Genomic DNA, 72,089 nt, shown 5'->3' on the forward strand with positions numbered 1-72,089 from the left:
GTTCATGTGACTGGTGAAATCCGAATCTTTCATTAACGTTCGAATCTGAGGTCCATCAAAGACACCAGCTTTAAGTTTTTCATCGGAGAGTTCTGGAAATTGACTGCAAACGTACTTGAAGCAATTCCCCTTCTTGTTTAATGCTTTGACGAACTGCTTCATTAACCCTAATTTGATGTGCAGAAGAGGAAATACAATTCTATCCCTGGAAACTAAAGGTCCGTTGATTACATTGGCTGTCCCAACTTGAAGACTGGTGCGCTCTCTAGTCAGTTTTTCTTGCGCCAGTGCTGGGTTCTCTCCCTGCTGTCCCACAAACACAGGAAGCAAGGATACTTGGCATATCCACTTTGTTGACCAATTAGAAAATTGACCATTTTTATGTCAACACAGATGAGCCACTTATGGGTATTGTAGTCAAGCTATTCAAGGACAAGTTTGATGGCATCATACTCCTCTTTCGTCTTGGGAAAATGTCCAATTGGTACAGAAGCAAAATGTAGGAGGAAATGTAGGACTTTACAGTAATTTTTAAATTAGCTTTCGTTACTAATTATTATGTTATATCAAACAAAACTGATAAGATTTACGTCCTTCTTGGTGAGATGTTTAGGGGGTAAATACATGTAAATACACTAATTTGGGCTAATCTAGGGGTATATAGGTATCTTCTAAACTGGAGTCAATCTGGCAAAACCAATGTCATATTCGTAATCAGCGACCTTGAAAACCCCAAAAAACACTCATAGATGTCATGCCAAAAAAAAAAAATTTCTCATTTTGTTGACCAGTGTAATCGATGACATCACTAGTATTGTACATCAGGGATGGAGAAACGTTTTTGCTCAAAAAAAAAACATTTTTTAAAATTTGACAGACGGATCATTCAAGTATGTGATGGACAAAGAATATTTATCTAGCTAGCTGAACTTTACTAACATACAGTATTTATCTAGCACAATAAGCCTTTCCGCATGTTAACGTATGAGGCCTAAAGCTTTGTTAGATTCTGAAACTCATACAGTTTGCAATACCTTACTTGGCGAAGACACATGTTTTGTTTATCTTGTGCGCTTTCCCTATAGTTCAGTGTTGGCAGACACTGCTACTAAATTAATTTCCCCAGAGCTGTTTCGTAAGTGTCATATATTCACCATCGTCTTTTCCTCGCAAATCGTCCAAAGTTTTTCTACAAAAAAGAGTATTCGCTTGAACAAGTTGGATTAATGTAAGGTTGGATTAATGTAGGCCGACACGTCATTGTGGTTTGTTGAAAAATCCGCCCCTGATCTAAGGTGTTGAATAAAATATGGAATGAACCCAAACCAAGGGCAAATTGAGATATCAACAATATTTTTTCAGAACAACGCAACTGTCAAATAAAATTTGAAATAGAGAAAGAGAAAAATAACTTGATTTACCAATCAGATTCCATAATAGTACGGTGCACAAAAAGCTTACATCACAATAACACACAGTTCACAGACATAGGGGAACGCATAAGTATACGCTCAGTGCTGAATCATGTAAATCTAATTAACCAGGAGAAGAGAAAGACCATTTGGTCATTCAGTCAGCAGCACAGCTGCTGCTCTCAACAAATCGTTCGTGCTTAAGAGCTCTTTAGCGTTCAGCTTTCGAGTGCTGAACGAAAGAATTAGTTGTAATAGGACAGAAGTGTTTTCCCAGGTGGGCCAGATTTGATAATGCGGAAGTGCCCGCGCGCCAACACTCTCTAACAATCTTGTTTTTCTTAAAAAAGGTATACAGTAATATTGTGTTAATTAATGTTATTTTCATCCAACAAAGCAATATGCAGGTGCAAGTATTTTGTGAGATACGTAGGCTGTCACGGGAGATAGCTAAAAAGTTAGGCTGAACGAGTTACTTGTTTTTCTATCAGATATCAACGCATCTACAAACTTTGTAAAACAGAGCTGTGTGAATGTGAAGGATGAAACTGACGTCTTGATTTCAATACCCAGGTGAAGTCTGGTCGGAGGTTAGTGGCACCCAAGCGTAAAATAACACGTAGGAGTCGCTCAGCTTTGATTTCAAAGCAACTTTTAAGAGGTCCTTGGTTCATAATCGAGGACGTCTGCGCACACAAATATATTGAACCGAACAAGCTTAACATTTCTTTGCAAAATTTAGCCCTTCTGAAAATTTATTTATAGCCAGTTGTTCGTAAAAAGACACGAGAGAAAGTTGTCGCTGTTGACGTCGCGGAGAAGCTCAATCAGCTGCAGGAGAGCTGGAGCCTCATCAACGTTCATGCAGAATGGAAAGTGAATCACAAAAAGTTCTTTTCAATTCCGGCAGGATTTCAAAGCGGTTGTTGAGTTCGCTATAGCAAGAAATAGCAGGACTGCTGCATATTTTTGTTTCACAACACCCACAATGCTATTCCACAAGGTGGAAAATGTGTCAAGCAGGGCTCCGTTTTTGATAAATTTCTCTGCTGTCATTTATTTTAAAAACAAAGCAAATTGAATTGGCATGATTTTGGTTTGTTTGCTGGCCAAAAATAAAACGTTGTAGGCCTACAAAAACAAGCGTGGGTCATACAAAAATCTATCGCGGGCCGGTTTTTTGATCACCTTTGTTATAAGACATCGGTCAGGCATCTGGTTTTGTGGAGGAAATTTTAGCTTTCTAACAGATCAATATTAGCTTTGACACCGAAACTTTGTCTTAGTAACAAGAAATTTTGGCTTTAGGTCAAGAAATTTTTATTTTTTTCATTGAAAAGTTTGACTTTGTAGCTGCAAATTTTTAGATTTTTTACTGAAATTTAGATTTTGTGGCTGGAACTTTTTATTGACTTCAAATGTTTAGTTTCTAAACACGACAGTTAGCATAACTTTTTCACTGGCTTAACTTCACTTTCGAAGCGATGTTATAATTAATCAAAAAGTTAACAGGGAAATTAACCTAGTTGGCAATCCCGTAATTTTATGAATCTCAGGCTGGGGCTATGACAGTAATAAATCTAGGTTGTACAGCCTGCTTCGGTTGTTCAAAGCCTCTTTATCATTTTCAACCCAGTTTTATTTCTCATAGCGAGAATAAAGATTCCCTTAATTAATCAAATTATGGATACCGAAACCAAAATACTTTGCTCCTCATTAACTTTAATTAACATTCTACACATACCCCATGGTGAGTAGCCTATCGATTGATATGGTAGGGAAAGGTCGGGGCCTATGATCCCCTTTTTTGATTTAGCCCCATAACTTTTTTATTTCTGAATATTTCCACTTCATATTTCATGCTAGCATAACTTGTGATATAACCTGTTGAATCACCAAAGAGAAAATTCGTATCTTTTCAGATTTTTAATGTGGAGCAAAAAATGTAAATTTGTTGAAGTGGCTCATAGGATCCAACGCGTGGGGTCCTATGAGCTAGTACAATCAAAAGAATAAACGTATTTACATGAATACATTGATGGATACATTTACATGAATACACAACAACACATTTACAAGATAATGGGACGTGATAAGTTGAAAATAGAGGCTTAAGTGATCATGAAACTGGAAGATTTCCACAATTTCTAAATAAAAAGATAATAATTTCTAATAATCACATTAGGCCTACATTTTATAAGTGACAGATCATATTTTATAAGTGACAGATCATATAGGCCTAGAAGGCTAGAAAATATGAAACAAATTAAGCATGCCACAACCGTGCCATCATTTTTGTGATCACAAGCTTACAAAACCGATCCATCGAATATAGGCTATTAACTGGCTATTTACACAAGGTCAAAAGCAGAAAAGTTAATCGAAATTTTTCTAATTTCCTTCACTCTTTTTGTTGACCCAGTAGTGATGGGTGGACTACAGAGGAAACTGGAACAGCGATTTTCCACAATGATTTTTTTTAGCAGTTGTTCGAGGCATTATGGTCAGTTTTGTGAACTAATTTTTGAAATTTTTTATGTACAGATATAGCCTACAAACGCATCTTAAACTGTTAAACAAAAATTGAAAAATAAACATAAACAATTCACTATAATCTTAATTAGCTTAAATATAAAAAATTAATAAACAACTTTCTAACAATAACTAATTGTGATATGAATTTCCACCAAGTAGGATCCTATGAGCCGGCCTCATAGGATCAGCACACAAGGTGGCTCATAGGTTCCAACTCTCCATATTGACAAGTTCACTTTTATTGACTCTAAACTATTAACTTTAATAGTGCACTTCTTTCATTATTCCTTTAAAAAGGACACTACTTCTCACCAAATTAAACCATTTGAATATCTGTTGAAAAACTAAGAAGTTATAGTAAAATTTAAGAACCCCTCAAAATTTACTTTTTCAACATAAAAACAAAGAAACTCTCTTTTCGCCTCGAATTCTCACAGGAGATTGTTCTGGGAATTGTGAGAAATGTATTTAAGCATGAAGAAAAGATCTCGACTGAAACGGAGTGGAAAAACTTTTTATTTAAAAAAATAAAGGGGTGGATCATAGGACCCTATATGCTCATAGGCCCCGACCTTCCCCTACAAGCTAAAGTCAGAGAAAATTAAATGATTAAGTTGATTGACATATCTACGGTATCATATAGCCAACAAAGGGCAACTACTACGCCAACGACAAGCAGCTGATTGTCACTTTGGTTCCCGGCAACTGCAGCCTGCTGGGAAATGAGCTTTCCAATACCCAAGCGAATCTAGGCTACTCAGATCTTCAGCCACATCAACAAACATATCGATTAAAACTTTCTTCCCTCATCCGATATAGGCTAAATTCTGTGGCTTTCCGATCGAACATCAGCGGCTCAACGAAATTGTAGTCAACCGAACACTGATATCTACGGTCTCAATGTCTGCAGGCACCCATCATGCGTTGTGCTAATGGGTTTAAATTTGGGATCTGTGATGCTATATTAAATTTCCTGATGACGACTAAGAGTGAAAAGTAGTGACCCATATTATTCCATAAAATGTTTAATTTTTAGTAGTTACATTGTTTCAATTGACAAGTTGATGTCTTGTGATCTAAAGTTGTTTATGTAATAAGATAAAGTTAATTTATACACCCTTGGCCAAAATTAATCATTTATGGCCACAATTGTCTCTCATGATTTTGTTTTCAATGTTTATCCAAAATGACAGTTTCATATCCGAATATTTATCATGTGTAGTAGGAACGTAGGCGCGGAGAGACCTAAAAAGTATTTCAATTCTATTAAAACTTTTAAAACCTTTCTAATTCATGTTGGATGACGTTTGCCCCCCAACAGTTTGCTTTTCCCCTTTCGTCACTGATGTGTAAAATGGTAACTACAAATGGAAACACTGATGTGTAAAATGGTAATTACAAATGGAAACACTGATGTGTAAAATGGTAATTACAAATGGAAACACTGATGCGTAAAATGGTAATTACAAATGGAAACACTGATGTGTAAAATGGTAATTACAAATGGAAACACTGATGTGTAAAATAGAAATCACAAATGGAAACACTGATGTGTAAAGTGGTAATTGCAAATGGTAACACTGATGTGTAAATGCAAATGGAAACACTGTAGTATAAAATGGTAGGCCTAATTACAAATGGAAACACTGACGTACACAAAGGGCTCAAACCAACCCTTGTTTCCAAACTGGTTGCACGGTACGTGTGAAAAGTATGTTTTTGCTTTTGAATGATGTTATTAAAATCATTAGATAAATTTCATTGAATGGTACCCCTCAAAGTAAAGTTATAACCTCCAGCACAACTTTCCATACTCTAGCGGTTATGAGAAACGACAAACGAAAAGTAAACCATCACTATTACGCAGGCTTTGAAAGACGCGTTCTTGAAGGTTACGATAATTGCATCAGCATCTACTTAACTGTTGAATGATGGCTGTACAGAAATGAACGTGACCACTTTGACCAGTAGGCCTATTAGCATTGGCATGACATGTGACATGACAATGACATGGCATTCCGTATAAAGACGCAGTCATAGATTTAACCTTGTTGGCCCAAACCATAAGAAGATTAGCATTGAGAGTTGAGACGTGACAAACTTCATACATAGCAAGGAAAAAAATGCTGAATCATTTATAAATTACAAGCAAGATCTAACTAGAGATGTATTTTAGTGCAACACAAAAATAAGTTTAGCCGTGTCCACGGTTTTTACCCATGACCTTTTCATCCCTTAAATTTATTTAAAGACGTTAGTGCTAATGCAAACGCTGTTTATTTCTGAAGTGTGATGTCATAAATTTACTCTGTTACCATCATCACATTGTGATTAGTGCTTTGTCAACTATCTATCAGTAAAACAAATACCACGTAATTTTCTCATCTGGATTCACTATCGTTTTTCTCACTACTCTTCATTGAGCACTGTAATAGATAACATTGTTTGGTATACCTCTGTTATATTTTGAAGATATAAAAAATATCTTCAAAACATCTCGAGTTGAGTGGTGTGAGCGAAACAATTTGTTTGCTCAAGTTATCAAAGAAGTCTCAAAGATTCACTTGAGAAATAATTCAGTTCAACCACGTTTATTTCATATTTGTAAACTTTATAGATCATTACTTGATTCTATTTGAATAAGACCCTTCTGATGATCCGTTTAGGTAAAACAAGCTGTCAAGGATTCAGATAGTAATAACTATATTTGATTAAATTCGCTCTGCTTTGCTTTTTGCTTAGCATTGAGCATTTTTTGTAGTATTAATAGTTTTTTATTGTTATTAGATCATTACTTTGATAAAAAATATTTAATCATTATTGCTTTGGCGCTGTTAAGAAAGAAAAATGGCTGTTTCATTTTACAAACGTCAATTAAACAAGTTATTTCAATGATTTGTTTTTGTTATTTTTAGTCTGAATATTTTCTTCCAATGCAATGCATTGTTTGTTTTGAAGTTTAGTCGCACTTCCCAAGACAAATAAGCACTGAACACCTCAATCATGCTCGCCAGAAGCCTCCATTGAGTAGAGGTTTTGCCTTTTTCACTCCAAAGGAGGCATGCATCTATGATGGATGCGACATTTAGACATTTTTCTGTTTCTGCGACTTGTGGCGCTGAGGGACAGAACTATTACCATCTGCCGTCTATCAAAACACAGCAGAAAGACTGCGTGTCTCACATAATGTGACCAGGGGCGTAGTCAGTGGGGGCAAAGGCAACATCGGTTTTCCGAATGTAAAAAAAGAAAAGTTACCGAAAAAGCAAGTGGTGCCAATAAACAATGATTGTCACCGGGCTTTCTGGTAAAACAGGAATGGATCGTTCTGAGGCTGAATGAGTCAAAAAAGTTTCAGTTACAGCATACAGATCTGCAGGCGTGTTGGATCGCATCACTCAACAATGCACCAAATCTGAGAGTGCAAGGTCTGAACATTTTAATGTTATTCTCGTCTATCGTAGACTATACTTACTGTACTTGTGTCAGAAAATATTTTCTACTGTAATGGTTTGAAAACAAATAGAGGAATAGACTGAACGTTTAAAACTGTATGTACACAGTGCACAGAGTGTTACAGAACTGAAGACAGAGCGTTGAGAGGCTCATTTGCGCCTGGTAATAATAAAATTTCTGAGCCCTAAAAACACGGCACTACTAAAAAACATAATACCTCTCAAAAAGAAAAACATAGACTAACTAAGGAAAACAATAGTCTGGAAAAACGCCACATAAAAAGCTAAAAAGCAGTTGTCTACAGAATAAATTAGATTTGATGCAAATGCACTGCAGCAAAAATATCTTGGATTTATTTTCTTCCTCAATAACATCGAGGAACCATAACAGAAGTGGAGGTGGCTTCTTTAGGTGGCTTCTTTAGTTTCCTGGACTCTTAGAAAGATTTCAGATTCCTAAAACTATCCTGGAATTTTGTCCTGGAATCTCTATCAACTCTACTCAACTTATTGAAACGTAAAAATTAAAACGAGGGAAGTATGAGCATAATGTTTGCACTCTTTTAAAAAACGAAACTTTAAGGGCATCACTTTTTCTTTATAGGTGACACCTCAAAATAGTTTTAGGTAGAGGCATAGCTATGGGGTAGGCTTGGGGGGAAATCTCTCCCCCAACATTTTATCTTGTACTCCAAAAAAATGTTTAAATACTATTGCAATGTTTTGAAGCCACTATAAGTTATGCTAAATGATGTTTCCCTCTAACAATTGCTTTTGCCCGCCCCTCCAATTTTTTTTTCTGAATACGTCACTGGTTTGAAGAAGTATTTCAGCAAATGCTAAATATGTATTTGGAAACCTACGTTATTCAAACAATTTGGCCAAGCGAAGCTTTTTACAACAAAAGTCTATTCATGGGAATACTTAACGATACAATTTGCTGATTTAATTTGGGCATTGACATGTTTTGATACTAAACAGACAGTCCATTTAAAGACAAAACCTGGGTAGCAAAAGCCAGTCCAAAAACAATCATTTTTTAGATTGATACAACATATTTAGATGTTGAATCAAAGTATAAAGCTTACTACCATACTGCCAGAGAAAGTGGCATAAGCTGTATTTAGCGATTACATCATCAATTACATCATCGTCAAAATAACTGACTACAGTATAAGGTTACTACGTAATTGTAACTGAATACAGCTCAACTTAATTTAAAGGCATCTATCAAACCTCTGTCTTATACAGTATGTCAAGCCTAACATGCTGTAAATCCGCTTATGAAAAGTTAAAATGTACAATGTACATCTCTGGTACAGTAGAACGTTAGACAGCAAGCCCGTCATATGTTTATGGCTTTATTTTAATTTCATGGGCGGTTCCCTTTTCCGGTGAAAAACAAGACGCAATTTTCAACTATAAAATTCAATTTTCCATTTATTTCCAAAATTCAAGAATACTTCAAAGTCAAAAGGAAATTGTTGCACGGATCACTTATTTTTATGATGCGACACCAAGCAGTAAATATAGAAACGGATAACGTCATACATAAATTTGAGAACAACAATATCAATATTCATACCGTATTTGCATTCGCATTTTATTACATATTTTTTTATTTTCATCAACTGATCATACTACTGCTGGCAGATGGCTTCTACTGGTCCACATATGTTCTTACACCATTTTACTTTGTGGCCCGGAAACTCTGATAGTAATTAAATATACAAATAAGCAAAAAGGCTTGGAAGCTTGAATTGACCAGGGCGTGGCATGGCAACATTGTCAGAACTGCATCAATGAAAACTGAAGCTTATTGCTGTGAAGAAACGTTTCGTTACTACTACAGGGGGAAAACATGACATAAAAGTAATTGCAAACAACAGGCAAGCTTTTGTCGGTTCAAATACATCCTTATAAAGCAAAATAAAATAATACAATACGATCAGGGTCGGATGTAGAGAAAGAAACGCTCTAGGTCTAGGCTATTCGTTTGTTTGTTTTTTCATATCTTTACCCTGCATTGCGAGAAAGCGGACTTGAGCGCTATATGCATCGGTATACGCCTTCCAACGTACACCTGACTCACGCTGCAGCCGACTGCAATGTCTGTTTCCGGTTGTCTACTTTACTTATGACTTAAATGTGGTCATAAGTAGAGGTCTACTTCTACTTATGACTTTAGATTGTTCGAAATCGATCACTGAGTAGAGGCAATTATCGTAAAGTTTCTTGCCCAGAGAAACAACAGCAAGTGCGGGTGGCTGGAGTCGAACATGCAGGCTCTCGACTGCGAGCCCAACGCGCTAACCACTCGGCCACTGCTGCTGACATTTTATTCCTCATTTGAGATCTCCAACCTCCACTTTAACAGTCTACTTTTCTCTACCTCTACTTTAACAATCATAGAGACGAGTAGTATTTGAAACAACCACTAATATCACAGTGAATTAGTAGTGATGGAGAAATTTGCACTCAAGAAGAGGGCGTGGCCAGCAAAAAAATTTAAGGGTGGGGAGGACAAAGGAGCAATATTGCAAACGTCACTAAGCCCGGCAGCGTGTCGCCAAATGTGACACCCCTGGGGTGTCTGGGAAATGCTTTTCATTTATCTGAAGGGTTAAAAGTATAACTCCTATAAAAGCATCAGAATGTGGCCTACTAACATTAATCTGCTGCAACTCTTGTTCTTATCAATGTATTTTTGACATTTTATTGTTTGAGTGGCATTTTAATCCGCATTCTTTAATCTAGGTATAAAATATACTTTATTTACTCTTCCAAGATGTTCCCATCGTAAATGTTTCTGACATTTGTTATGAAACAGCTATAACAAAAAAACAAAATTTACAACAAAACTGGCCTTTGAAACCTTTAACAAATGCTTTTAATGAGCACTTTAAGATGTAAATCCATGTGAAACAATTCATTATTTAGATATTTTCCCAAGAGAGACGTCAATATTTCCAGTTAATCAACAAAGTAGTTTTGAATAACATTCTCCAGACGCTTCTTTTGCATTAAATAAACGTATTTTGATATTGTAATAGTCTAACTGTAAAGAACTACAATGCTCGAGAGATTCGAACTGAAATTCACAGCTCAGGAATCTACAGTCAAATTAGTTGCCAGAAAAGGATGTAAAAAGGAACAAACCTTTCAATATAAATAAAAAAAATTTAAAGTAAAATTTGAATGAGGTTAGGCTTGAATCCCTGGCAAGTTACACTAATATATTAGCCCACTGAGTAAACCAGTGGTTCTCAAACTTTTTTTTGTTGCGACGCCTCTGGAAAAGTTTTCTGAACTTGCGACGCACCAGCAAATAAAAGTAAATGAAGAAGCTTATGATTAAAGTTTTGTTTGTTGATACAACAACAAAAAGCAATGCATATTCTTTAATGTGACGTGTGCGCTTGTTTGTTTTCACAAAGTTCATTGAATCTTGGGAGAATTTTTGAAATTGCAACCCGCATTTCTCTTTTACTGTTTATTCGTGATCGATTTTTGCTTTTCATCACCGCCAAGGCAGAACACTTTTCTTCACACAGGCTAAATACGACGTGGCGGATGGGATAATAATTCGCAGTGCTTTCTTTCACCAAACTTGGATAATCGTCATTCATTGAATCCAAAAAATTGCCGGATTTCCTGCCACAAAAGCATCACGCATCCATTTGTAGTTTGAAAAATTTTCCGGGAAGTATTTTGCAAATTTCGACTCGAGCTTGGACAAATGTAAATAAATAATTATGCTTCGCAAATTTGAAGGGGAAAAAACGCACTTGCAACCTCAACTCGGCAGCAGCAGTTAGCGCGTTGGGCTCGCAGTCGAGAGTCTGCATGTTCGACTCCAGCCACCCGCACTTGCTGTTGTTTCTCTGGGCAAGAAACGTTACGATAATTGCCTCTACCCAGTGATCGATTTCGAGTAATGGGTAGTAGCAGGCGCGAATCTAAGAGTTTTTTTCGGGGGGGGCCAGAAAATTTGAAAATCAATTAAAAAGAAAGAAAAAGCTAAACAGATATGAACAATGATACTACGACATATACGATATGCTATAAAATAGACATTAAAACAACCATTTTCATCAATTGTGATGCCGAGGGACTAGATATTAGCTGTTTAGAAGCATATCAAACCATTTGATGCGGAAACATACAATTTCTACAATTTTTCACAAATTTTCGGGGGGGGGCCCGGGCCCCCTGGGCCCCCCCATAAATCCGCGCCTGGGTAGTAGCCTACCAAATTTAAGTCATAAGTAGAGTAGACAACCGGAAACAGACATTGCAGTCGGCTGCAGCCTGGGTCAGGTGTACGTCGGAAGGCGTACACCGACGCATAACGCTCAAGTCCGCTTTCCCGCAATGCAGGATAAAGATAATAAAACAAAAATACTCTTCACTGTTTTCAAACTGAAATAACACCAAAAAAATGATTCAGAGTTTCCAAATTTTTTTGAAGGATAAACATCCAATAGGCTGCTACGTTAGGGTATCAGCAGTGGCAATTCTTTTAGTTAATTGCAGTGTAATCGGCTAAGGCGTAGGCGTAGCAGTCAAAGTTAATCAAACATCTGGGGAGCGAAGCCCCCCCAGACCCCCCATAAAATTGCTGTGTTACTAATACTTCAAGTCGTTTATACATTATATGTTTTCGTGATTGCCTTTTGTGCCAACCAGCCAAAAATTTCCGGTTTTAGGCCCGATTTGGCCAAACAAATTACAAAATTGTTAAATTGCTCTATAGCACTGTACAAAATATGGCGATGTACACACAAAGAAAAAGGCACAATACACACACAGTTATTATACCAACCTGGGAGAAATAATCTGCAGCATTATACAGCAGGCCTACGTGCATGCACTGCATATAATAATTTATTTGCATCAGACAAAGCTGTCCATATCCAAAACAAAACAACAAAATAATACACAAACTGCATATGCACAAATAACGAACAACAACAACGAAATAACATCAAAAAATAACAAAATAATGCACAAACTGCAAATGCACAAAATCTCAATAAATAGGCTATCTACTGTTACAAGTTTACAGACAATGGTACGGTAGCCTTACAAGTTAGAAGAACTGAAAGTATTGAGAACGATAAAAACAATCAGATGACATGGCAGCCATCAAAACTAGTTAATAGCATACATAGAATTATTATAATGAAGACGGTAATTTGATATACGATGGCAATCAGACCTCATCAGGGAGGCAACAATAGAGTTAGACGATACTTCGCATCTTCCAACAAAAGAAAAAACATATTTACGAAGTAATGCATCAAATGTTATGATGTTACACAAGACTTGATGTTCACGTACGCTATAGTGTTTAGGCAAATTATGTATAATTCTAAACGCATTATTGAAGGCAACACGCAGACGATTAATGTCACGTTGATGATAATTTTCCCACAGATGACATGCATACATTGGAGTACAATAAGAACGGAATAGAACATTTTTAATATCACTGGAGCACTTGTAAAATTTGGATTTTAATTTGTTGGCAGAACAGTAGATTGATCGCACTTGTCGATTTATATCCTTGTCGTCACACATTGCCGTGTCAAGAAAAACACCCAAATATTTGACACTGTCTACGAATTTGATCTCACTTCCATTGAGCCGTACAATTGGATTCATATTTAACTTTAAGTGTTTTGTTTGGAAGTACATAGCAAATGACTTTTTGCAGTTAAAAATGACATCGTTAGAAAGCGCATAATCTTCACACACATTCAAGATACTCTGCAGACCATGAACACTTGGAGAAATACAACAAATATCATCAGCAAACATGAGATGATTAACAAGTGTATTACCTATGTAACAGCCATAATGTAATGATATCATTGTTTAACCTTAGAGAACAATTAGATTAATTTATAGATTACTCCACCAATCACACGCAACCACACCCACATGTGCTGCCCATCAACAGTGGGCTCAACAGAAAAGTTTGAAGATTAGATTTCATCATTGAGCTATCAAAGATAACACAGGCCAACAAAATTTTTTAAAAAAAAGGCACGGCATGTGAGAGTCATTTTAGGGTATTTCGAGGCCCCTGATTCCGAAAATGCACTTGTTTTTTTCGAATTACCTCTAGTTTTTGAGAAAGCCTACTGCAAAAACATTTTTTGTTGCAATTTTGAGCCCCTATAGATTTAACGTCGTGTCGTTTATTACATAGACAAAACTGGAAGTAATCCCAGGCACATTTCTGAGTTGTATATACGCTATTTGGAACCAATCACGTTGATTACAACCCAAACAAACGGCTATTTAACGTTTATTGGCCTAGATACAATCAAAATACAACGTGAAGCAAGCCTTATGATACAATTAAGATGTAGACTATATAACTTGTGTTTTGCGTTAATATATTTGTTGACTTCAACAGTATCAGATTTACTAACTAAGCTACTAAGTACAAACAACAAAATATATACGGTACATACATTGTTTTGCTTTAACAAACTAGACGAATGAGCAAAACAATGCCATCGATGAACAAGCGCAATTCTTTATTATGATAGCCTACTATACTGATTACTGAGCAACACCCATCAAGGTACGAAGGTCATTTATATAATTACAGAATACAAAGTTGTGTTCTTCAATAAAGTAGCTGCTTAAAATTTTTACCTTGTTACGGAAGAACGTAATCTTTGTTCGGAATTCAATTCCTGTTAGTTTCAAAAATTCAAAAAAACTAAACGCATTTTTGGAATCAGGGGCCCTGAAATACTCTAAATGACTTTCATCTTTTGTGCCAAATTTTTTTTGTTGGCCTGTGTAATCAAACTAGTGTGTATCAAATGAGTGAGGAGCTTTTTTTGGAACTCCTTTAATTTGCCGTTTTCGGTACTTTTTCAAAGAAATTTGGCTTTCAAAAGTGGGTGGACTAGGCCCAAAATAAATACCCCGAAAATAAAGTAGGTGGGCCTAGGACCACGAGGCCCACGTGGTTCCTCCATCCCTGCCTTGGTCTATATGGCTAGCGTGGAAGGCTGGAAGCTATGATATATTATGATTAGAGAATCGCAACTGCTCGCTATGCTGATGAGCCCAGCAGCTGCCCAGCCTCAGGGGCGAAACACGGTGTCTAGTCTATCGCTGCCAATACTTGCTACGCACGACTGCTGAGAAAGACTCAAAAAAGTTACGGTTCACTGCTCAAGCCGAATGTGACATTCTCAGTCAGCAAATCAGTCGTTTCTGTAAACGTTGACTCAACGTAAAAAAATAACTGATTTGCTGTCTAGCTTGTCCGTTCGAGAACACACACGTACACTCTACGATTCGGCAAACAAAAAAATCCCTTTTTCCAATTTGATTAGATTCAGCATATAAAGTACCGTTCTTTAACATTCTTCTCATTAATTCAAGGGAGAGCTGGCTTTGGGGAGTGGCTAAGTAGGCATACGATGATACAATGCTTTCTACAGTATGCTGTTGGAGTTGGACCAATCACAGATTCACGAAACAGCATTGTTGGGGCTGAACAATTAATGACATAACCAGGAACCGATAGTTTTCCCAATAAATTCTTAATTTGTATGCAACCTTTATTTAGTTTCTGTGAACAACAGAGACCCACAAATACTGAACAATTAAAAGCCGTAAGTAGCTTGGAACGGCAAATAGCGTGGCAGATGTGCAAACGTTTTTTTTATTAAAAGGTTGTAAGGTATTTATAAAAGAAGATATAAACGTACCGACTGTATATATATTTATACTGTAAGTTCACAACGAGACATTATATTTTCTGACAGAGTACTCATGCACAGTAAATTTTCAAGATAGCGGTAGGCCTGCACATCAGCCTAATCAAAAAAATAGTTTAAAAGTTGATCATTTCGTTTAAGTTTTCTTGAGTCCTTGGTTTATTTAGTTATGTTAGTAGACTGGTGCAGTTTGAACAAACATGTCCAAAATTGGAAAGTAAAAAAATAATGAGCCAAAATTTCAAACGACGTCTCGACTGCAGGTGCAGGTTGAAAATCGGGTTTTGCAGGTTGATACCTTCTTGCAAAACCACAAAATGAGAAAAAGGAAGCACGTCAAGATCGTCGTCGTCGTCCTCGTCGTTGATGATGGCGCCTTACGTTATGAGAGCCACCAAATAACCTTGTGAAATTTTATTTTGCATGTTATTCGCTCTGAGGATGCGCATTGTCATGCTGCGCGAAACGTCAGTGAAGCAATAAACCATCTTGTTTGTTGTTACTTTTACTTTTAATTTCATCAGATGAACGTTGCAACTAGTGCTAGAAACACTATCATGGCGGTTAGTTGATACAAATTGGTATGTGGTCAGCACTTCCCTCGCAAAGTCATTTGTTACATTGATTCGACGTCTGCAGACAATGAATCAATTAAACAAATAAAGTCATTTCCTGACTGAGCAGTGACTTTCCAGTCTTACAATTTTCACCTAATATTAGTCCACCCACTCTCATATGTTTGAATTATCCAACTTACATCACTGAATGATGTCACATGTGTGCAAAAAGGTGTAGAAAAACTATTATTAGGTAAAAACTCATTTTCTGGCTGAGCAGTGACTTTCCAGTCTCAGAGTTTTTACCTAATAATATTCCACTCACTCCTATAAGTTTGAATTATCCGATTTATATTACTGAATGATGTCACATGTGTGCAAAAAGGTGTAGCTGTAAACTATGTTGTAAAACAGGGGTGTGACACCGAACTGTTTTCATCTGAAGTTCTAATGCACTTAAGTGGGTTCGACGGCAAGCCACATGTTAACATTGACATATAAGTTGGCTGCTGGCATGTTAGTAGTAGCTGGCATACAATTAATTCATGTTGAGACATCTCCATAGAAATGGGAGCTGAATAAAATCAGCTCCCCAGACATTCCAATTTCTTAAAATTATTAATATTAGACCTTGTGGTATCTCTTGGCGTGCCTTGGCGTCTTAAATTCTAACCACTAATGTAAAACAACCACTTTTTAATCTACAGAAAGAACTAAGTGTTCAAATTGTTCAAACAAAGCGATTGGCAAATTACTTGAACTTGTATGTTTCACGTTTAATGAGGTCGCGACACTGATTTGCATTCAACTTTTCATCCAATGACAAGTGTCTCAGAGGTTGAACATGATGGAAGAATCGTATCAGAGAACCACGACACACCTGACCCACGGAGTGTCTACATCCCCCCAGGTGCGTATTGAGAAAAACGTTGATTCAATGTAGAAATTGTTTGATTACTAGCTCGGTTGTTTTGTTTGCAAGCCACCATGCTTGCAGAATGCAGACACCGCTATCTTTTTGTCCCACGAAAGAACATACAGCTTTGGATAGCGCTGGGACATTGGAAAACAAGATGGCTGTGAGCGACGCACACTCGTATCGCCTTCTCGCGCTATAGCGCCATCAAGGTTTTACCATTGAAATCAAAACAATGAAGCGCGACGTCACTGGTCCGTTACAACCGTAAATAAAAAACGGTTTTTCAGTTAAACCGTTTTTATTGGGAAAGCCCCAGTCAATTCCACAGATTCCACTTTAGGATATTCTCCCTTTAACGTGTCTTCAAACTTTTATCTTAACCGCTACGGTTGTAAAATTAATTTGGTAAAGACAATGTTTTTTATTTTTTATTTTATGCTTGTAGCAAGTTGCATGTACCTTTCTTACCCGACAAATTAACCCATTGGGGCTGATGAAAAGATTGATGGTTTCGAACTCTGAATTGTTTGATTGTTTGAAAAACAAAAATTAAATGATTGTAGTAATAATGTTATGGTTTTATTTATTGTTGCTCTACAACCGCTGAGGCTCTACGACGTCATCGCATTATTATTCCCCGACTTATTCTTATTACGTTACGCGAGAAAGAACACAACCGGTACCGTTTTTAAAGTCGTTGGTGTGAATAAGATAAAATCGATCTCAGACCTACCAGCACTAGAGCCGGGACGAAACCCTTCGGTCACTGACCTGGTGAATAATTGCAGTGACCGATGACACAGTCAAGCAATTATTTACAATCTTTAACAAAACCTTTCCAAGCCATGGTGACTAACTGTTTGAGCTCGAAGCAAAGTCTATCAAATGCTGGAATTTGGTTGTGTGCTAATCCTTTTAAGACAGCACAATCCGTCAGTTTTACTCTGATTCAACGTCTGCAGACGTTCAATCCATGTTATAATGTGCTATCTGCGTTGAAAAGTTGTGTTCTACAAAGATGTCTCATCGTTTGATCTGTTTAGTCACAAATGCGTTTGGAAGAAAAGGAAACCTATCACCTATGCACTATGCAGTCATAAGAGTTGTACTGCGTGTTAGCCACCATGCTGGAGGTAGTTCAGACATCACCAGTTGTATAAACAGAATTACCTATTGGTCCATCTAAGCATGTATCCTTGTTTTCATGGTAGCCTACTGTTAATTTACATTCATCAATAGCTGGCATTTGCACATATGAAGTTTTCACATGTTAAGTCTTAAAAAAGGACAAGAATTGCAGAACCTACAGGAGCGCATAAATTGAATACAGTACAGTAACTGGAAAGTTGGTCTGGATCTGGGATTGAAATCTTCAATCAGCAAAATCCGTCATTTTTACATTGATCAAAACTTGCTGTCCTCTTCTGCGACGCAGTGCTCAAAGAATTGTAAAATAAGTAATTCAACATGATAACTAAAAATGGCATTGTTCCGATGTAGGCATTATGCTTCAAATTTGTTGACTAAATAAGCAACCTAATTAACATGATTTTGCAGTAAATACAATACGATAAATACAATAGTTTGTAAAGCAAAGATATGTTGTGGGAAGGCTTTGTATTCCATGAAATAATTTCATAATTATGAAAGTTGTGTGGGAAAGCCATTCAATCGCGTTCCCACACAACTGAAATTAAACCGCCAAACATTCCAAGTGCTCATTTTTAGGCTTACCATATTTTTGTGACTTCAAAGCGGGACGCCACCAAAGACCAAGACCACTTAGCTGTAATTTTTTAACTTTACATTTTTCGATATTATTACATAGGCCTACGGTACATTTAAAGCCATCCCGGCTGTCTTCATTGACCGTATTGTCATCGAGAGTTCATGGGCATATGCGCTGTCTAAATATCGGCTTCAGTTCGAAAAATAGAAAGGAATTGACGTTAACGATACAAAATAATTCAAATTTAGATTTTTTTCTGTGTAGCAAAAGGAAGAAAGAATAATAAAATAGTCTGCGGTTTTCAAATCGATAAATAACTCCCAATTGCACTGAATTTACCCAACACTGCGTACAAGCATTTGTGAATTTACTTATTCGCCCAATCATACTTTTCTGTAGATAACACCTTCTTTAAAAAGACATTGTTCAATTTTACATTCTCGTAAAAGTCAGAGCAGGATCAATCAGTATTGATTTTACATGTGATCACGGCTTTCACGTTCTGCTCCAGCATCCTGTTTCTGCTCTCAGACCACATGCTCTTCATGATGGAAAAAATTCTTTCAACGGGTGCGGATGTTCCGGGTAAACAACATATGTAACGAGAACATGCTAATTGGTAATGTTCGTGTATTATGATGGCTGAACGCCCAGGCGGGACGTTTGGCTGACCGGTCGGGACGCCGGGACAAGACGTTAAAAAGCGGGACTGTCCCGCCTAAAACGGGACGTATGGTAAGCCTACATTTTGAGCTATTGCCATTTGTATTCTTTTTATCGACACTTGTTGTCTGATGTTGCAAAACAAATAAATTAGCTGGAGCTGATAGTGGGGCCAAAATTGGAGATAAATTATCCTAGCTCTACTACATGTCTCATTAATAACTTTCGTTGAAAAGGAATGTCTGCTTATAAGCTTGTGTTATGAAACGCAATGCATGTGCTAAAGAAGCTGCCTAACACAGCTAGCATGAGTAGAGTATGCCTAGTAGTAGTACAAAAACCCTTTTTTGGCCAACAAAACACTAAAATGTGTAAGCCCACACCAAATTATCAAGTAACCATAGTAACAAAATAGTGCCATTTACCTGAAGTGTGATGCGATCAAGACATAGCCCTACAAAGCTGAAAGACCGAATTTTACCGAATCAATTCTGTAACTAGTCTAACACACCGTGCAAGTATTGTCACCAAAAGATGTGATGTGCATTAGTGCTGTCAAGAAAACCATAAACCAGACAGGCAGCAATGCGGTTTCATGGTGATTTATGACACCGTCAAGCACGCACTGGCACAGGCAGCAGTCAGCACTATCAACTTTAAATTCTTGCAGGTTATTTTGTGCGAGCTCGGATGCAGTTTTGCCATATTTTTGGCAAGTTTGTAGCAAACAAACGTTATGTCCAAAATAGGCTAAAAAGTAACACCACAAGAAGCAAACCTTTTTAATGTTTCAAAATAAAACGTTGTCACCAAACTTTTTGTTAAAATCTTCCATTGCATGATCCAATGGGATGCGTAGTATGATAAAAACTATCGAGTACCACACTAAGTTGGCAAATTTAAGCTTTAGCTCAATCTTTTTTAGAGTTCTGCGACTTTAAATTGGCAATAATGCGCTGAACAAAAACATGGATATTCGAAAAGCTATGCATTGCAGATAGAAGTTCCAGATTCTCAGGTCCAACCTGAGATTTTTCCTAATGATGTAAATGCAATCATGTTTTAATAGTTCCTTTATGAAACGTATAGTGAGTTTTTTTTCATTATTTATTTTACAATTTTGTAGTCTTGCAAAGATGCAATTTTCGAACAATATAAAATAAAATTCGATTGATTTTTCCCCTGTTGTGATAACACGCAATTGTATACACACAGTGCATTATGCTGTAACAGAGCACGGTGGCAATTGAATTGAGCGATCACAATAATCATGATTAGCACATGATCGGATAATTGCAAGATGTCAATATTCGTCTCTATAAAGTAACAAACATTGTAAACTCTGCAGACGGCAGCGGTTGGGAATTCTGTGGTGCGATACTGATCAACTCAGCCTCATGGCGAAACACGAGTATTGCTGTCAATTCTTGTTAAACTGGATTGCCGAGAAACGTGTCATTTTTTCTTGGAAAGCAAATTTTTCCATAATCTGTTCATCACAGCAATTGCGACGCTTTTCTACGAAAGTACAAGAGAAGCAGTTTCTGTTACACTGGTTTGACTTCGCTTGGAGACCGCATTTGACTCCTCTAAGTAGTTTCTGGTGATAGATGTTTCTTCGAACGTTTCTTCATCTAGCAAATTGCTTCATCTTTGCATCCATTTAAAATTCGCGGACGTTAAAACACTGTAAAAAAGCTGATTAGCAGGCTGGGTTGTTTTCTCTCAATATTATGTTAAGTGATGCTGTCAGCAAATGTTCAAAGTTTGCGAAACATCAGCAAATTTAAGTTTTAAAGACTGTGATTTTGCCACGTGGCCCGACTCCAGTATTACGTAGTATTGCTTGTGACGAACCAAAATGTACTTATTCACCAATTCTACTGATATCTTGTTCCGTTTGCAAAATCGTGGGATACTGCAATTTCTTCTCCGTTTCCTATTAACTGGTCCACTTAAAATAATAAAAAAGTAGAGGGCAATAAAAACTGCAATGAAATAAGATTCAAAGGTCAGGTTACCGCCTGATGAAAACACGACGTCCAAAGTCTAAAGTTCACCATAGTCTGTGACTACCTCAATCGACACGTTCTCAAGCGGTTTGATTTCGGTTAGGTTTGTGCCATGTAAAGGAACCAATCATGCTCTCATGACATTTGCACTGACAAAATTGTGAAGCAAAAGTTTTGTGCCTGAGAAATTAGTGATCAACTTTAAACGTTTGTGTACTTTTTGTGTACGGAGATTTTCGGACGTTTCGTTTCCATAAACAACGAAAGACCGTTGGCATTTCGCCAATTTTTACCTCCATCGCATACCTCACATTATCTAATGATATTTTTTGTAGTATGAGATTTTTAGTGGAACTTGCTAAAATCTTTTATTTGATTATTATCAAAAGAGAAAATGTCAACTCTACTTTGAAAGGAACTACCATGCTGTGCCAGACCACACAGTGCTGAGAAAAACCTCAGGAGGCCAGGCTTACATGCTTCTAATCTACTCTAGAGCAGTGCTCTTCAACCTTTTTGTCCGTGGTACACCTTTTTCAATTTTTAATAACTTCGTATACCTCACAAATAGCAATGTTTAATTGTGCACAGGAAGTAAAAAAAAATTAATAATTAATTAATTGTTTGTTAAAGTGATTATAGTAGTCTTGAACTGGGCACAAGAAACTACGCATGCAAAAGTGCAAAAAACGTCAAAATTGAAGTTGATTTAATGGCTAGCTTGTTGTTGCATTGCTTCGGCAAGTTGGACATAACGTGGTGTTAGCTCAGGGACGGGCAACATACGGCCCGCGGGCCGCATCCGGCCCGCGACGGGATTTTGAGCGGCCCGCAGACAGTTCCCTCTCTTTACATGATAATGTGGCCCGCGGCCACACTCTGCCGCAATCACCCACTACTTGCTTACTACGTCAAATAATACTGACTGTTAGTTATTCTTTAGTTGTTTGTGTTCTTTGACTCTTTGTTTTCGGTTTTTAGTCAAGTGGCAAGCATATTATGTTACGTCATAAACGGGCCCTCCATCCTTTTTTTTTGTCTCTTGTAAGAATCTCCTTCGGTCTCAAACCTCGCCTCAAGCCGGAAAAATAAATCAAAGTGAAATTTGGCTAAGTAGTGTAATAATTAAACGGGGAACGTATGCAAACAATAATGACTGTTAGCTATTTTTCAGTTCTTTGTGTTTTTAGATTCTTTGTTTTCAGTTAAAAGTAGATTATGAATTTACAATAAATATTTTCCTATGGATTTTGCCAAGAAACGTAAGCAGTAGGCCTTATGTTTGCTTTGCAATGAAAGTGTTACCGAAATCGACCACAGATGTCTCACTAACTTCAGCAGCTATTGAAGAACATTACGCTAATTGTTGATAAATTCATTAAATACTGTTTTTGATCTCTATGCTTTAAACTTCAAGTTTACATTACATACGATTTATTTCTTGTCTAAGTAGATAAATACGCGATTAAAGTAGCAATTCGTGAATCCGGCCCGCCAAGTACTTCATTTTCCCATATCTGGCCCGCCGACTGGAGAAGTTGCCCGCCCCTGTGTTAGCTCTTTCTCTATTCCTCTGCATTAAAGAATCAATGTCAAGTATCGAGTTTAGTTTGTTTGACTTGATCTCAACAAGACTGGAAAATCCTTCTTCACACAAATAAGTGGTAGGCATGTGCACCAAGACATCAATGGCTTTTTGCGCGAGATTTTGTATTCGGGAAATTCAAGAAGAGAAACCCAACGTTCTGCTTCCAGACATTGGTCGTTATCTTCAAGAAAATACGTAGTCAAATTGTCGGCAAGTAATTTCAGGTGACCAACAATAAAGGCAGACAAGTTATCTTCAGTAGAAACGTCCTCAAACTCCAAGCTAGACTCTTTCATGTATTGACTTAATACAGGAAAGTCATTGAAGTTCCTCGACAAAGCATTCTCTTTCCAGAGTGCAATTTTCATCTTCAGCGCATTGATCTTGCTAGTTGACCGAAATATATCACCCCCTCTCCCTTGAAGTCTGATGTTCACTTGGTTCAAACGATCAAAAATCGACGCCAAGTATGACAATTTTGCAATCCAGAATATGTCACGAAACTTGGAAGCCCTTGGGTCTCCATGTTCATTGTTCAGTGTAAAATGCCCCTAATTGTTCGCAAAGTTCAAACACACGGGAAAGAACTTTCCCTTGCGATAGCCACCGTACCTCTGTTGTGACTTCTACTATCACAGATCTAAGCTGTATACCCTTCTCCAGCTGTATACCCTAGTTTTGATCTGGTATACACTTGGGTATACAGTATACCCGGTTGAAGAGCACTGCTCTAGAGTTTATACAGTAGCTTCCCGGATAGCAAAATTCGCTATTTTTACATTGATTTAACATCAATACAAAAATAACGGATTTGCTGCCTGGGCCACGCATCCGCGGTAAAAGGACAAAAAAAAAATCTTTTAAAAGCATTTCTTTGAATTGGTGAACATAACACTTATGTTTCCATAAACAAAGTTTCTCGGTAGCTGATTGTAGCAAGAAATGTCAGCGATAGACACCGTGTTTCGCCCATAAGGCTGGGCCCGTCAGTATCGCACCACTAAGTTCCCGGTTTCTAATGTTTTAGCATTTATTTAAATTCTTAAGTTGATTGTATTTTATTTGATGTTTTCTTGCTGGACAGGAAGCCCTGAAAGAGAAACCTATCGGTTGTCTACATTCAAAGACTTTCCGCAAACCGTCAGGATCAACAGTTGCAAATTTGCAGCTTGTGGATTCTATTATACCGGGATAGGTGATAGAGTGAAATGCTTCAGGTATCGTGACATTTTTGGTTTGAAAATCTGTACTTTGGTTGCTTAAAAAAACGAAACGTTTACCTTAGATTTTTGGAAACTTTTAGCATTCTTGCCTGAGCAAAGTTAGCTTTCATTGAATCATGGCCATGATTGAATGTATTTTCCAAGTGACCGCACCAAGTTTGAGATGTTCTGTATGTAGGCCTATCTTTAGTAACAGACAAATGTTTCGAATTTCTTTGTTTTCCGTCAATTCAGATAAAATACGCATTAACGTTATCATATGCATGAGATCCATCGCGTACACATAGCAAACATAGTTATATACCGCCATGCCACGTGGCTGCAAATATGACCCGTTTGTCACTTTGTAACGTTGGAATCACAACTTCTCAGCAGTTTTTTAAGTTGCAACGTTCAAAGTGTAAAATCCAGAAACCAAATCATTTTCTACGTTGATTTAACGTCTAGTTTTAAAACAAAATGCATTGACGCAGCACATAACAACACGTGTTCGCCACGTAATCGCCACGTGGTTGCCGCAGGGAAATTCCCTTGGTACTTCCCAACTTATCGTAGTGTTGGTGTTCTTTTGTTGTCACATTTTTGTTACATCAACATCATATTCAGGAAGAAATCGTGTTCTCTATTCTTTTGTGGAAAAATCTAGCCTACAAATTAGTTTTATTTCAATCAGTCTGTTGGTAAACCAGGATTGCATGATTGGGATTTTTTTCTGCCGCACCATCCCACCACTCGGGATACTTACCATTTGATGAAGTCAGGTCTTCTCTTCATCACGATTGTGATTACATCAACCAGAGTTGTGGTGAAACAAAACAGATCTACTGGACTCCAGCCGTATAGTTGTGCTATACACGAATTTTAAACATTACAAATTTTATTGCGCAGTTGTTGCCAGGCGGTTGAGAGTTGGTTAGTGGGAGATGATGTCACACAACCAAGGTGGCACAAACCTGATTGTCCATACCTGGAGGGGAATGATACCAGGAACATACCAATCAGTAAGAACAGTTTATGTTTGTCACGTTTTTCAATTTTTATGTTCTGCTCCACCTGGATGAGCCAACATAGGCTACTAATGGTTTTTGAATTTCTGGGTTGTCTTATACTATAATAATAACAGTAATACTAACACTAATTACGCAAATAATACTGTACTTATAACACTGCAAGTATTATAAATTCTGTATCGCAGATACGAGTTTTTATCAGCACTTTTACAAAGCAGATAGTGTCACACAGTGCAAGTTCAGTGAAAGACTTTGTGTTGAGTTTTGAAACCACGTTTAGCTTTTCGTATTATTTCATGTCTTCAAAAGTAGACAACTATTGACCTCAACGTGAGAGAAATGTTTTTGAGAAATCAAAAACGTCTCAAATCTTGGAACGGCTGCTGATAAACCAAATAACCTAAATAGAGTTTGGGAAATTCAATACTACTTCAAGACGCTCAGATGTTCATAATTGCAGTGAGATAGACTAGAATTTACTGATTAAATTATCCTTGCTTAAAGAAACTAAGAGCTTTCTGCAGTTTTTGATTACTGGGCAGTCTTTTTTAAATTTACTCAACCTTTCCATACGTTGCATTAACGTCAGTTGATATTGATTTTCTTGCTTGGTTATGTCTCACTTTTCTGAAACAAAAGCTCGTTTCGGTCATTAAGCCTCTAAGTAATGTCGTAATGTCTCCTTTTTTTTCTTTTGTGTTATGTTTTTTTATTAGAAGACCCCAAATACCGCTATCTTCTTTTTCTATGAGGTCTACTCGATTTCATTTGTGTCAATGAATTACAGTGATGGGAATACTTTTTCTATGGTCATCTTATCTGATTGCTATGATTACGTAACACAATCTTGAAAAGTAATATTTTTTGGATCATTGAAATGTAGGCTACTGTAACATTTTAAAGATGCCAAGTAAGAAAATTCCGAATGTATTTTTTTTCATAAACGGCAACTCTGAAATGGAACGAGAGTATCTTCGTTTTGTACGTTGTTGTCATATTCCACGCAATGTATAGTAGTGAAGGTTAGCAAACAAAGGAAAGATAAGAACGAAAATGTGCGCGACAAAGTTAAAATAATGTCAGGTCACCCTGTAGTAGATCAAAAGACCAAATACAAACAAAATAAGTCCAAATAATACCAAATCATAATACACGTTTGGAAGAAAATCACAAGTGCTATGAATCATGCTGTAATGACGGCATTAAAGCTATAGAAAATCACACAAAAAAGACAAATAGAATGCTGTATAATTTACTAGATTACTTACTCTATGAGACATCCCCTGAGTGAGTACAAACACTCACAGAAATTTGGAAAGTTTTCTTACGAGTCACTTGATCTACTTGATCCATCATGTGCACCACTGAATCATGATGCTTAATGAAATCATTGCTTCATTAGCTTTCTTTGTCGAAGTGTTTCGAACTGAAAACTCCCACGCACGACACTTCACGAATAAAACTTTGAAATACATTTTAATATCCGTCGAATTACAGTGCTGGTTTGCGCTGAGCGATGAGTACAACACATTGCCCATCGTAAATGAGCATTGTTGTAAATCACACATGTGCATTGTGCAATGTGCACTCGATACAAAGTATCAGCTTATTTTCACGGAAATTTCAATTCTATTTCTGGGCATTTGACCTATCAAAAATGCGTTGAAATAGCGTCATAGGCCTAAGCAAAGCAAACAGCTTTGGCATAACTAGGAAAATTGACGAGAGAAGAGACAGGCCACCTACGCACGATAGAAGCTGTTTGCGTAATAATTGCGTGTTACGCTATTGTATTGCGTTAGTCACGCACGACGTGACGTTGGAATTTGAAACACGCCAAAACTTCGCTCTTGTAAACTATTAGAGAAAATGTTGTTGAATGTAATGCCCTCAACTTGTATGCATTAAGATGGATGTATGCATTAACGACACCTTGCGCATCATCACTGGCTGTCGGCTGCATAGCCGAGTGGTGAGAGCGTTGGAACGGCAATCAAAAGGGCGCCAGTTCGACACCGCTCATGAGCATGCGGCTGTGTCTTTAGCAAGACACTTAAAGGCATGCTTGAAGGTGGACACGAAGATTGGCTTCCTTGCTTTCCCGTCCACTTAATCTAAATCTTCAACCACCGGGTGTAAGCCTGGATACGACAAACAAAACTGGCTGTCTCCGCCCCACACCTACTGCTTATCTGCCAACTTTAGCTGGCATTGCTCCTGGTTATGTCCGTAGGGATGAAGCCTCTCACAAACTGGCTTTGCATGCAAGACTCGATCCTCAACACCTTCTCCACAGTCACTCCCAAAGAAATGGACAAGTCAGACCTCAACGCCTATCATCAAGTCGTCATTCCATCGATATGCTACACAGCTTGTGGATAAGAACTTCAGCTGCATGGAGACATGGGCCCAGGAATGGAACGAGCTGCCACGTATCTCTCCCCAGTTTTCACCAGCACTCTCCATCCCTCCTGGAGCAGACCTCTTAAGAAAGGCATGGGTCACATTGAACAGGAACAGATGTGACGTTGGCTGCACTGGAGCTAATCTGCATAGGTGGGGGTTGCATAATACGCCGATATGTGTCTGCGGAGCGGTAGAACAAACAATGCAACACATACTCCACGAATGTTCCATCTTACGGCCCCCAAGTGGAATCATTGGTATTCGACAACTGGACCCAACTACCGTATCATGGCTGCACGAGGAGGCATTGCCAATCTAAGCTACTACAACAAGTCAAACGAGCGAAGAAGAAGGCGTCGACTTAAAAAAGGATGACACTCGTAAATAGTAGAACTGCAACGCTCTGAAAAAAAAAACAGTAGGCCCACCCGGGAGGTTTGCTGAACGTTTCACCATCGCGTTTTGTCGATTTTACCTTTTTCTAGACCTCTGCTATGTGGTAGCAACTTTAAGGTAACAATTTTTGTAAGAGCTTGTTAAGCATGAACAATCAGAGCATAGTTTAAGTGGCTACCGTCCAAATGTGATCCTTCTAGCACGCAGCCAGAGATTAGATCAGTGCTTTGAACGTTGTTTGGTATTTACAGAAGAAAAAAGAGTTGTGACAGGGGTTGGAGTCGAACCCACATCATCCAAATGTATTCCTTAGCCCTAATCTTCTAGGACACGCTAGCTACGTCAGAACGTGCACTTAGTTTACTTTCCATCAGAACTGTTTGCGTTTTTACTCTGTTCCACCACTAACTTCCATTTACGTAATGACGTCACAGAAAACGCAGCTTCTGATTGGTTCGTGCTTCACATGCGCTTACAAATGTTGTTACGTGAAAGTGGCTACCCTGCTATGTTTGGCATATATTGTTTTTCTAATGTATGTGATGACCAGAAATAAAAGAAAATTGAACTGAACTGAACACTAGAGGTAGCACACGGTAGTGACTGTTTTCCCCGACGAAAAGTGATAAGTGATACGACAAGTGATAAAGGAAATTTTTAGCTTGAAAGTTATTCAATCAGATATGGCCACCTGGAGATATGGCCTGATTTGTTACATTTTGTAGACTTTTCTAGATTTTACAAACTTTTGGTAGCTGTCTAAGTGAAGTTGTCTAAAAATCATAATTTAACATCATTTTTTTGTTTGACCTCATGACAAATTGAGTTTTAACATTACCAGGCGTGCAAAAACAGACAATTTAATTCAGAAAATTTTAGTCTGACTATGTTGGCCACTCGAAAACAGTTTGATTGAACGTTTTTTAACTTACTTTACTCATTTTTACTGCTTCAGCGAGGCAACAAAAGGCTTTTATATCATTATGAGTCAACAAAAAGTGAAAAAATTTCCGAAAGTTGCAACCAAACAGAAGCAGTAGTTACAGTCAAAACATTACAAATCAGGTCGTAACTTCAGGTAGCCATGAATCAGATTAATTAAAGACTCTAACATATTTAAAATTTCGACATAAATGCAGATGTGTTCAATGTAGTCAAGGATTACAATTGGATACATTGTAATTTAAGAAAATTAAAAGTCTAAATTCGTCCATCTTTAAGTATGTCATGGAAGTTGTAATGGAAGTCACCCGCTCTTGGAGAGTGGCAAACTTGCAACCTTATACCATATGTGAACTTGCGAACTATGCAAACTATAAGAACTTACAACCATATAGATCCGAAACCCAAGTAGTGGTGACACAATAAGCTTGTCTGTTAGCGATGAAAATTATTGCTTGAATGGTCAGGTGACTCAATCAAGCTCAGGCTTTGATGGTTGTTAGTTTGACTCCCGTTCAGAGCGGTCCTGCCTTGGCAAGAAAATTAAAAGCATGTCAAAACTGGAGCTGCTGTAAAGTATGTGTTAAACAAACTCATGCAATTTTAATGCGTTCAATTTTTAAATTTTCTAAGTTCTTTGCCGCAACCATTGGAATGTGATTGTCTGATATATGAATACAAGCAACATATCCATTCGAAAATAAAATTCTTTGTCAAACACATTTGAAATATTTTGTCTTTAACAATGTGTGGGTGCACAATTGCAATTAAGTTCGTCAAGGCGTTTTTGTTTGCCTTGAGGGTGGTTATTAAATAGTTTATTCTCCAACTAAAGTTTAGATCGCACAAATGTCAAACTACAATAGGTCAAGCTAAAGATCACTCAATGTTCAGGAAGCTTAACTGAGGTAAGTGCCACATACAGCGGAGTACGTAGGTTTTTAAGGACGGTACATTACGGAACGCGCTATTTCGGCAACATTAGAAGGGACAATTGCCAATTTGGCATATTTTTTACGCTTTGCTATTGGCTTACTTTCAACTAAAAACCTTAAATTACTTTAAAACCAACTTCAATCCTCTTATATAACCCATAGAAAGTATTTTGTAAAGCAGAAAACCATCTAACCCTTCCAGTGTTGCGGATAAGCCCAAAATGGATGTAGTTTCGCATTCCCATGAGCTACAATTCCTAATTTTTGTAGCGGGGGAGGGGGAGTTCGATACAATTTGCAACACTTTTTGTTAAAGAATAACATTAATATCTTAATGGCCTGCCCTTTGCTACACCCCTAGCCACATAGTACAGTTCGTACAGGAAGAGATTAGCCTAGCCCTATACCACTCCAACGTGGGAAAAGTCGACCTCTTTAGCGGTATTTAAAAAAATTACATGCTTGAAAGAAAACGATATATTATTCGCAAAGAAGCTGACTTGTTAAATAAAACGAAAAGTTCACTCATGGTCACATTTTCGAAGCTCTTCAATTTACAGTAGATAGATTTGGAATTTAGCACAAAACAAACATTGTGGATTGATAGATAGCCTAATGAGCTGGTAATGCTGTGGTAAACCTTTTGGTAGCCTATTCTATCAACCGTTGTAAAAATGAAACCGAATACAAAAATGCAAACAAAGGTATCGGTACCGAAATAATTGCCAATGCCGACCTGTGCAATTCTACACCTACCAATGAAGAGCAAAAATTTCCTCGTTGCAAATTAAACTTCCGGTGACTCTATACCCCATGCTTTGGATTCTTTTAAATTATTTACAGTTAGAAAGTAAATATTTATTGAACAAACGAAAACGTTACCAAACAAGGTGATGACTGATGACTTGTAAGGAAAGCGATGGTTGATTGTACTGTTCTGATGCGATGCGAAAAATTCGCATCGATTGCGAACAATAGTGCAGGTTTTAGTCCAAGTCAACGACCTGTGCAAAGCTGCTCCGCAGACAACCTTGAGCAGCGAAGCAACCTCGTTCTAATATGCTTGTATGACCTTGCAGCAGCCTACTTTACAATCGTTATCTACTCAAATATGCAGAGTTTTTCCATACACGTCGCTTGATAGTTGCCAAACGTTGAATAAGTGTAGTTCTAAATATCAACGCACAGTGAACTTAAAACAGAGATCAAAGTCACAGTAACCTCTGAAATTGTAGGGCACTTTTGCACCATATGCAAAACATAAACGTGTCGCACAGCGGATGTAACCTTTTGCCTTGCTGCAGAAAATGCTAATAGACTGCATTGGATCTTTCAACAATACAACGCACTGTGATTGATATCCTTATATTGTTTTAAGCATATTGTACTTTAATTAATTGAACTACCATTCAACATTTTTATAGGTAGAGAAAACTTTTTCTCAAACCGTAGAAAATTTCATTATCAGATCACCGCTTCAATGCGTGATGGAAATCTACAGATAAATCTGCATCAAGCATTGCAGAGTGCAAAAAACAGTGTTGCAGAACGCGTTTTCGAATATTAAATTCTCATCAGTGCAACTACGTTTATGAACGCAATAACAACGGTTAAATTTAAACTCAATACAATACATTACAAACATTATAAGGACATATTCTCAGTGTTCAATTGAATATTAATAAATCCAGAGACATCAGAAAATCACTTCCCGCACAATTCCAGACCGACATTACTCGCTTAAGCTTGCACTGATGAGAATTTAATATTCGAAAACGCGTTCTGCAACACTGTTTTTTGCACTCTGCAATGCTTGATGCAGATTTATCTGCAGATTTCCATCACGCATTGAAGCGGTGATCTGATAATGAAATTTTCTACGGTTTGAGAAAAAGTTTTCTCTACCTATAAAAATGTTGAATGGTAGTTCAATTAATTATTTCTTAAAGTTCCTTGGTTTCATATTATCTGAATATTGTACTTTCTTTACAATAATAATCTTCCTAGCAGTTTGACTGCAAAAGTTGAATATTATAAGCTATTTATGTCATCTGGGAGGAATAAGAACCGAGAAATATCATTCTGTTAAAATGAACAATTAATTATTGCTTACAGCGATTCTGACCAGAATTAATGCTAGAGTGCAGTTAAATGTGACGTAATAGTTTTTTTAATTTCTGTCAAGTCAACACAGCAAAGTTTTGTAATAATTGTTAACATAACACGAATATCTCGTTGCATAAAGCAATAATATAATTCGATTATATTGAAGTGGTTTGGTTGCATTCGAAATCAAGTAATCATTTCCTTTTTTATAGGTTCGGTCACCACGAATTTCTGGAGGAAGATTGTATCTCAGAATCAAGGTCAAACCTACGCCAATGGAACCAGGGATTCCGGCTTCCAATCCAGCTCGACTTTGAATTATTCATCCGCGCATTATTCTCCAACAGTTGTGACTCCGCCATTTAGCGTCATTTCAGCGTCACGAGCAGCTGAAAACTACTCGAGTGGTTCGTCGTTGTTTCAAAACGAAAGAAACCCTGAAGAGTTGGAAGAAAGAAAGAGAAGACTATTCTTACTTTTTCCTTGCAATAACCCAGTCAATCCACACATGAAAAGAGTAGACGCTCGTTTGCAGACATTCTTGGACAACCCAGGCACTTGGCCAGCGCATAGAATTCGTGCCTCTCATCAAGAAATCGCGGATGCAGGGATGTACTACCTTGGAGAGAGAGATCGCGTGAAGTGCTGGTACTGTAATGGAGGATTGCAGAACTGGGAGCAAGATGACAATCCATGGGAGGAACACGCCAAATGGTTCCCCATGTGTGAATACGTTCTTCAACGAAAAGGACCAGAATTTGTGCATGAAATTGTTTCCAATCACCCCAATCTAAGACGACCAGAACTTTACAACCCAGCAACTGCTCCTCAAGCAGGTAGACTGCGGCAAGTGTTGAACGAAAACACGAGGTTATTTGTTGTTTTTGTCTGTGTGATTGAGGCACCCTCTGTTTTCATCCTGATTTAACTTTTTTCGTCTTAAAGTATGGATGACAGTGAATCGTTAATGTGTTCCAACAGAGAAATGTGTTGGTGCAGATTTACAAACTGTTATCCGTTAGCCCGCTCCCCGTTAGCTCAGTGGTTATGATCCCGATTCAAGATCAAGCGGCCCTGGTTCTGTTCTTGGGGTGGGTGCTTGAGCAACGCATTTCAGGACTGCTCTTCATTCAGTGGCACCTAGTGGATGGAATAATTCTGAGATAACAACACTTCTTCAACAACCAGAAACTTTACTCTGTCAATCTCGGTGACCGGGCATACCGCAGTGGTTCAAAGTCTCTGCAAGTATGCAAAACTAACAGGATTAAGCTCTGAAATGAGCTTTCCCAATTCGACGATAAAGATCAAATCAATCAATCATTAGCAAGTTTTAGAACCTAAAAGTTAAATGATTTGTTGAATCTTTATTAAAGAACACGTAAGCTTCGTAGAGAGCTTGTTTTTGACAAGAAGTTTCGCATACTAGTAGAGGTCTTGAACCACTGACGCAGGCCCGGTCACCGCGCTTGACAGAGTGTGATAGTTGAAGTGTTGTTATTTGTGAATTATCCCATCCCCTAGATCGCAAATGTTGATATTGTGTGTTAAAGTGTTGACCAACGTGTCTTGTCACATTAAATGTTTTCTTTAATGATTATTCGATGAACCTATATCTTCAAAATGTTTGATAAAATAGAAGCTATTGAATTACGATAAACATGAAATGCTTTACCTTGTGAAAAAATGCGTCTTACATAAAAGTTTTGGGAAGCCAGTCCTCACCATATTGCTTTATCCTTGTCTAGCTCCTCTTCTCGGTCACGCAGTGGAGGACAGCGTCCTGAGATCATAGATCCACAAGATGAGATTAAAAGAAGAAACGAGAAAATCGATGAAATTATGGCAACCTCAGAGGTCATAGGAGATGCTAGGATGATGGGATTTACCAATGCTCACATCCGAGAAGCATTTAAAAGGTGCTCTATTTTAGTTGATTGTTTTTGAGTGTCTGTATAAATGTGTGCACCTTCATCAAGGTTGTTAGTTACGTTTATCCTTTAAAAGTATGTGCTGTCCACAAGCTACTTGTTCAAGAGACCATATAAGTTATATTATAACTGCATGATTCAGTGAATTAATAAAAATTTTTCGTACAAAATAGTTGTTGTTTTGTACACGATATTGTTTGCGAACGGCTGATATTTTGCAATTCATTGTTGTATAAGAGTTGTTACGTTTGACATTGGGGATACTTGTGACGTAACAAGGGTGTATATTTTACAGGAAATACGAATCCTGCAGCTGTGGCTTTCCCACTTTGCGCGAATTGGTGGATTATCTTTTGGATATTGAATCTAAGGAAACAGCAGCAGAGGAGGAAGACACTCAACCAAAGGCTGCTGTTCATCAAGTGCCTGATGATCAAGTCGCTGCAACTTCTCAAATCGGAGAGATGCAGCGTTTAGAAAATTCCCGCCAGTGCAAAGTGTGCCGCAATGAAGTGTCGTGTGTGGTGTTCCTCCCTTGTGGGCATTTGACGTGTTGCATCAATTGTTCTGAAAAAGTTCAAAAGTGCCCTGTTTGTGATGAAACAATCCGAGAGCGGATCAGAACGTTTGTATCTTGAGAGACATTGGATGAACAACAAAAATCTGAGGAAGAGGAGATGTGTCTTGCCGTTGGAGATCGGAAGTCCCAGCTGAGTTAGAAGATGGCAGATGTATTTACAAAAACTTTCCTTGATGGAGTAGAGCACATTACTCCATTGAATAATCTTTGCTAATGATCAAATCAAGCTGGATGAATAATTAATAATCAACATAATCGATTGCTTTTCATCTTTACATGCTTTTCTTATCCAGGTGCCTTGATTTTTTATAGACTCAATAAATTGCAATTTTTTTTATATCATTTGGTTTTTGCTGCTGTGAGGTAGCAAGTCTGTAGTGTAGTGGCTATGTTTTCATCACTAAAGTGTTTATTGATCACTTTTAAATACAAGCAATAGGACGACCAGAAAGAAAAGATTAGTTTTAACGTCAGCACTTGGTTATAAGGCAATTTTAAAACTAATTGGCTAAACATAAGGCTTACAAGAATAGTTTGGACATTTCTGAGAACAAAAATTGTAAGCTATAAGTAACTTCGAGTTCGATAGTTTTATTATACGATAGAATTGCGTAGTGGCGCAATTTTACCCATGACATGGATTAAGTATGACATCAGGTATGGCTACACAGTGTTGTTGGATCATTCTCTATGAGTCTATGAAGTGGAACATTGCACATCTGACGTAGACCCGTACAGTGCCGGTCTTTGGGGTGTGCAAACCGTGCGATCGCACAGGGCCCGCAAATTAGAGGGTCCGCAATTTACTCAGAAAATGCAGTAATTTTGTCGTTTCCAATGGAAAAATTCAACAAGCGAATTCAACAAAGGAATTAGCAACAAGAAAACATAGAGACTCAATGGGTACAACCTATTTCGTTACCTGAACATTTTGTACCCTGAAAAGATCGAGAAAACAAACAACAGAGCCGAAGTAGCTGATCGGAGTTGCCGCAAACATTCAAAATTTCTCTCGATCTTTTCACGGGACGACATAGGTCGAAATTTGATTTTGTTACAAAGCCATGATAGGTTGTTCTTCCTAGTTTTGCAAACTTGTAGAGGCTTTTGACGCAGGGCCGGTTACCGAAGTTGACAGAGTGAAGTTTCCAATTGTTGAACTGTTGTTGTCTCCGAATTATTCCCTCCATTAAGCGCCGCTGAATGGAGAGCAGGTCTAAGAATATGCGTTGCTCAGGCGCACACTCCGAGAGTCGAACCAGCGCCCCTTGATCTTGAAGCTTCTTCAAGTCACGCGCTGACCAACTGAGCTATTGGAGCGGACAATGAGAGTAGCACAGAGCCAATGAGGTCAATCTGATGGTTTGTGGGTTAGTGCCCCACCCAGAGTTGGTAAGCTTCTTTAAAATATTGTTTCTGGTGTTAACCTTTGCCTTTGTGCTTTCAATGAGTTTTTGTAGCTGAGAACACGATCCAGTCGGCTACAACCCAAACCCTGAAAATGTGTGAAAAAAAATCACATTGCTGACTGGGCACAACACGCGACACGAGACGGTTAAAAGAGTACTACCGAAGCATGTCAAAGTATTTCTAACATGAGGTTGTCTAACGCTTTACTTTCTTGAGGCCCAGATATACAGTACAGTAGCATCAACGTAAAAATACGGGATTTTGTTAGCTTGGGTGGCTTGAAAGCATGAGATAATATTGGTGTTGATTTTCACACGTTTGGTGAAGGTTTCACTTCCTCGTTCAGATTCTATTTTCTATGCTCCCACGTGGTTCCGCAGATACCTCGTTCTTGCATATGGAGGTTGTCGTCATGCCATGACCACGCGTTTTCAACTTGAATCGTTTGTCTTGTTTAGAATCTTTCAAACTGTTCCTCTAATTTAAAAGGAGTTGTTACTGCTGCACTTATTCTAACAAACATATTACATGACCACTGTATTTCAAACATCATAAGTATTTGTAGTCTACTTTCTTGTCTTAGGCTACTCAAAGAGATGTTTCTTAATGCTACATTTACATACTGCAGGATTAGAATAGTAAATTATTTTCGAATACATCAAATATAGTTACAATTCACTTAAAACCTTTACAGCCTGTTTCACCTTCAAAGAGGGACCTTCTGATTATCCCTCTTTTAGGGTGAAACAGCTGTAGAAGGTTTTAAAAAGTAGTAGGCCTATATAGGCTAACTGTATTTGATGTAATTTGCTCTGCTCGGCTTTTTGCTTGGCATTGAGCTCTTTTGTAGCATTAGTAGTAGCCTATTTTCTGTTTTATTTTCGAATATGTTGATTGCGATTGTCGAAATCTTCATCCTCGGAATGAAAAAGCTTCTGTATCCTGGCAGTTTCGCATGCCTGTGGTAGAGGCTTCTGACGCAGGGCTACTGATGGTGGCTGAGTTCGACCAAGTGAAGCTTTCGCTTGATGAAGTGTTGTTGTTTGAGAGCTATTCATACTAAAATAAGAAAGCTAAGCAGGCCTCAAGTATAGTTGCTAAATGTCTTTTGCCGGTATCCAGGTGACAAGGTGAAAGAAAAAAAGTAGAAGTTTCATGCCCCGGACCTTGTCGAGATAAAGGGCCCAATGTGGTATTATCTAGAAAAATGGAATTGGCACCGAAAGTTCAATAACACAAAATCCCAAACCAAAGAAACAATGTAAATGGGCCATTGCGATTCAAAAACGTGAACAGGCCAACAAGGGTCTGGGAAGCATTTTCCCCGAAAGTTAGGTAATTTGTAGATTGTAGCCTATGGTGTCTTGGTTAGTAGAGGCTTTTGACGCAGGGCCCGTTACCCAGGTTGACAGAATGAAGTTTTCCCATTGTTAAAGTGTTGTTGTCGGAGAATTATTCCATTCATTAGGTGCCGCTGAATGGAGAGCAGGCCTGAAGTGCGTTGCTCAACCACTCAACCTGAGAATGGAATCAGCGCTAATGGTAAGGGTAAGCACCCGATCTTGAATCGGGTGCTTACCCACTGAGCTAACTGGGCAGACATTTAGTGCTCCAATGTTGTGCTTTTGCGTCAAGAATTTAAGCCGTCTGAGGAGTTTTGATAAAGATTTGAAACAAGCTATAGCAGAAGGCAAAGCTATCCTGATATATGCTAAAATCAACGCTATAGTTAAAAATAGAAATATTTCAAAATCATAAACAAATTACGGGTTATGACCACAGCTGAATAAACAATAGGTTTATAGGCCTACAATTCATTGAACGAAACCTCTCATCGCAGGAAGTGTTAAATTACGAAAAGCACATGCACACGAAAGAATATTTGGAAATGACTTTAGGAAATTTGGTGCAGATTACCATTGAACAAGTTTCAACGCGTAAAATTACTGACAAAGTTTCATGTTTGCTCAGGCAGCTTACATAGTAACATGGTCTAAGTTTGGACAAACATCGTTTATGTTACGAAAAATCAACACTACTAGACTATCAAAACATTTCCATTACATTAGTGTAAAGCTCTGAAACTTAAGCCTACATTAGTTTAGAAGTTAATGTAACTATTGAATCGTGTATGTGCGGATTTGGACTTCGGAAGTCAAATCGGACCTTGCATTTGAGGCAAAACAATCCGACGTTGCAAATGTAACCTATCGTAAATAAAGTCACTTGCTTTGTTTTAAGGGGGCCGATAGCTCCAACCGCCCCGTGGATCCGCCACTGCGGTTCAACAACTACTTGACGATTTTCACCATAACAAATCAACTTAGCGAATAAATTACACGTTAACCTGCAGATTTATTGTAAAGTTGTCTGCCCTACTTAGTTTTAAAAAATAAAAAAATGATGTTCAATGTGTATGCTGATGCCAAGCGAAAATTACAATTTGTACTGTAAAAGATGTTGTAGTTTTACGATATTGTTGAAGCTGATTCTGTGTACAAACTTTATTGAAAAAGTTAAGAGAAAAGATCCATGATCTGAATTCGACAATTAAATCGGATAATACTTTTCAGATTTTATGTTTTGATGAATGTAATTCATTCCACTGAACTTTATTTGTTCATGGGTGGAATTTTTACTTCAAATGTTTTTGCTTTTATTTTTAATACTCAGTAGGAATGGATAACACGACAGCAACTAGTAACGATTGATGGTTTTTAGAAAAACGCAATCCTTTGTTGTTCATGATGAAAACATGGCAATCTTTCACAATCATCAATCAAATCTCATCGTTTTCCCATTGTGACGAAACAGTTGATCGAAACCTGTTCATGACTGACAATTTAATGACGTATATTAGTTGTTGTTGGCACACAATCTTTTCGTGCTCCTAAATTTCCCGTAGGTTAGGCCGTTCTCAAAATATTCTAGTTACAAGAGCAGCTATAGGCTATAAATTGCTTTTTTCACTTTCTTTGTTGTGAAAAACATTGCAACGAAACGAAAGTAAAGCCATCAAACAACAACACTCTGACTCCGAAACCATTCGGCATAGGACATGACTAGGGAACTGTGTTCCGAAAGTTAGTGCAAACCTACCACAGCAAACTCACAGCATCAGGTTAAAACAGGTCTTTTTTATTATCTACATTCTACATTGTGAAGGAAGCAACGATCATGCAATACATTTTCTGGGGTTTTTAATTCAAAGTAACCTCAGGTGAAAGTGTGTTTGTGCTTTCAAGAAAAAATTTCCATGCTTATTTTTGAAAATTCCTGACCATCGCGACATGATGCTGGTGTTTTTGTGATGTCATATCCTTCGAGCAATCGCGGTCCTATTTCTTGCAGGAAGGCGGAAGGGGTTACGTTGTTACAACAATTGCCAGTCAAAGCAAACATGAATTTGTCATCACCACTGGCATGTTTGTGGAATAGAGCATAGCTAATAACGTACATTGTGTGATTCAAGAAAAGAAATAAAAAACAAGAAACAAAAACGTATTACTAGCGCTGAAAAGACGGCATTGGTTCGTTACTCATTATGAGCAGACGACTGTGTCGTCATAGGACACCTTATGCTTCGTCTACACTACAAATATTAGGTAGTGTAGACGAAACATAAGGATACCCCAGGCCTAAAAGATGCATACAACGATTGTTTTTTTTGCGTTTTTGCCACTTGATTGAAACACTTCGAACACCTGGTGACAGACTGGACACGACAAGCAGAGGTGCAATCTTGAGAATTAACTACCAAGCGTTCAAGAACTCCAACTTACAACAGACTGCAAAAAACTTGTGCTCTCTGTTAATCCATTTTGGTAAAGAGGTAATTTTGTTTAAAAATAAAAGATTTATTTGCTTTCAATAAGAACAGCAAATAGCACAGGCACCAAAAAAGTTGGGAAAACTGTGAAATTCTTAACCTAAGAAAGTTGGACGCACGTGGTAGGCTACCGCAGAGTCAGTGCAATGTACTCATCGGCTCATTATCGTTAGATGGCCACATGATTAATGTTCAGTTATCCAGCTAAACACTTTTTTCACTGTTTATTTGCATGGCCCTTTTGTTAAATATTGAGCAATTTTCAGCCTCAAAATTACAAAGAAAGGAAAATACGCTGCTTGGCACTGCGATCGTAAACCACGTTGTCCATCAAATTTTGCTCGAATGACAATTACAGTAACTTGTAAAGGAACCTGGTGAAAACCTGAGGACAACAAGAAGCGGAAAATCTAAAGCCAATAATTTATTATTTTACCCGAGCGCTGAACTCCAATAATATTTTTTTACCACGTTTACTTTTTATGATACAGTATTACATATATGATAAAATCTGACTCAAGGCATTTTTAGTACAGTTGTTATAACATCCCCATAATTCAAACAACAGTTGCTAATACAAATCACAATATTCATTGAACTCTCAACACAATATCTGTAAAAGTTATAATAGGTACAACTATTTTTAACCTGATATGTAACCTTAATTCTGCATAAGAGTGACTTGGTCTACTGTACAGTAGCTTACAGCATATTCAGAGCAGTTCTGAATTGCGTTGCTCAAGAGCCAACTCTCAGAGCTGAACCAACTCCGCTTGAGTTTGAGTTGGGCGCGTAACGACTGAGCTAACGGGGCGGACGAGGCGCTCGAAGAGTTTGAAAGGGATTCAGAAAAGAGATATAGGACGATAGCTTTTCGGGTAGTCTTGCTGCTTATGAGGCTTGGGGATCACGACTACTTTGGCTCGTCTCGAGCATTTGGGGACTTTGAGTTGGCATTAGCAGGAACAGATGAGTTTGCACAGCCATGACTTCATAGCGGTGCCAGTATGGTGTATGAGTTCTGTACAGAATGTTGTTAGTTCCAGGAGTCATTGCCTTTAAGCAGACCTCCAATTCAAACAAAGTACAAAAATGGCCGTTTTCAGTAACTTATATGTAAAAATATACGTGATAGAAACAAGCTGACTTCAGATTCGAAATCAGCGCCACAACATTAGCCAAAATCAGTTGAAAAATTATCAGATGCACAAGATAATTTGCTGTTGTTGGACAATGATTAGAAGCTGCTGTAGGCTACCGTGAATTACGATAAAGATTTCCAAGGCGGTGAATGCTACAGAACCCCTAAGATAACTTAAACGGGCCTCTAACACTTACGAATTTATTTTGACAGCAAAAAACATGTGAAGAATAGACACAATATGTCAAGCAAATAAAATCAAAAAGTTCGATTAATTTTATAATTTATTGATAAAGCTTTCGCTGCCGTGAATGCGGCGCTTCAATATCTTATTTAAAGAAAGAAACAAGTTAAATAGGACCGATGCAGACTTAAATTAACTTCCACTTTTTTCATGGGGGTCTTCCACAGCTCTCTTTACCCGCCATAGCGTATCTGATGTAAACTGATCTGTTTAAAACTTTAAAGTAAATTACATTTTCAACTTCAGAGATTGTCAAAAACATCTCGACACGTTTTGTTTGTAAAAACTTCGATGTTACTGGCGCGTGCGGTAGTCTGAATCGTCAGTTTTGAGTAAGCTAATTGACAATCAAACAATGGGAGCATACATTGGCCAAGATTTCCACCACACACGACGTGACCCATTAACTATGTTGTTTTGAACTGACGAAAGACGGAAATTTTGTCGGGATTTTGTCAATACAGTGGTAAGCAATACCAAGGGTATTTTGTACACGAAAGGCTGCCATTTATCTGGAACAGGAAGCAAGGAAATCGGGAACTTTCCATTACAATCACTTGACTCTTTTTTGCATTAAAAAATACAATACAATAACTTAAGTCCTTAAATGCTTTTTTTTTCATTAAAAACGTTTTTAGAAATTGTATGTTGGAAATTTTTAAACTAATGTCGAAGAATTCATTGTATATTTAATCTCCGAAATGATCTACTCAACAACTTACCGTTTACTGTAACTTTTATAATTAAGCCTACCGTGGACTACGTATCTGAACTGTGCGGAGTCATTTTTTTGGACACTTTCTCCACTCCGACTGCGAAGTCTACTCCAAACTTCACTCCTGCTCCAAATATTTTGGGGATGTTGATTCCAGATTTCATTCTGACTTCGAATCCAAACCATAAAGTACGACCTAGATCTTTTATGCCATAAAATTTATACCTTCCATGCCCCTAATAAAAATGAAGAAATTAATGCTTGGAAAATATTACCATAGAAGTAGCCTACACAAAAATAACAACTGCGCCTAACACAGCGTAAATATTTATATGTTAAAAGTATCAATTGCCAAAAAACAGTCTCCGACTCCAATCTGGCTCCTATACGCCTCTACTATGTATACTCATTACTCACTATTCCAGCTCAATCGCCTAGTTGTAAGTGTTGATGGTAACATTCTTCTGTGGTGCTGATAGGTCTGAGTTCCACGTCGGATTAGATTAAAGTTCTTGAGAAACAGTACTAGTGATGAAATGTGCGAGTAAAAATATGGCCATTCAATACTGGAGACTATCAATGCCTGGTATAAACAAAACATGTTGTTATTATTCATATTCGCTGCTTTGCGCAAGAAATAACCAGGCCGACACAATGTGTGAAATTTGTTAGTGTAACATGGTTGGAAGTCAAGCCCAGTTTATCACAAGCAGTGGTAAGAACACAATGCTTAATGAATCTGTCTTCCCCCACACTTGATGTCAATTACTGCAAAACTAAATGTGTTGACATTTCATTGTAATTCTATGACGTAGCTAAAAAGAACATCGCTTCTAGCACTAGTTGCAAGTTGCAACGTTCATCTGATGAAATTGAAACTAGTGCTAGAAACGATAATTGTCCTGATGAACACCCAAGCTTTTCAGTTTTCAGTGAAAAGAACATTTTAGAAAGGGCAAAAGCAGCTTTTGGGGAAGCAACCGTTATACAACATCAATCACAATAGCATTAAACACGTTCTGATAATATTAAAACATTTTTTGTAGGTAAGATAAAATTGTTGGTCCCCTTAGCCTCGTGTGGTTTCGTTCCTTCACTGCTCACAAAATTATTGTAGAATCTGTTACAAAAACCAGTAACCAGTCGTTTTTTAGATGGTGATCGATGATAACTCAACACAAAACTTCTAACTGGTAGTTATTTCGCAAGGTCTCATCAAACTTTGTAAAATTTTACAAGTTTGATTTTCTACCTTTGTTTGCTCAAGTTTTATGGTTCTTGCTAAAATGTCAAAGACTTCCGCACTAGTGTAGTTATTCATTGACAACTAAGATGGCGGGAAAAGTTCAAAACGTGCAAAAAAACGTCATCACCACGTGCAGATTTGAAAACGTCATCACCACGTGCAGATTTGTTAAAGGAAATTGTTTTAATCACTCCTGCCACCATGCCAGTGGTAGGAACTACTAACAAAGAGAATGCTTTATTTTTAAAGTACTTTATGCTCAATGAGATAACACAAAAAAGAAAGAAAAAACAATTCCAAGAAATAAAGCCTTTTGTATTTTAGTAATTTCAAATTATAAAATTACACAATACTCCCTTTGGTATGAAAAAATTTGGCTCTGATGTACAAAATATCACATCATTTAATAGACTGAACTAGTGAACTACCCATTCCATTGTCTCAGCTTCAGATTACATAAATGCAGTAAATGTATTATTCTTAATTCTGAAAGTAATACAAATTTTTTTGAAAAGTTTGTTGATTTTTTGTGCGGTGCACCTAGCGACCCTCCACTTCGCACTAGTGCGCCTGGGATACTTGTTAAGAAGCGCTGGTTTAATATGTAATTAAGATCGCTTGGGGCTAACCAGATGAAATCTCTTTGTCTTTAAAACTGAACTTGAGTTTATAGCCTACTAAACAGTTTTATGATGGTGTAAAAAAGAATGGATGCCGTATCACATGTTTGAATGAAAATAAGTTCTTTATGATAAGCAAGAACGTTATTTAGGGAATATTCTATCTGTAAAAGTTGCATATAGGCCACAGGGTAAAACATTTTATAATTTAGATAGCCTACCAGGTGAACAGTCTCTTTCTGTATTAAACACGTGTGATCACATATTTAGAAAATATAAGTTTCTCAGTAGTCAGCTGTAGGGTAAATTCAGCGATAGACACGTGTTGTGACTGTGAGGCTGGGCTCATCAGTGTCGCATTACTAATTGATGCCACATAGTTCTCAACCGTTGCTTTTCTCAGTCAATTGAATCCTACCTTTGTGGAAAGAAAACAACTAAACTAACTGTCGCCAAGGATATGCACAGTTGAGAAGGAGCGATTTCCCAGGCGTAAGCACTACCTGACTACTCTTGAAAGAAAAGATGAGTTGCAAACGACCTTTGGCTCTTTCTAGCGACAAACTATTTTTGATCAAATAAAAGCTAAAAAAACAGGCTGCTTACATTTCTATAAGCAGTTTCGTTTGATATCAACAAAAAACAAGCTAACAAGGTTTTCTTTGATTTTCTTTGCAACGTTTTGATGTTGTTCTACAATACACCATTCTATTCAACATTGTGTGATGTCATTTGGACGTCACAATATCAATGCAATAATTAAACAAAATAACTCCTCTGCACAGCGGAGTGGCGAGAGCCTTGCTACGACGCTGAAAATGCGCCGGTTTGACACCACTCATGAGCATGCGGATGCCATGTATTTGGCAAGACAATTAATGGCATGCCGGACGGTGGACACGAAGATTGGCTTCCTTGCCTTTCCGCCCACTTAGTCTAAAATCTAGATCTTTAACTGGCAGGCGTAAGCCTGGACTGGATAAACTACTTCGAACAATAAAATTCTAAACAAGATAAAATGGAAGGTGATAGCACTTCGGAAGAGAAAACGTTCAAAGAATTAGTTGTAAATTAATCGCACATAAGATGCTTCACGCAACTAAACAAACAGCTAAGCACAACATTATACAATTCTTTGATTGGTTTTGAATCTTCATCCTCGGACACACAAAACCTTTACTAGGATATTCCTGGCAGTTGTGCATACTTGAAGAGGCTTTGAACCACTGACGCAGTTCTGGTTAACGAGATTGACAGAGTGAAGTTTCCACACTTGCTGAAGTGTTGTTGTCTGTGAGCTATTCCACTCATTAAATGGCGCTGAATTGAGAGCAGTCCTGAAATGCGTTGATTAAGTGCACACCCGAGAGTCGAACCAGCACCGCTTGATCTTGCGTAAGGCGCCTATCATTGAGTTGACGGGTCTGACGTAAGCAAAAACAAAAGTAATAAAAACATCAAAACACCAAAACAAAAGCACAAATCAAAAGCACTAAAACTGCTAAAAATTATAAAAAATTTTAAAATCAACAAAGAGTTAACTAAGGGTGCTTGCAAGACAAACAGATTTAGACTAGAGTGTTAACCTTTGTTGGCATGTGAAGGTATGCATGAGACAAATCGAATTTTTTGTTGTTGCAGATCATGATTGTTGATAAATTGCTTGCAGAAACAGATTTTTCCATCATAATGTATCCTTTTATTTATTGACAAATACAGCAGGAAACCTCACAGCATTTATGTCCATAAATATATAACCTACTTCCTACCGAACTTCCAACAGCGTCTATGATTCCCATCAAGTTAGAAGTTCGATTCCCGCTCAAGACACATGCACCACTGATGATCCTAAACAAGAGTGAAACTCGAGTATGGAGTCTTCTATTTTCGTTTGACCGTAGCCGTGACGATTAATATTGGTCCATTTTTATGAAAAATGTTATTTTTAAAAATATCTCAAAAATGGCTGAGCTGGATGCGGATATGAATAGTTCTTCTACTACGCCTTTTATGTGGAACAATAGTATCATTGTCATCATTTATATTTCTGATAGAGTGGAGTTTTGGTTTTTGTCACTTGTGTTATAACCTGCTCAATTATTTGTAAATAAATAATAAAAGCCCTCCAACTAAGCAGCATTCTATACGTGTTTGTGTTTTCCGTTGCGGTAGGTGGCAAAATACAAAGTGTGACTTATCAATATTTCATAGAGTTTTACAATCAAAATAAAGAAAGTCCATACTTTGAGGATTTATTTTTCATTCCTTTATGCGAGACCCATAACTGAATGTTTCGAAAAATATTATCAAAAGGTACAAAATGAAAAATTTAGATACTACTGTAGTAGCCTACTAAAATAAAAAAAATTTGTTTTAATTAGCCTACATTGAAAAAAAAATTTTGCAGCTGTGTTTTAAAATGGCTTGAGCAGGCAAAAGATAAGGATAAAGAAAACAAAACTATAAACTCAGGAGCAAATTGGCTGGAGTGGGGATTGTTAGATTACAAAGCATTAAACGTGAAGTGCTGGGTAGGCTGTAGAGTAAGATTGGTCAGTCCAAGCATATAAAAGCATATCGTAAAATGTCAGTGCGATGTTTTTATTTTAGAATCTGTGTTTTCGAAAACGACGCTTCCTTGAAAATGAATGAATGCAAAATGCAAACAAAACGAAACAATGCTGGAAATAAGAAAAAAAGGTTAATCCTACTGTAGTTTTGATCGAGTCAAAAAATGGACAACATGCAAAAATTATTTAATATGTTTCTCTGTAGATAAATAGAACATTAACTCACTTTGTATTTTTCAACTCATTGAAACAATGAAAAGGGAAAACTTGTTTTCTCGATCCACCAACTTTTTTTCAATTTACTTAAAAAATCGATTTGTTAGGCTACTGCGAAGTTGATTGATTATGGAAATTGTTATCCTAGAAATGAGACAGCTTTGTCGTCGTCGTCGTGTGAGCTTTTGAGGCCGACAGTCTATCCTTTTATCACCTCCGAATTCACAGTGTTGGCTCTTAACCGTACCTGTTACTGGCGTAGACCCTATGGTCTCGCTCTCTGCTAATTCAGCAATTTCACATAGAAGCAGTAACGCTAGAAACCTGAGATTTCTTGACTTTTACTTTTTTTTCTTGCCCCAACTTTTAATCCCGATTATGTTGGTATCGGATAATTGTGAAGTTCACAATAAACCTTTTGTCACAGCCAGTTATGAAATGCAAGAAATTTGCTGATATTCAATAGCTTGATTGACTGTTTACTATTAGCGTGCGGTTTCATTTTGTGTTTGTTACTCATTACGCGACGGCGCTAAAATTCCATTCGGTACCCAGGCAGCAAAATCCGTCATTTTTACATTGATTCAACGTCGATTTTGTTGTCTGAGTAGGGAGTTGGTTTTTGACGCGATATGAGTCATTCTTTGCTGGCAGACAATAATTAGGAAGGTAATTTGTTATTTGCGCAAATTGCTTTGTAGTGCAAAAAGTGCATGGAATACTGTTTGCACAGAAACGGAAAAACAAAATTGATAAAATTCTGTGTGCAATGCAAGAAGACTTTCAAGATAAAATGTCAACTGAGAAATTTGACCAAGAAATGAGGAAAATAGGTCAAAAACCGAGTCTTTGTCACCTTTTCTACCTAAAATACACAATCACGAATATATTTTGCGAAATAAATTGATTGAAGTGATAGATAAGGCTTTTGACCAACGGCATACTTTTTCCCGTTATTATTTGATATAAGCCGACGGAGTAATTAGTAATAAGAGAGACGTAGACCTGATGGTCTCGGCCAGTAACTCTTGCCGCCAAAAGGAAGCAGTAACAGATACGGTTAATCGTTTTAGTTTACCAAAATTGACAGAGTGAAGTTTCAGCTTGTTGATATATGCTTGCAAACTATTTCAATCACTTGCGCCACTGTCTTTTGAAATGTTCAAACTCTTCGACACTTGAACTAGCGTTCCTGATTCTGCCGTTTTTCAAAGTCGAGCGATTACCTAACTGAGGTATTGAAGCTTAAGGTCATTTTCCATTGGTCCGTAGGTTGTATGTTGAGACGTCTTTGCAATCAAAAACGACGTGCTGCTTCGAACTGATACATGTGTGATGTGATGGCTAAACATAATGTATTCAGCACACTTGTTTTAAAGTGTGCTGTTAACCACCCAAGCATCGATTGTGTTGCAAGAATTAACCTGAGACGTCCGGCATCTGGAGCTCATTATAATCCACATCTGGATTAGGCGCAAAAATAGTCAAACCACCCACGTATAACTCTAATTTTTAAAGCAATTTAATTGGCTGCCACTTAACAGTTGAGATTAATTTGGTAATACATTGGTTATTTTATCAAGTTAGTTTGAACTTGTACTTTATGATAAAGTATCAAGATAAATATTATAAGATGCACAAAATAAATATTCTCAAATTTTACACTACGTTTGGATACTTTTTTCAAAAATATCGGTCTATTGTGAAGAAAGGAACGTTCTACCCGGCTATCAGCACAAGGCTGAGCACTCACTAGGACAGCGAGCAGTTGCGATTCGCTAACCATAACGGTGTAGCTTCCACGCTAGCCATTTAGATCATCCATCTAAGAAAATAGAGCGAGGTCATGTAATTTCACTATGTGTAGAACTATGTTTGCTTGAGAGGTTGTAGATTTTTTATTTTCTTTGTTTGACTTACATAAGTCAGATAGTATCCATTGCAGATCATGAGCCAATCTCGCAGATGTTTGAAGGTATACACACCTTCGTTTTCTTATAAATTTCAGCAGTTTGCAACCTCACAATTACAAAATTAGTGTTTAAACTTGTAAAATGTAGCTTAAACGTGAAAACATAAATTGACTATTATGGGATTTAAAATATTGAATTTAAAAACTGAAAAAATACAATATTTTAGTTTAAAACCTCCGGTTATAAAATGTAATGTATCAGGTCAAACTTCATCTCGATCGGGTTGCAATTGTATTTTATGCCGATCCACTTATAATTATTAATGTAGTGCCCTTCACTAACCGTAATAACAATTGAAAACTGGAGTTAAAGAATTACTTAAGTCCAAAATACGACTTATGAAAAAAAGAAAGTTCAAATTTTTTCAACGTTGTTAAATCTTTCATTGCTGTGCAAACACCAGCGTGTGATAGAAAAACTACGTTGTTTTTTAAATCAGTATTGACCATTATACAACATATTTTAGGTCATACCTCAATTTCCACAAACTGGGACTAGTGCAGTATTTAAACTCAGTCTTCAATTTCTTATGTTTTCTTGAGCAAGTGTTCGAACCATCGTTGTATGATCCAAAATAATGCATTACACATATTCTACCAAACTATTGCACTTATAAATCCCAATATAAAATTTATAAAACCCGTCGCAGAGAAGTAGTAAGAAAGTCTATTAGTCTATTTACTATTTTTATTATTCTATCTACCTATGAATTAGGAATCATTTCACCATCAAAGCGTAGGTCGTTTCAAAGTACTTCGCACCTGCTTGAAAGCTATTAGTTCCAAACCGATTGACCTAAGATGTTTCCCAAGTAGCAAAGGTTGGCGTCTAGCCAGCTCCACGCTAGCGAAGTTATTGGCGACGCGCCAGCGATAATCGCCAGCCAGCCGCCACCGATCTGCTCATCGCATAGCCGGCGTAACGCTGGCGAAATTCGACAATAAAGTCGGCTGTGCGTAAGCGCCTCGACGGCGAAAGTCGCTCAAGTTAGTTAACGGCGCGCTGTCTGTACGCCAACGAATTTCGCTAAACTTACTGGCACGTTTTTGCGGCTGCGCGCGCTGTCGCTGGACTGACGAATGTCGCCCTGCTGAAGCCCTTTTTTTCGGCCACCAGCAGCAGCTGTTGTTTGCGAAATTATCAAAACAAAACACTAAAACTTTTTGAAGCATTTCGTGTATTAATTGTCTTTTTGTGGAAGCGAGACGCAATTCAAGAATGTAAAACAACGAAAACAATGAAGATTTTTAATACACTGTCTTACCACAGCTCCATTTTCGTAACACAACGCTAAAAAACGTTTCAGTAATACTGAATGGCGGTTTTTCTGATCATTTGTAATACAAATAACAGAACAATTTACAAGTCCAAGCCATGTGAGAGCAAAGCTAAAGACTATAAACATGAGATTATTTGTAAAAGCCCAGCAGCTGTTAAGTGAATTTTGACAGTTTTCGTGAAACAATAACTTTTAAGCAAAAAATTCTATTAAAAAAAACTTTCTTGGTTTTCCAAACTATAATGAGTTTGATTAAAATGTTTGCTTGCAAGATTTACCTTAGGCCTAGGGTAGGGGTAAGTAAAATTTACTCCCGGTTAGAAACCAATTGTGTACTACATACGACAGTATCATAATTATATAAGCATATATATGATAGGTATTGCAATACGTCAAAATCACAGCACTGGAAGAAAATACACAGCAACATCAAGAACACTACGTACTATTGCTTCCACTGTACTCTATGATGTAATAAAGATTAATACGTAGCCAGCAGGGAAATTCAAATTAATGAGTTTTTTGTGCTATCTGGCTTTGAAGGTTGCCAGCACGGCAACCACAATTATAGGGAAGGGCCGCCTGAACGACGACCATAACGCATTTTCGTTTGCACATCTGTTGTGGCTGTCATGCTGGCAACCTTCAAAGCTAGATAGCACAAAATTCAAACCCTCATAACATACCATTGCATGAAAAAAAATGTAAATCCACGTAGGATACATGCAGTATACCAACAATCATGAGTGATTATTGCGTTCCGACATCCATTAGGTAAATACAAAAAAAAAGGGAACAGGTCGTTTTGACGCCAAAGAGCTTTGGTTCGGGGTAATGTTAGGGATTAGGACTGGCGGCAAAACACCCCTCCGAAAACACGTTTGAATAACAACATTAAACATATTAATTAAATGATTAATAGCATTAAACTCGACTTCACTACAAGAATTAATATTAGTGAATAGACGGCACAACAGTGTTTGGCAATAAGCTTGTCGGGATAAGATTTTCCCAAATACAACTACTGTACGAAGGAAGCAAACCGAATTAAGAGGCATGCAAAAATAATAATTCGCAGCAAGATGTTAAAAGAGAACACTAAAAGGTCAACAAACAATCAAAAAACAGATAGCGTTCATGTATCGTCCGAATTTTTATCTCCACCGGAAGTTTTGTTTATCCGGTTCTTTTTTTTTCATTTCTGTCACCAGCCGCCTTCAAATACCGCTTCACTGCAGATTTGATAACTTTGTCCGTCGCCTTGGCTTGCCTTCGAATCACATCTGTAATAATACAATATGAGCTCTCTGTGAAAACAATTTCGCTCACAACAACAACTTAATTACACTACTAACTCATTATTAGGGATCGAACCGATGGCAAGTATCCTTAACCTGCATGAGGACATGAGCGGGGTTCATTACAATTAAATGTACTGTATAAACCCCCTATGACGTAGCAAGACGGGTAGTAATATAAAAAAATTGTAATTAGGGAACGTTCAAATATTACGTAACGCCTTCGACGGGGGGGGGGGGATGTAAAGCGTTACGTTAGCGTCACATCGTTGGGGGAGGGGGTTTAATATAATTCATCAGTGATAATACTCAGCATTATTAAAACATCTTTTGTGATAAGGTGCTGCTGAAACCCGTGTTTTATCCTGCAACAACAACCACGCATGTGATATTGGGAAGGCATGGCTAAATAGTAGAAACTGATATATTACAGGACGTTGTCACATTTAACGTTTATATTACAGAAAAATATTCCATTCCTTGATAAATCTTCCAATTTGTCAATCCTCAGTTGATTTGATTTATATTTAACTTCCATTCATAAAAACAAAGAGGCCTGGCATTTTCCACCATCGTACTGTAGTATGCATGGTGTTAGCAATAGCATTGCAGCACTTATTACTAACGGTAGCTCGTAAAACTACTTAAATATACAATTATATAAATACAAACTTACCAAATAACACTTTTTTATTTTCCGGTCAAGAAAGGCAGTTTTTTCGTTTTTTCCACTCCAATTAAACTGAGCGGCCAGATCGTCATTCATTAAAAGTCGCATAACTCTCCACACAGTTTCCGTATAATCATTTCCTCGAACCGTTGTTATTTTCCATCGCTGTTAAATGAACATTCACACGTTACTCAATAGTCAGTTTAAAACTGAACAAGGTAACAAGCGAAGTCTAGATCGTGAACTCAAACCAAACAACCACACGTTCTATATATTGGTTAATCGTTAGGTTATTCTTTAAAAATCATCATAAATTGGTTTAATAAACATGATTCTATTTTACAAACTAAATTATTTCTGCACACAAAATGTATGTGGAAGCGTTTAGAGCAAACAAACAAGTTTTAAAAATTGAAACTGAGCAGTTGAATAATTAAAAGCCCAGACAGCAAAATCTATCATTTTTACATTGGTTCAATGTCCGCAGACGTCACATCAATGTAAAAATGACGGGTTTTGCTGTCTGGGAGGTTCTAATCTTTTTTGAGTATGATTTACTGTAGTTACCACCTGCAAAGCGAAAACAAACATGTAATTGTAGCTAATATGACAACAGTTACTTTATAGGTGCAATAACAAATATTTTGTCAACACGTCATGTTAGAATTTAACTGATCGGTTGTTGCATGACATAAGGCTGGTGTAGCCATGTCGGAATAGGATTGCATGTACCTATTCCGACATGGCCTACCACACATGTAGCTTGTGGCATAAAAGTGTATAACAAATGAGTACAGTGACTTACAATAGCTGCCAAAACATCCGTGTCTTCTTCTAACTTTTCTTCCAGATGAAAAGAGAGCGTTTGTTAGCTTGCTTAAATTTGGTAGCTTAAATCTTCATGTAATTAAGGTTAAAACACAATAGACTAGGACACAGTTCCCTCTTTCGACACTTTCTTACATGCTGTAGGCGCAACCGAGTACAGCAAAATAAGTGCAAAGTAAGCTTTATTGTACAGCAGTCTACCCAATAACTGAGCAAGCGCAAAAGACAATTAATCAGAGTAATCAGACAAACAGCCTCTTCAAATCAAATCAACCGCGTGTTTGAAATGGCACGTGACTTCAATCAAGCGCAACTAAACGGTATGATGACGAAATTTTTCTAATCAAGCGCGAAGCTCGGCCTTTCGTACGAAACCAACACCATCTGACGAAACTCGACGGCGCGTTGCCAGCGGAAAGCGAGCGAAAATCGAAAGCGCGTCTCTCGCTCGAAAGTCGACGGCGCGAAGCTAGCAGAAAACGCTCACATTGGCGACATCGAAAATCGTTAGCTGTAGGACAGCGCCTGACTGGCGAATATCGTCATGACTTTAAAGAAAAAAATCATGACGATATTCGCCAGTGAGGCGCTGTCCTACAGCTAACGATTTTCGATGTCGCCAATGTGAGCGCTCGCCGCCCTGATGACGCCAGCTGCACGCCGACTATTGCTACCTGGGTTGTTATGACCGTTTCATCAAATAATACAATTTATACGCTTGAAAAAACAGCATTAATAATTTAATTGAAACGATCGGACCATGTTTAAGACTAAATAAACGCTCAATTAATTTGTTTTTAAGTTTTTAAATACTTTTTGTTATTGCTTTAAGTGCTCGATATTAAAATGAGCCTCATGTGTGTGTTGGACCAAGCGTTTCTGTCAAATATTCAAATTAGAGTATTCAAGGTAGCGCACAAGTTAAGAACACCAAGTAAACTTTAATTCAATCGAAACAGCCTGCCCAGTAAACCTAATCTGGTCGATTTTGATACGGTCATGGCTATTCGCTTAATTAAGAACATAAACATTGATATGGGCTCGTTTACAGAAGAAATCAAGAGAGGAAGCTGAATGGGCCGTCACACAACTAGATGGCTCTATAGAGTGACAAATGACAGCTGGGTGGGTGAGGAAGAACTGAAGAAGGTTGTGCGGAATGGAGGAAGCTGTGGAGGAAGATGAGTTATAAGTTCACCTAGAGTCAAAATCGACTGAGCTTAAGATTTTTTTTGTCATATCCAGGTTTACGCGCGGTGGTTTCAGATTTTGAATTAAGTGGACGGAAAGGCAAGGAAGCCAATCTTCTTGTCCACCTTCAAGCATGCCTTAAAGTGTCCTGCCAACTGCTCTTGCACAAGCGTCATACTAAGCGTTTTTACCTTCTGCTTCTACTAACACTAAACTATAGGTTAATTTAACCTAATTGTTCATCCGTTGAGTGAGCAAAATGTTTCTTTCAGGATATTACTTGCTGGTTTTCCCCAGTTTTTAAGGGACACATGAAAAAGGTTCTACTCCCTATACCTATTGAAACACAAATGCCTTATGCCACCGGTTAGGTCAATAAAATAGGACTGAGCGTGAAAGGCATTCATTGTTTCCAAACAAAATACGCTTGCTAATATATCTCATGTTCTAGGTCAAGTTTTAATCGTCGGCCATTGGGCTTTGTTTGGTCCAAGTCGAAATTGAGAAAGAGGCCATTTGCTTGTATGGTTGTTTAAAGTGGTCGTGACTACGCGAGGGCTACGCACACACTCTTGGCCAGCTCCATGTCCAAGGAGGTCCAATTATATTGAAACGTGCAGCTTCAGGGGAACTGCTTTACGGAACATGTTTTAATATATTTACAGCAAAAGTATTTTGATATTTATAAAGTATTGAAGGACTGTACGACGTTTTTTCTTACACTGGTCACAAAATGAAGTTGGAAGATTTCGAAGAAAATGATAATAAATGTGCTGGTGGTGGCAAAAGCAGTAAACAAGAAAGTTGGGCTGCCCCTGTGTACGACGTGGCCCAGCAAAATGACTTCGGTGGTCTTGGTGACCTCACAAAGGGATCAAACATGGCAAAATTGGCAATGACAATGAAAACGTTCGAATTTGCGGACAACGTCACAATGCATGGATTGAGATACGTCTTCATGAGGAACATTAGTCAAACACGGAGGTGGGTTAGCCTAAAATTATTTTAAAAGATAGATTTGTAATTGATATTCTACTCTTGGTAAGTTTTGCTTAAATCCCTGACTGGTGTTCATGCTAGGGACGGTACATTACGGGACGCGCAACTCCGTTGTTCCTTCAACATTAGAAGGGTCAATTGTCAGTTTGACATTTTTTTTTACGCTTTACTGCTGGCTTGCTTTCAACTAAAAACCTTAAATCACTTTAAAACCAACTTCACTCTTCTTATATAACCCATAAAAAGTAAAATATTTTGTAAATTACAAAAAAACGTAACCCTTGTAGTGTTGCGGATAAGCCAAAAGCGGATGAAGTTTCGCATCCCTATGATCTACAATCCCTAGTTCATGCAATCACTCGCACTAGGTTTGATTTTTAGTACTGTTCCAAGTTTTTATCATCAATCAAGCAGAATTTTTATCTTAATAAATATCACATGATTACTGAATTTGCTACTTCCTTTCTAACAAGGGTTAATACTTGTTTGTTTCATAGTACGATATTTTAAAACTGGCGTCAAATGAATTTGAAAAGAACGTCTTTTCAAGTTAGTATTTCTATTCTTTTATCTTTTTAGGTTGATATGGTTACTAATTGTTCTCGGTGGAACTGCGTATTGTTCATATCTTTTCTACCAGACAGTCACCTCCTATTTCGAGCATCCCACGGTCACTAAAGTTAGCACTAACTTTGAAACGACAAGCGAGTTTCCTGCGATCACGATTTGTAATTACAACGTGTTCACGTAAGTATTCAAGTAAAGTGAAAAAAAAAGCGAACGAGCAATTTTCTAACGGATGTACGTTTTCCGAGCGTCTGTCACACACTTTAAAATCTATCTGATGTAAACATCTGAAACTTTAAAAGTTCTGAATGTTTTAGTATGATATTGCATTTTGATTCTTCTTCTTGCTAATGAGGCAGCAATTCAGGCAACATTTCTGAACTGCTTCAAGCAGTGCATTGTTTCTGGGTTGAGGTTATTGGGGTCTATTGGAGTCTGTGGGGTCTGTTGGGGTCTGTTGGGGTCTGTTGGAGTCTGTTGGGGTCTATTTGGGTCTTTTGGCGTCTATTGTTTTGCGAATTTGGGTCGTAACAAACAAAAATGGTATCAATTGAGTTTTTTCTTGAGTGAAGCAGAATAACCTATGATCTTGGCCGTGTAAGCACCATCTCTGGTCTCCCCTAAAACCCACTAGTGGGCGCCTATGTTTAGTGATTGCTCTTAAAAATAGAACCAGAAATCGTTTAAGGCGGCAAACTTTTTCAACGTGGGGAAAAAAATTACATCAATCATTTCAGCAAAGAATAAACAACTTTTAAGCTTGTACAGAAAAAATAGTTAATAGGCAATGCCCGACAACGCAGAAGGGAATCTAGAAAAAAAAATTGAAAAAGGCCAGAGTTTTAACAAAGTGAAATTTATAACATAGATGAACAATGCAATGCAAAACAATGTCCAAATAAATGAAACGGCAAGGGGGTGTGGGGGGCTTGCCCGAAAATTTTTTTGAGAAACATAATCTTGTTTTGCATCATTTATTGATATCATTTTGTTAGTTTTTTTAAATATTGCATCATTTTGTTAGTTTTTTAGACACAAAAAACTTTTCATTCCCTTAATCCTCAAATATGCTTGCCCAATATCGCCGAGATGAACAAAAATGTGGTTGAGCGAAACGAGAGAAATTTTTTACAAAAATGGAAAAAAAATGTAAAATTACCAGCCGAAAAATGCTGCACGAACTGAATATGAGTGAACCCCTAGTTAGAGTTAGGCTCCCAGTCGAGGGTTTGGAAAGCAATAAATACGGCCTTGCATGATTTAATTAGCTATTTATTATTATCGACGCTTCTGTAGTATTTCTTTATTTTTTAACAGTCAAAATGCATAAAACAGACTAAAATTAGTGGCCATTAATCAACCGTGCCCCCCGGCTGGAGGGTAAGGGAGCGGTCAACACAGCTCTGCTATGATTATGTATTACTTGTTAGTTGTGTCCACTCTGGTTTCGCTATGTTCTCAGCAATCATACAAAAAAAATTTCTGTCAAAACAAAGTGTTATCATGAATAATAACAATCAGTGCAATGGTTGCATCAATGCAGTTTGATTTTTTGGTTGAAAATATTGAGGGCTGGTAATGAGATGAATTAAGAAAACCTATTAATATACTTATTTCCGTTGGCTGCCTGTCCGAGTGGAGAGAACGTCTGTTTGATGTTAAAGAACGTCAGTTCAACACCGATTTAAACCCAGTAGCAGTTGCAGGAGGCACTTAGTTACGTGTCTTGTAAAAATAGTGAAAACATCTCAGAACTTTGTATCAATTTTGTAAATTTTTCTAGCTCGCTTTTCTCGAATATTAAAGACAAGAGTTTTTTTGCTTGCTCCTCTCAAAAACTAAGAAAATAATGCAATATTTTAAAGTCAGTACCTTGCTCACTCAACTACCTACTTGAGTGTTATAAACGCATGAGATAAAATGTGTCTTGCATACTACCGTATAAAGAAAGGGTGAGGCCACTATGAACCGGTTTCTAAACTTTACTGAAAGGCCACACAACACCAGGTAACAGGTATATAGACTTTTAACAATAAAAAAACATAAATTTCACTAAGGTTGTAAAATAAAAAAATATTTAAAATCTAACCAAACGACAGATTCAAACCAAAATTTGTAACTCAAACTTTTATAGAAGTCCAGTGCTAATTTGATGAGTAAAATACAAAGAGTGAGTCGTGACTAAAAAACCATGAATGGTTAAAAGTGCATAAAAGGGACTGAAGTCAGGTTATATTTGTCAAAAATTTCTGGTAGCAAGCCTCCTAGACTTTTTACTGAACTGTTTTATTTTTCGGACGTCAACTTTTACATTGTTCATTTTATCTATTTTATCAGCTTACAAAGTTTGCTTCGATGAAACTCTGGTGTCTCCATTTTTTTTCCAAATCTGCTAACCTCCAAAGCACTCGGCAGTGCCTCGACAAAACATCTAATGGTATGACAAAATAATAGAAGCACCCAACTTCATGGCTAAATAGTTCTTGTTGACTGCAGGTTATGTTGTTCCAATGAGCGCAAAAAGGAACATAATCATTAAAAGATGCAGCTGCATACTCCAGAGTCCAGATGCGGTCTCATACCCGAGCGAAGTCAAATCGGCGCTTTTTTGCGCTTTGTTTCAAAGCTCTCTTACATGAAGCTGCGTATTTACTCATATTATTATTTATTAGTAGGTATTTACAAAATAGTTTTTTTAATCTTTTATTTATATACTTTCGTATCAGAAAATCCAAGCTAACAGTGGTACAGCAAGCCATATTAGGTCATGTTTTTGCAAATGCACCACTTCCCGCAGATGTAAAACTGGATGACTTTGACAGCATTGATATTGAACTGTTCTACAAGGAAAATGGATTTGATTACAATTTAGAATTGTAAGTTTTGGCGTGTTTGCAATATATAGATTTCAGTACTTTTACTTAGAACATACTTCTTCTTTAACAGATTAATCATATTTGATTAGCTGTGGCCTCCCATATGAACTCCTTGTATTTTACTCTGTTTTTAGAACATACACTAGAGCACAATTGCACATCTGAATTTATAAACTATTTATAAACTACCATTACTATTTTGAAAATGTGAGTTAAATGTTAAAATTGTGTGCTATGTACTGTGCTTGCACTATCTTTCACCACAAATGGAGGAAAAAATAGTGCTCCTTGAGTAACGAGACAAAAGACTGGATGTTGTTCGATAATCTTTCAGTGCAGTCGGAAAAGATTGCCAACTTGGAGTTATAAAAACATTTGTTTTGTTTGTTTGTTTGTTTATCTTTATCCTGCATTGCGGGAAAGCGGACTTGAGCGCTATGCATCGGTGTACGCCTTCCGACATACACCTGACCCACGCTGCAGCCGACGGCAATGTCTGTTTTCCGGTTATCTACTTTACTTATGACGTAAATTTGGTACTACCCATTACTCGAAATCGATCACTAGGTAGAGGCAATTATCGTAAAGTTTCTTGCCCAGAGAAACAACAGCAAGTGCGGGTGGCTGGAGTCGAACATGCAGGCTCTCGACTGCGAGCCCAACGCGCTAACCACTCGGCCACGGCTGCCGACATACATTTGTTGTTCTAAAAACTCAGACGAAAATTAAAATTTGTGACAAGGCTTTTCAACTTGTTGTCCCAGTTAAATATTAAAAATATGTCACTATGAAAATTACTACTCAATATAAACTAGTTGCAAACTACTAAAACTTAAAAACATAAATGAGATGAAATACACTTCAAACTGCAAGACTTATGGTATGCGCAACAAACGTACAATGCACAACCAAATAAAGTTACTGCCTGGATGATTATGTGGTTGAAATCAATAAATGAATAACGCGAAGTGATTCAAGTGTTGCACCAATAGTTTGTAATACATCGTTGCATTATTTAAAGCTGCATCTACAAAGGATTGCTTTGCAAGAAAGAATTACTCTCTTATCACGTGACCGATTTTGGTGTGTGCCTGACCTTTGACCCTGGAAGTGACGAAGCTTCAAAGCATCAAACTACCGCAGGTGAATATATTGAAATTAATCATTTTTTGTTTATATTGTTAAGGTTAATTTCATTCCAAGCCGTAAATGCTGCCTTAAAGTGGATGGAATCGAAACGGTGACTGCAGGTCTTTTACTGCTTCCAGTGTTACTGTGTGTTGTCACAAAGCCGACATCATATCATTGTGTTGTCTTACAGAAAAAAAACCCGTCTCGGTCGCTGTTCCATTCGTGTTACAAACAAGCTAGTTGGATATGCGTCCAATGCAGTAGCGCTGACGAGGGGAGGGGATTTAGGGGGTACTTTTGGACTGGGGCCCGAAATGTTTTTAGAATTCCAAAACCTTTGTTAGGGACTTGGAAACTTGGAGAAACCAGCTCTTATTCGTTGGATGTGGTGCGTTCATGTTTGACATGTCTTATTGTGAGGTCCAAAAGCCTCATTGGCAGGGGTCCGAGTTATCCTTTCAATGACCCTGTGTCAATGTAGTCCTTTGCGTTCTTCAAGAATTTCACTCTTTTTCAGGTAAAGTAGGTGGATTTTACTTCGGTCAAGTCTTTGAACGAGACGAGTGGACCCTCGGACCACATTATACGCATGAAGGCTTCCGCATTTTGATTCACAAGTCTGGAAGTGTTCCTCACGTTTTATTAGATAATGGAGTGTCTCTTCTTCCAGGATTAACATCGGAAGTGATTTTAACAAGAAAAGAAGCGACAATATTGGTAAGTTGAAAGTTGTAGAGGTCATATAAAACCTAACTGCCAAAATTTACATCAGTGAATCATTTAGTGTCACCAGCTTGATGCATGGATGTGTAACAGCAAATTACTTTAAATCTATCTCATATAGGGTAGCTTAGTATGAGTAGTATTGTAACTAATATGAAGCATTTCTTATTATTTTTGGTCATGTTATAACCGGCATTAAATTTTTACAATAAAAGGAAAACTAAAGCCATGAACTCCTCACTTTTATTTTCATTTGCATTACAAATACAGTTCTTATGATGATGCTAATATGCACTATGTGGCTGTGTTCAACCCCTCTGGTAAAAATCTCCGGTGATGCCACAAAGTCATATATATTACATCGGTATTACGTCATACTGATATAAAATATAACTTTTCCAAAGAAGAAAAAGAGCATAGAAAAAATCAAGAAAAGAGCATTGAAAGAATATAATGTGTTGCGTAAATTGGTTTTGTTGAAAAACTTATATTGAATGGACGTTGAATCTATCATAAGCCAACGACAAATTTTACGCTTCTGTCAATAGGGTTCAAAAATAAAATCTTCTATATACGGTACCCTAAAAAATGGATAAAATGGTCTACCGGCTGAGTAAACCTAAAGCAGATAGGGTTAACACTTGAGCGATAAAACATAAACAATTTCAATATGTTGTGCAGCCTCCTCCACATGGTCAATGTGGCAGTAAAAAGTTGGATTACTTTGAAGATTATGCCTACGACGATTGTATGCTGGAATGCGAGACAAAGCACATGGTGTCTGTATGCGGATGTAGGAAGATTTATCTTCCAGGAACAGCTCCCAAATGCACTTTCAAACAATCTCTCGAATGTGGGAAGAGAATGACGTTTTATTTAAACGACTCAAGTGAGAATGCGTACATTGTAGCCTACTTGCTGCTGGCTACGTAACAATGAGGAAGTGTTACGATACAAAAACATAGCAAGCTAAGAAGTTACACTGTTTTTTCAGAAGCTGTAGACAAGGAACACGATAGAACTTATATTAAATAACAATTGATTTTATAATAAAAAATACTTCGTTGAAATAGCATACTGACATATAAAAATTACTATTGTGCAATAATTATTATACTACTGTACTTTTGTTACACAACTAAAAATACAATTCAAAGGTAGAAAAATCCAGAACTTTTAACACATATTTTGGTAAATTGACATTACTTCTTGTGCATCATATCACATAATATCTTTTACACATTTTGTACAATTGCAGCATTTTACAACTTACCAAAGCATACCTTCTGTCTAGTAAGAAGTATTTTGTACTTTTTATAAGTGGTACAAAGTTGCAAAAAATATAAACGCTGCTGTGAGATTGAAATAAGGCAGTTTTAAGACCTGCTTTTTTAATAATTTGTTTCCAAGCGAATAATAATTTCAAAAGTAGAATAAATGTCGCATAACTGCTTGTTAAGAAATAACTTTCAGATTTTTGTGTTTTTGTTTGCATTTCTTTAATAAACATTATAGTTCAGGTCCTTAGGGGAATCTTTAGGCTAAACGTGTTACACGTTGTTTTTTTGCATATTTTTGCAGTTGATCAACCCAACTTTGATTTTAGTGGGTGCCGCAACTTTTTGGGTCACGTGATCACCTCCAAATCGGGGATTTCCCCAGAAATCACGTTTCAGCTCTTTTTACGTCATTTTTGTGCAATTACATATTCGATTTTTGTATATTTTAACTTAAAAAGCACATACTAATAAGTGAGACAAAATAAACACAAAATAATTTAATTGATGACGTCATTGTGACGTCATCAAATATTTTTTTTTGCTTTTTTAACCTATTTTGGTCGTTTGCTGTTGGTTTTAGTTGGAGTACCGGTTACTAAAACCATTTCACAATTCCTAAAAGTAGTTTCGTCATGATTGCGTCTTTTATGACGTCATCATTACATTATTAAAACTAGACAACTTCAAATTCAGGAACCAAAGGTAAGTTTATTCCGAAAAAAGCGATCAAATACTCTCATTATTAGTTTTGCAAATGCTTAAAATTTTACAATTGCAAGCAATAACAATAATTCCAGTACAGTATGACGCAATAACGACGTCATCAAGGGAATAACCAGAAGAGCAGCTACCAGGGGTGAATTTCCCTTTTGGTCATGCCACTTTAAAATTTAAAATAATTATGTAGCCCTAATTATGATCTACAAATCCAATTAATACACGACCCCAGATGATGCAATGTCAGAGTCTTAACACTGTTAATTCAAGATGAAAAAACTAGCGGTTTTCGATGTTAAATTCCTACCATACGTAATTTGATATTAAAAAAAATCGTGTACGACAAGTTTTTTCAAGTTACAAGATAGAGTTTAGAAAGTCAAAAGCATTTCTTGAATGATGATTGTGGATTGGAGATGAAACGTCAATGTGGATTGAAGATGAAACATCAGAGAGGATTGGATATTTTGTGGTCGAATTGCATGTTTCGTACTCGCATGAACAAAGACTTGTGCATTTTATGGATTTTTTCTTACAGGGACATCGAGAGCCACAAGTAGACTGACAAAACGGAACAAGCTGATTTGCATCATTATGTTTCCAACTCCAAGCTAAAGGAGAAGGTAGTTGCTGAACATTTACGAGGCTTGATTTCCGTATTTCAGCTTGATGTCCGTATTTCAGCTTGATGTATCGCTCTGCGTGTATGTTGCATCAAAGCAGCTGACGTTGGTGGCAGCTTTTCAATAGTGCAACCATTGGTAAACATCATATAACGGCATTCGTCTACATCCGTGATAGTAGGACTATTGCCATAAAGAGCTATGACATACTTTTGTATGTCATTTATAGAACTAGGTGAGCTTGAGAAATTCAGAGAGTTAAATAAGCCACACATTGCGGTAAGATTAAGCATCCAACAATCCCAAGCCTTTTTTTCCGAAGACGAAACAGTATCACAGATTGTGATAGCATAAAACAAAGGTAAAGAAGCGCAAATCATCTGAGATTGAGGTGAAGATGAAACAATATCATGGATTGGAATGAAGCGAGTTTTTTCTCCAACTCCAAATTCAACCCATAGTTTACAGATTTCTAACTTGTCAAAACACGAAATTGCAATAATTACCACATCAGTATCTACTGTTTTGACTATGGCATCGGATTTTCCATGTTTCACATGGAGAAACATACGGGTGTCTGCCTCTTCGTGATCACATGGGGAAACATCAGACATGTCCAATGTTTGATTGTTAAGAGCTGTATCTAATGATGTTACAACAATCGTAAACAAGTTTGGATCGACTGAAGTTATCACAGCTTGTTGAACCAGTTGATATAACGCAGTTTTGTTGCTGTCATTTCCCAAAAACTCAGACCAGTTGAGAGGAAGACGAGTATTACTTGTGACAGCCACGTAACATCCAGACCCTGTTTCTTGCAGAAGATAAGCCTCAGATAGCTACTGCCATCACAGAACATGCCAGCAGTGTGATGTCAGCCGATTATGAAGTAGTGAAAGAATCTGCCTCGAAAACCGATCACTACATTCCTTGATGGAGGGTTCTTGTTGCATCGAGTGCCATGGAAACTGGAGACAGTTATGGGTCTATTGCACAGTCATATGCAGATTTTACCATTCGTCATTATCGCTTAGCAACGGTGGTCTTTGATGGATATGGTGGTCCGTCTATCAAAGACAATACCCATCAAAGACGCGGCATGAACGTCCACCCGGTTGTTCACTTTACTGTAGACACCCAGTTCATTGGAAAGAAGGAGCAGTTCTTGCCTCGAGCTTCCAACAAGGAAGGATTAATTTCTGCTCAACTGAGGAATAGAAGCTGCAATGTGATGAACGCTCCAGGTGATGCAGATGTTGACATCGTCAAGACGGCAGATGGACAGCCCTCATCGACATAGTACGGCTTTAATTGGTGAAGACACGGACCTTTTAATATTGATACTACGCTATGCTGACACTCTACTTCCACTCCGAAAAGGCTTACGCAACCAAAATACACGACATCAACAAACTTAAAGCAATCATCGGACCAGACATAATTATGCTTACAGCTCCTCTTCATTCATGCATTCACCGGTTGTGATTCAACGTCAAGGATATTTGGTATCGGGAAGAAGACGCTTTCCAGAAACTAGTGAAAAGTCAACCAATAATCAAAGAATGTGCAAATTGCTTTATTCTCCCAAATCAGACAGACCACATCATTAAGGATCTTGGAAACAAAGCTATGACCGTTATGGTTTGGCAACGATGGCAGTAGTAACCTAGAAACACAGCGATACAATACATTGGTCAAGAAAATTAAAACAGCCAAATCCTTTGTTCACCCTGAACGCTTGCCACCTACATCATCCTTTACCAAATTCCACTGCCTCAGAGTTTACTACCAGATTATGGTCAGGATGGGTAGGCTACTGACGATGGTATGGATGCTCTAGACTGGGGATGGAAAGTAGACAATAATCAGATGGTTCCAATCATGACGAACATGAAAGCTGCCCCGGACAACCTACTGAAAGTGATCACTGCAATTGCGAATCGTGTTCACCTCACTGTAGTTGCCGGAGATATGTGCTACCATACCATGCTGGATGTGGACCATGCCAAACTGGTTCATGTGTCCATACAGCAGTCACATAATTACAGACGATGACATCGAGAGTCACAGCGATGAGCATTAGTAATACTTGATCCATTTGCTTTCTTTACGCTGATTATGTCAAGAGTCTACATGACCACATCGTATGAGCTCTTTATGCCTGCTCAGTTAACCCAAATACATATAGAAATTTACCGGGTTTATTAATAAACAATACATTGTTATTGTACATTTTTAATTGTTTTGGCAGCCATCTTGGATTGCCATATTGAATTTATAGGCTATCAGATAATTTAACAATTCTGAGAATGGTCTCATTGACTTCACAAGGTATAAAAACCTAGATATAGACACCAAAACTACACGTTTTGGTCATATGATAACCTAGTTATGGTCAATTTACTGTCATTTTAATGGTTTGGCAGCCATCTTGGTTTGCCATATTGAATTTATAGGCTATCAGATAATTCAACAATTCTGACGATAGTCTCATTGACTTCACAGGGTATACAAACCTAGATATAGACATCAAAACTACATGTTTTGGTCATATGATGACCTAGTTATGTTCAATTTACTATGTTATTTTAATGGTTTAGCGGCCATCTTGGATTGCCATATTGAATTTATAGGCTATCAGATGAATTAACAATTCTGAGAATGGTTTCATTGACTTTACAGGGTATAAAAACCTAGATATAGACACCAAAACTACATGTTTTGGTCATAGGATGACCTAGTTATGGTCAATTTACTATTATTTTAATGGTTTGGCGGCCATCTTGGATGGCCATATTGAATTTATAGGCTATCAGATAATTCAACAATTCTGAGAATAGTCTCATTGACTTCACAGGGTATAATAACCTAGATATAGACACCAAAACTACATGTTTTGGTGATACGATGACCTAGTTATGGTCAATTTACTATGTTATTTTAATGGTTTAGCGGCCATCTTGGATTGCCATGTTGAATTTATAGGCCATCAGATGATTTAACAATTCTGAGAATGGTTTCATTGACTTTACAGGGTATAAAAACCTAGATATAGACACCAAAACTACATGTTTTGGTCATATGATGACCTACCGGTAGTTATGGTCAATTTACTGTTATTTTAATGGTTTGGCGGCCATCTTGGATGGCCATATTGAATTTATAGGCTATCAGATAATTCAACAATTCTGAGAATAGTCTCATTGACTTCACAGGGTATAAAAACCTAGATACAGACACCAAAACTACATGTTTTGGTCATATGATGGCCGAGTTATGGTCAATTTACTGTTTTGTTCAATGGTTTAGCGGCCATCTTGAAAATAACCACTTTCCGGAAGTTGGATTCCTTAAGATTTTGAATATGTTAGTACTGACACTCAATACTAATCAAATCAGTTGAAAAACCATTGGTAACTTATTGTAACCAAAAAAGTAACACCAACAACAAACAAGCGACTACAATAAGAAAAAAACAAGCAAAAAATTAATACATGACGTCACAATGACGTCATTAATAACATAATTTTGTGCGATTTTTATCTCGTGTATTTTGTAGTGGCAGTCAGTCCAAATGTAAAAAAATAACGTATCTAATTGCATAAAAATGCCGTGAAAAGAGCTCAAAATTGACTTGGGGGGAATCCCCGATTTGGGGGTGATCACGTGACCCAAAAAGTTGCGGCACCCACTAAAATTGAAGTTAGATTCATCAGCTACAAAAAAATGCAAAAAAACAACGTGTAACACGTTTAGCCTAAAGATGCTCATTTTTGCCCCTAAGGGCCTGAACTATTACTTTTTTGTCGTTTTTTCTTCGTGTTTTCGAACCTTGAATTCGGAGAAGAGCTATATTATGCATGGCAAATTAAGATGTTATCGGTTATCTGTCTATACAATACTTCAGATCTATTTGATGCTTCAAAGTGCGACTGTCCACAAGACTGCGCCTTCACCAAGTTCGATTACCACGTCACCCATTCTAAGCCGGCAGAAGGCTACAATGATATTGTCAAGCAAATCTACGGCTTGGACATTAGGTGAAGACAATTTTTTGCAATATAATAACTAAACTTGGGTTGTATATTGCTAATTTATGTTTGTCAGTTCCAAATGAGGAATTCTAAAGTACCTTAATTGCTGCTTAGAATTCTAAACTAAGGGCACACAAAAAGGTGATCTATTGCTGGAGGGTTCACTTTCACAGAAGCACTTAAATTTGATATGCTTTGTAGGCAGGCTGATATTTTTCAATTTTTTTTATCTTAATAGATGGCGAAACCCAACAATTTTGAATGTGGAAACATTGAATAGATTGACAAAAAAGAGAACTTTGTTGTTCTTCCGAATTGTCATGGTTTTCTCTGTTGGTTTTCTTTCAGTGAAGGAGTAGGGGTTCAAGTTTATTACAAGGAATTAAAGTACACCGACGAAGTAGAAGAACCAGTTTATTCCGTTGAAAAGCTTCTTTGTGATATAGGAGGAGCTACTGGACTTTTCCTAGGATGCAGGTAAGCAACTAATATCGTTTACTTCAAACAAAACCATTTATTTTTCATAAAATACGTTGGATTTGTAAATACAACAGATAGCCTCAAATTAAGTAAACTTGTGAAAATGAGAACAAAGCAGTTTGTAATGTAGTGGTTTGTACTGTAGCCTACTGTAGTGTCATAGTGGTTTGTACTGTAATATAGATGTTATTTATTATTATGTTATTGGCCCTTCTTCGGGCACTTTTTCAAACAGGTATAGAAATTGCTCTGGTGTACTTTGAGACCTTGAGTGCTGAAAGGCGACATTAATTGGCCAACCAAAATTTAATCTAATAAATGTTAAGTATCTTAAGTTAAATATATTTATTAATCTGTGTAATGCACAACAGTGGTGATTTCAGCAAACTTCAACAATGCATGGCAACACTGCAAGTACGGCATTATTGCAGAAAATTAATTTTTAAATTGCATTCAATATATGTCAAAGTTTTAATATTTATTGCAGTTGGATTGATCTGGAAACTTAAAAAATACTTTTTTGCAGTTTCGTCACGTTTGTTGAGTTTTTGGACTTTCTCGTAGAATTTGCCTGGTTCTGGGGAACGAAAGGAGCTGCTATCAGACAAAAGAAGTCCAACGAAATTGACACTATTATTTAACTAATCTGGGGAGAAATGTGAAAACTTCTATCTTCAAAAGTAGTTGCTGAACTGTATCAAAACGTGATGTATGTTAGAAAAGACTATGTATAAATCTGTATTAGAAATATCGTGTTTAGGGTTAGAAACACAGCGTTGAATATTCACAAACAACATAAGTTGGATCAGGGTAGACCGTGATTGCGAGTATGAAGGGTCATTTTAAGGTTTGAGTAAAACTTAACGGGCCGCATAAAAATGATTTTTTTTGCGACTCAAAACAGTGATTTTATGCTTGTAAAGAAAATACAATACATAACACATCAACAAAATAGCTAACGAAAACAATCTATGTTTCTTGCATTTGGTTATTACGTCAATCTCTGCTATCGGTAGTCGACCGAAGTAAGCAGGAATCCAGGGTTTCATCAGCCATTCTATTTAATGTGGTACTTTTCCATCTCTTTAAATTTAAGAAAGTGTTTTTGCAAATGTATGTGCTACCAAACATGGAATACACCTTCAGTGAAAAGTTTTTGAGTTAAACTCCTTTGGAACAAATATTACATGCAAGCACACCAGACACTATGGACCAAGTTTATCAGCGGACAAAAATACTTTTCCCCTAAATGGAATTGAACTCTCTGTTTTCCTCTGACACTCATTTTATTAACAAATTACTTCACTTGCTTAAATAGATAAGCTAGCAGCAAACTCACAATGGAATTCAAGAGTATCTATTATCTGTGCTAGCAACAAAAAGCAAAGTGTGTGTCGTCATAAGCCGTAAAGATAAATGGTTAGACTGCAGGCGAGCCGCATGCGGCCCGCGTACCAGAGGTTGGACCACCCTGAGTTAGATTTTTTTTCAATGTGAAAATGTCACTACCAGTAATATGATGAAAAGTTTGTCTCTGAGATCAATTGAAGCTAATATGCACTTATTAACAATATTTTGAATGTATAACGTTTTTTTGACGTAATGTTGAAGCATATTAAAGGTTCAAATGTTTTTGCATTTTAATTGTTTTTGCCTCATCTTTGATAAATTTCTGGTTGTTGCTAGTGCAAGCAAAAATAACATGCAACCAAAACAATGTTCAGTCTGACTATGTGGGCAGTTGATAACTATGAATCTTAAAAGTTAGCAATAAAATATTATACAAATGCACAAATCATGTAGTAGCACTTAATTAACATTTGCACTTTTTTAAATTGTTACCGCTTTTTGTTTATCTTGTTTAGATGAGCATTTGTAGATTTGTTCTTGTTTTTACGAAAGTGCGTTATATTGAGTTATAAAGCATGAAAAAATAAATCTAAGTTTAGTTTTCCAACCAGCCTTGAAGTCAATCATTGGAATTTTAGTAGAAGCAACGCCTGATTAGAGATCTGTGTGAACCATTAGATTGAAAAGCACTTAGTTCATTTAATTTCAAATTTGTTTTGGTTGTACTTTTGTTGTATCTGACCATTTCATGAAAAATGAAGGTAAATGATGATATTTCTCAAAAAATAACATAAATTTACATTATTTTTAATTTAAATTTAATTTTTAAAATTTCCGCGGTACGTTACATGTACGTTCAGGTGAGATCCAGGTCTGCATTGAGTTTTGGGGAAGGGTCTCTGTGGATTGTTTAGGCCGGGTGTACGGCTATTTGGTGATGTGTTGTAAAGGGGAAGGTATCCGAGAGTGGGAAGCGATCTAGCGTCATTTGGTCGACTCGCTAAATCTAACGTCATGTTTTAAGACTGTAACTTTTATTTGGATACAATTGGTTTTACATTTGATGCAATATATTAACTGGATTTCAACGCATGACGAGTTTGAGCGGCAATTTTTAAGCTCAACTAAAAATGCCACTCTTCATGAGCCTTTCATTTTTTCTCTTTATTTTCTAACGCAACGCTATGCCTGCCTCTCTAAAGAAGTCTCAACAAATTCGAAGGTTGCAAATCATATTAATGGCGATGGAATGCCATTAAGAATGAAAAGATACCTGAATAGATTTGTAACTAGGTTTGATGCCTAAACTTCTACATTTATTTGATTTGTTATTCATTGTTTAGATTTGCATAATTTCTTCAAATGTTGTTATTCAAGCCTAGTTTCTTTATGTTAATTTAGCTTATTCAAAGAATAAACCTCATCTTTCAAACTTCAAATAACATTTCGGCCTTAGTCCAGCTTTCATCATAAAGTATAGGATCTAACTTCAGTTATACGAAAATGCTTTGCACTGGTTCCATGTGATTTGGTAACATCATAGCGACTTCTAAATATAAACGCAATTGTATGAAAAAATGGTAGCCAAGACTACACACGGATGTTTTTTATAATAAAAGCGTTCTTTTAATTCAATCGGAACACAAAACGTCATCTTGCAGTATGATTTAAAAGTCATCAAAGTCATCCTAAAGCTCTAATCATCGCATGAGCAACCACTGTTTGTTCTTGAAAACATAAAAACATCAACCTGCAAGTCTTCAAGTAAGTTTTTTTATTGAAGTGGTTCTGCATTAGCAATGACAACTGTCGTCGAGAAATTACTGCTTCTACTTCTTTCGCTTTTTTGTTATATAAAAACTTAAAGTTGCAGTGGTTAGTTTAAAATTGTACAAAAAATAGACTTAGCAAATTTTAGGGCAAAATAACATTGACAATAGTGAATAATCGAATATAAATATACTACGTCGTACCAGGTAACTTTATATTTCAATTTAGTCATTTTAATTTGATGAAGATACAATTACGCTATGCATCAAAGTAATTGCTACTCGATTTTATCGTGAAACAAAATGCTGATTGAGTATATCGAATAAAGGTTGCATTTTATTCCACAACGTTTTAGATTTCTTCAATAGACAATTGCTTGAATATGAAGATGTTCTTCAAGAAAAGATATAAAAAGACGACAAAGAAAATTAAAGAAACAGTTAGATAAATTCTAAATGTGATTTCTCAAAAAGTGCCAATGAACTCGATGCTCCTAATGACGCCACAGAGTCTTCATAATGGACGAACTTCTTGTTAACTGTTAAAACTTTCCAGTTTACTGATAGCTTTACAATGCATAGAATCAGATTTATTTTCTTGAGAGATATCAATCATTTCAGAAAGTAAAGCTATGTAAAATTACGCTTTTTACAGCAAACATTTCCAGCTCACGGCTCACTTCAGCTGTCAATATCTTTTTTTTGGCCTCCTGTGAGGTGTTGTGGCAAAGTTGCAACAAAAATATGAACAGTAAAGAAGAAAAAAGTATAAGCAACCCAATAAAATACAATAATAGCCTAGAAAAAACTATAAGTAGTTTATGATATATACGGTATAGTGAAAAACAACTTAAAGAGTTTAACAGATAAATTAGCACATCACTCTGGTATAGTTTTAATGCAGATAGTTTAGAAACCTATTCTAAATATTTTGTAAGGAATTAGAATATGTGTTTTGGTGTTTTTACAAAGCATAAGCCTTTTAGAAGTGACAATTTCATTTTGCATGTTTATGTTTTTTAACAGCAGCATAGGTCTATGTTTTACTACGTTAGACATATAGTCATTACCTGAACTAACCCCTGAAAAGTTCAGTCTTGTCTGATTAACAAAACGTCGGAAAAAAATGAGGAATATCAGTAGCAACACCTTGTGATAGCTTATCTTATTGTGCATTAGAAGAGCTGTCACGGTTTTGAATTGTTAAAGAATTACTTAACTTTCTTCTTTATTTCACCTCAAACCAACTGAAAAGAATATCCACGAGGTAATTAGTGATGTGAATTTTTGTAAAATAAAGGTCTAAAAGGAATGATGTAATCAATAGCCATACGGTGGCTAGTCTTCGGAGGTCAAGCGTTTAAAAAGAGGTAGAAACATTACGCGCCCGGCTCAAGATCACGCGGCGTAAGTTCGACTCTCGGGGTGTTCGCTTGAGCAACGCATTTCAGGACTGCTCTCTATTCAGGGGCACCCAGTGGATGGAATAATTTCCCTGCAACATGACTTCAACAATTGGAAACTTCACTCTACCAATCTCGGTAACCGGCCCTGCGTATGTACCTTACGCAAAGCTACCAGGAATAACCTATCAAGGCTTTGTCAGTCCGAGGATAAAGATTCAAAACCAACCAACCAACATTAAATAAAACCGTGTACTGGAAATGTTTTCGGCAAAACTAGTCGTGAATTTTGGGCTGCAACGATACAAGCGTGGAGAGCCACTGACGTAATATTTAACGATATATATCATCAATAGTTCACAAATGTATCGCCATGTATCACCAACTTTTGTCGGCAATACATGTTGAAGCTAAACCGCCGAAGATAAACTTGATTGATGGATTATTAAAAAATTGACCTTGATAGACGATCTCATTAAACTAATTCTCGATATATCAAATAAATTGTATATCACATTATATATCTCATTAGATAGACGTTTGACTAAAGCTTCACTCCTTCAACCAATCAACCAAGGTTCATACCCCAATCTATAAACTCCTACTTTTTCACACAAGCGTATTCTAATACAATTCGCTACATTCATAAATAATTTAAACTGGATCCTCGGTGAAGTTGGTTGGTTTTTAAATCTTTATCCTCGGAGTGACAAAAGCCTTGATAGGTTATTCCTGGTAATTTAGACTACTTGTA

The 72,089-nt window shown here is 37.2% G+C and overlaps 2 protein-coding genes across 2 annotated transcripts; both read left to right on the forward strand.

Moving 5' to 3' along the window:
- Nucleotides 1–16,400: 16,400 nt before the first annotated feature.
- Nucleotides 16,401–34,495, forward strand: LOC145783106 (putative inhibitor of apoptosis). Its single transcript, XM_082594881.1, has 6 exons — nucleotides 16,401–16,623; nucleotides 23,709–23,841; nucleotides 24,736–24,848; nucleotides 31,855–32,512; nucleotides 33,391–33,561; nucleotides 33,869–34,495. Exons 1-6 carry the CDS (start codon nucleotides 16,533–16,535, stop codon nucleotides 34,209–34,211), a joined length of 1,509 nt encoding a protein of 502 aa, XP_082451007.1. The 5' UTR covers nucleotides 16,401–16,532; the 3' UTR covers nucleotides 34,212–34,495.
- A 19,621-nt stretch (nucleotides 34,496–54,116) lies between these two features.
- Nucleotides 54,117–67,502, forward strand: LOC145783655 (acid-sensing ion channel 2-like). Its single transcript, XM_082595540.1, has 9 exons — nucleotides 54,117–54,367; nucleotides 54,962–55,129; nucleotides 57,676–57,825; nucleotides 58,847–58,968; nucleotides 59,474–59,673; nucleotides 60,361–60,568; nucleotides 66,207–66,339; nucleotides 66,682–66,810; nucleotides 67,340–67,502. Exons 1-9 carry the CDS (start codon nucleotides 54,117–54,119, stop codon nucleotides 67,452–67,454), a joined length of 1,476 nt encoding a protein of 491 aa, XP_082451666.1. The 3' UTR covers nucleotides 67,455–67,502.
- Nucleotides 67,503–72,089: the final 4,587 nt, after the last annotated feature.

Source organism: Aplidium turbinatum, chromosome 14, assembly GCF_918807975.1.
Source record: "Aplidium turbinatum chromosome 14, kaAplTurb1.1, whole genome shotgun sequence".
Lineage (NCBI taxonomy): Eukaryota > Metazoa > Chordata > Ascidiacea > Aplousobranchia > Polyclinidae > Aplidium > Aplidium turbinatum.

Coding starts and splice junctions, on each gene's coding strand:
- LOC145783106 (XM_082594881.1), top strand. CDS start 16,533: ATGACAAGTGTCTCAGAGGTTGAACATGATGGAAGAATCGTATCAGAG. Junction 16,624..23,708: donor GAGTGTCTACATCCCCCCAG/GTGCGTATTGAG, acceptor CTTGCTGGACAG/GAAGCCCTGAAAGAGAAACC. Junction 24,849..31,854: donor TACCAGGAACATACCAATCA/GTAAGAACAGTT, acceptor CCTTTTTTATAG/GTTCGGTCACCACGAATTTC.
- LOC145783655 (XM_082595540.1), top strand. CDS start 54,117: ATGAAGTTGGAAGATTTCGAAGAAAATGATAATAAATGTGCTGGTGGT. Junction 55,130..57,675: donor TGTAATTACAACGTGTTCAC/GTAAGTATTCAA, acceptor CTTTCGTATCAG/AAAATCCAAGCTAACAGTGG. Junction 58,969..59,473: donor AAAGCATCAAACTACCGCAG/GTGAATATATTG, acceptor ACTCTTTTTCAG/GTAAAGTAGGTGGATTTTAC.